Source organism: Leuciscus leuciscus (genome assembly GCF_965113295.1).
Source record: "Leuciscus leuciscus genome assembly, chromosome: 1".
Taxonomy (NCBI): Eukaryota; Metazoa; Chordata; class Actinopteri; order Cypriniformes; family Leuciscidae; genus Leuciscus; species Leuciscus leuciscus.
Window position 1 is genome coordinate 20942168 of NC_138725.1, and position 72089 is coordinate 21014256.

The 72089-nt window shown below is 37.6% G+C and overlaps 1 protein-coding gene across 1 annotated transcript; it reads left to right on the forward strand.

Moving 5' to 3' along the window:
• Positions 1-21236: 21236 nt before the first annotated feature.
• Positions 21237-49864, forward strand: LOC309498855 (uncharacterized protein). The gene is made up of 3 exons (XM_082169802.1): positions 21237-21329; positions 47145-49074; positions 49586-49864. Exons 1-3 carry the CDS (start codon positions 21275-21277, stop codon positions 49599-49601), a joined length of 2001 nt encoding a protein of 666 aa, XP_082025928.1. The 5' UTR covers positions 21237-21274; the 3' UTR covers positions 49602-49864.
• Positions 49865-72089: the final 22225 nt, after the last annotated feature.

The following is a 72089-nucleotide window of genomic DNA, read 5'->3' on the forward strand; positions in this document are numbered from 1 at the left end:
CAAGCCGCTGGCTACACTCTTAGAAAGAATGTGTTAAAAATGACACGACCTGTGTTAAATTTTGACACATCCGTGGGTGAGCTCCAGGACTATAGTTTTGTGTTAATTTTAACTCATTCACTGTGTAAATTATTTTAACACAGTAATGTGTCAGGTTAACACAAAGATGTGTAAACATGTGTCATTTTAACACTACAACAGTATGTGTTGTCCATGGTTACACAGAATGTGAAGGAAAACGCACCTAAAACCCTATAGAAAAAAGCGGTATTTTTGGCCTAATATTAAAACAATGACCAATGACAACCATTAATGAGTTCAAAACATTTATTGTCATGAAATTTATCAATTACATTCATAGAATTCGGACTGCAGAATATAATGATACTGTTTCAAGAAGTAAAAAAAAAAATGTTCAGCAGGACAGTTTCACAAATTCATTAGGCAGAATGGCAGATACAAAATAAATCATGTCAATACTTTGTATCTGGGATTGATGTAGATCTGATCATCTAAAAAACTTGTCTGAATATCAAGGGGTCTGGAATCTGACAGATCAGTAGGAATTTGTACAAGCCTGTTACTCCTCCATCTTTTCCACAACGAATGAGTAAAAGTGATCATCAAAATATTTGACCTTAACAGCTAATAACATGTTTTGGTCCACCTTTGGGAACAAGTGGGCAACTTCCCCAAATATTGGTTCGTCTTCAGAACTGGCTGACATCAGAATGCTCCCAGTTCTGTAGGTGTATCCACAAAAACTAACAGAGTTTGACACATGAACTGTGTCTGTTGTTGACACATCTGACAAGGAGCTCAGTTCTTCTCTTATTTGGTTACCATATTCCAAAGAACAAACAACAACAGGATATGCATTTGGTACACACATTGTCTGAACAACTAACGGGTCCCCAAATTTCCAACAATGAATTTGCTGTACCTGGTTTTTGTAAGCCAGAGTTTTTGAAATATTCTTGAAGCATGTGTTATTCAGCATGTATTTGAGAGGATTATGATTTGCTTCAAATCTCATACACCACAGTTTTGACAAAGGTCCAAATTTAATTAACATACTAGGATAATGTATCATAAAGTGGTGTTTTGGGATGAGATTTCGAGCAGGATAAAGTTCTTTGAACAATTTATGATGAACTATGATGAGCTGTTTCAGGAATACTGCAAGACCTCTGGTTACAACAGGAGCAAATATAATGCTGCAAATTTCTCGTGACAAAATGAATAACTGCCAGTGCAGACTCTCAGGATTGACAATGTCCCACAAAAGAAAAGGTAAGTTTTGAATGAGACACCACATCTGTAATGCTGTTTGTTTGATTGCTGTCTCAGATTTCAAGTTAAGGATGACACTTGGTTTGTTTTTTGTGTTTGAATACCCATAACCATAGCTGGCAATTCTTTCATTTAACTGGTCCAGGCACAACAGTTTTTCTTCATAAATGTAGCGCTGAAGTAAAAGTCTCACTTTTAAAGGTGCAACACCCTCGAGCACATCATGCATTATATCAACACCTACATTTTCGGTTACATGAGAGAATTCCAAGGTATTCAAGCACGAGTCTCCGTTGATTCCTGTAATACTAACATCATTCAGCACAACATGCTGCAGGTAATTGTGTCTGTTCCTCTTTTCAATATCATCTTCATTAAACGTAGTTTGTGAAGTTGGTTTATCAACAAGGCAAATATGGCAGAACTTATTTGCAGAAAAACTTTCTGCATATCCATACAGCGCATGACAAACCAGATTGTCAGCAGTGAAAAGGCAGACTGTTCCATATACTGTGTGTGTTTCTCCACTTATCAAAATGTCAATACCTTGCATCTAGGACTTTTATAGAAACCATATTTCTCTCTATCAATAGAATTGAAAAGAAGACAAAGATGAATGTTGGCCAAGCTTGAGTTATATTCAGGTGACAAGTTTCTCAATGAAAAATACACCGCCCCCATTTTATGGATTTTTGTTTTCGACCCAAGAGGATTTACAGTCTCCAGATCATCAAAGTAATTTTGAATTTGTAGACCATTTGGGTGTGTTTTGTACAGTTTGTGGTTTGCAAAATGATCACCATCACAATAGTCATACATCTTACCATCTGTACTTCTGTGAGACTGCAAATAGAGGGTCTGAAATCTCTTATTACCAAAGATAACGTGTGCCAAGAAAACATCCCCCACACCATTACACCATTTCCTATTTGTAGTGGAGATGAGTGGTACCCGGTGGGGTCTTCTGCTGTTGTAGCCCATCCGCCTCAAGGTTGTGCGTGTTGTGGCTTCACAAATGCTTTGCTGCATACCTCGGTTGTAACGAGAGGTTATTTCAGTCAAAGTTGCTCTTCTATCAGCTTGAATCAGTCGGCCCATTCTCCTCTGACCGTTAGCATCAACAAGGCATTTTCGCCCACAGGACTGCCGCATACTGGATGCTTTTCCCTTTTCACACCATTCTTTGTAAACCCTAGAAATGGTTGTGCGTGAAAATCCCAGTAACTGAGCAGATTGTGAAATACTCAGACCGGCCCGTCTGGCACCAACAACCATGCCACGCTCAAAATTGCTTAAATCACCTTTCTTTCCCATTCTGACATTCAGTTTGGAGTTCAGGAGATTGTCTTGACCAGGCCGGGAGGAGACCCCGGGAAAGACCTAGGACACGCTGGAGGGACTATGTCTCCCGGCTGGCCTGGGAACGCCTCGGTGTCCCCCCGGAAGAGCTGGAGGAAGTGTCTAGGGAGAGGGAAGTCTGGGCATCCCTGCTTAGACTGCTGCCCAGGCGACCCGGCCCCGGATAAGCGGAAGAAGATGGATGGATGGATGGATGGTCTTGACCAGGACCACACCCCTAAATGCATTTAAGCAACTGCCATGTGATTGGTTGATTAGATAATTGCATTAATGAGAAATTGAACAGGTGTTCCTACACTGTAAAAACAAACCTATAGAATCTACCCAATAAAATTGAGGTAACAATTTGCACTCACTTTGTTTGGGTAGATTTCATCCCATATTTTTGAATAGAGAGTACCTACATTTAATGGCTATGACATACTAAACAAAATTAGGTAAAATCTACCTAATATTTCTCAATACATTACACAACTAATTACTAAGTAATAATTACTCTATTGTTAGCAGGCAAAAGTCCATCTATTTAATTTTTATTAATAATAATAAGTCAATAGAAATAATTAAAAATTACTTATTCAGAGATGGTTAAATTTACCTAAAAATGGCCAGACACAGGATATTTCATCTATATTACTTTTTTATTGACCAAAAAACAAACATTTCAAACTAACAAAGGAACTACAAAAGAGCCCTCTTACATTCATATAACATAAAACTTCTTCAAAACATTCAATTTAAAAATAATGGGAAGTCAGAATAAATCTCTCTCACATTTTGTTATTTCAAACAGATCTCATTTACTTTAATGGACTGACATGTAATATGGATACAAACAAACATTACATTTGTTATAAACTTAACACAAATTAATGTAGGTAAAAAATAACCATTATTCAACATCCAATTTTAAGCGACATACAACTTCATTTCACTCACGTGATAACACTTTACAATAAGGTTTCATTAGTTAACATAGTTAAATGGTTATTCACCCAAAACTTTAAATTCTGTCATCATTTAGGCTAATCACCCTCATGTCGTTCCAAACCCATAAGACTTACGTTCACAAATTAAGATCTTTTTGATGAAATCTGAGAGATTTCTGTCCCTCCATTTGCAGTCTACACAACTTTGAAGCTTCAAAAAGTTCATAAAGAGATCGTAAAACTAATCCTTATGAATTAAGTGGTTTAGCGCAAATGTTCTGAAGAAAGACAATCACTTTATATGATGAACAGATTAAATGTAGGCTTTTATTCACATATAAACATTCATCAACTCAGACATCAGTTGTGGTAAACAGAAGCTCAAACATGTTCCCTTGATGTGCGAGAACCAATGAGGTTCATTCTCGTGTTACGCAGCACGTTTGAGCTTCCGCAAGAACCAATGAGCTTCTATTTGTCCGCTGAACAATGTTTATGTGAATAAAAGCCTAAATTGAATATGTTTATCATAAAAAGGGATTGTCTCTCTTCAGAAAATTTGAACTTAACCACTTAATTCATATGGATTTGTTTAACAATCTCTTCATGAACTCATGAACTTTTTGAAGAGTCAATGGGTTAGTTGTAGACTGTCAATGGAGGGAGAGAAATCTCTCAGATTTCATTAAAAATATCTTTATTTGTGTTCTGAAGATAAAAGAAGGTCTTCCAGGTTTGAAACGACATGAAGGTGAGTAATTAATGACATAACTTAAATTTTTGGGTGAACTAGGCTATCACTTTAACTACTTTGAATGAACAACACTTCTACAGCATTTATTAATCTTAGTTCATGTTAATTTCAGCATTTATCAATTAATTATTATAATAAAAAGTTGTTAACATTATAATGCACTGTGAACTATTTATGAACAATGAACGACTGTAAATCTTAGTAAAGATTAATATTCTATTGCTCATTAATAGTCCATCCTAATTAATGCATTAACTAATGTTAACAAATGAAACCTTATTGTAAAGTTTTACCACTTACGTTATAAAACTTCTTCAACACTTCCCATTCAAAATAAACGCCTTCATGTGATGAAACAGTCTGTGGCTGAACTTATAATATTCTTCTTGCACGGTCTTCAAATGTTTTCATAAAGATCTTTCTGTGGAAGAAAAAGAAAGTAAGAAATGTTTTAATTATACATTTTTTATTATAGATTTAATCAAGACATAAATTAACTGCATTTAGGCTTAAATCACTGTAAGCTGCATCTTGCTTAAAAAACAACAACACTGCTATTGCATGATGCATAATTACATCTGCATGATGCAAAATCAAAAGAGGAGAGCAGCAGTTAAAGCTAGGTGATATGCTAGCATAATATGTGAACAATTTTGTGTACGTTAAATGAGGATATGGATAACGAATTAATCACATCGCGAACCCAAGTGAAAACATGCACAAGTTGCCCAAATATATTAACATAACTAAGCTACCGTTTTTGACATACATTAAGATTTAGATTAAGATTACTTTATGATTTGATCCCTTTTAACACAGAGATCATCATATAAATGCAAGGAAACCTTAAAAATAATTATCCAGCAAACCACAAACAGTTTTACTCTGCCTTGATCGCCTAACGTTACCCTGTCCTAAGGACGTCAACAGTCTCTCTCTGTCAAACACACAGATGCAATGTGCGCTGCTCTTTGTTCACTTATTTCAGCCATGTACATAACACTAATATTTTACTCATGAATGTAGCTTTTTACTCGCATTTGCAGGTGTATATGACCCTGGAACTACGCGAAATCGACCATCCTCAGCTATGGTTGTGTCGCCGCGCCCATACTGTCTATGGCCGCGCCGACACAGAAGCGAGCACATTACACAAATCTTTTGGTACACTAAATCTTACCATTAAATAAGTTAACATATGCGTTATGTTATATCAACACGATAAACAACAACAATAACAAACAAAACAAAACTTACCTTGAGCTCAAAGCTTCGTGGTCTCGCTATAAGACGTTGCATTTGAATTCCGTGATTCCCGCCTGGACGTTGAAGTTGGCGCATGTGCAATTTGCGACCACTGAACTAATAAATTGGGGGTATGTTTTACTCATTATTTTAAGGTTGCCGATATTACTGATAAAAAATAGGTAGTGTAGTTAGAATGTACCCATTTTAATATATTTTTCTTGCTAACTAATATACTTAAGTAAAATATAACTAATTTACACAGGTTGAATTTAACACCCTCCTGCATCATTTTTTACAGTGTAATAATCCTTTAGGTGAGTGTATTGTCAAGGCACTCTTTAGCAGTTTTAAATTCTTTCATTAATGAAAAAAACCTCTTGTTGTCATCTGGAACAGCCAAGCTTTTAAACAAAGCACTGGTAGATGCTTGAAGGCTGTCAATAGTCCTATCCAAAAGTTCTTTAGTGCAAGTTACACTACTTTGTACATCACTCAGTGTTATATTAGAGCAAGAGTGCATCTTTGCAGCAAATGTAGCTGCGTGACTGGTAACTGACACTGCATCATCAGACTTTGAATAACACATACTGGCATTTTCCTCACCAGCTGATGTCATGTCAGTTGTCAAATGAGTGTTGTTGCTGATATTTTTGTCTAAAACGTTGTCTGACCTATCACTTTTTGAAAGCTGGGTAGCCATACATAGTAAGCTATCCTCTGATGAATGCTCCCATGCAAGATGCTTAGAATAAGAGTTGATGTTATGATATGAACGCTGACAGCCATTTTGGCTGCAAAATATGGTGTAGTCCTGTCCATCAGAAAGGGAATGTACATTGCGAAGATGCCAGATTAGTCCCCTGATCTCAGAGCTAACTGCAGGGATTAAAGTGAAAAAAATTCTTCTGACTGAAATTTTTTTTTTAGGCCAAGTCATATTCCTTTAACTTTTTACATAGTCGAGACCAGTGCTTTAAGTGGCCTGAAAGAGGTGCCGGTACTCTATTATTTTTTTATATATTTTTTTTTTGCTGCTCCCCTGAGGTAACAACAACTATATTGGGGTTTTATATACAGAAGTCAACAGACAACCTTGTAAAAAAGAATAAATCCTTTTATTAGTTTGTGGATTTGTTTGAGCTAGAAAGAGCTACTGAACATAAATAAAATGTGCAAAAGGGTATTGAAAAAAATACTCTTACAAAGAGCTACACTGCCCTACAAAGGCAAAACGCCGTAACATCATGTTTGGTCAAAAATGAGTTAGTGTCATTTTTGTGGTATTTGAGACCTCCTTTATCATGTGAATAAATATCGTGAGTCAATTTGATTGTTTTAACGAGAAAATAAAGGGCCATGACAACCGTAACTTCCAAAACCATACGAGAAACCACAGCAGAACGCCGTAACAGTTGTTACGGCTCTTTGCCTTTGTTCCAGCACGCTGAAGTTGAGTTACGGTGTTCTGACTTTGTTTAGCCTGGCATCAAGAGAGATGTTACGGTGCCGCTGTGATGTTACTGTACTCTGGCTTTGTCATACTGTCAAAGTTTGCCGCTCTTTAATCGTCACCAAACCACGTAACATGCACACAATATATCTTTGGCCAGACAAACTGCTCCAAGTATGCAATCAGAAACAAAGCAAGGTGAACAAGCCATACTTAGATGGTATGCAAGCTAATAGGTTGTCATAAATGTTGTTATTTTTGTTCAGGGCGATAGTTCAGATCTGTCAATGTCAGTGACAGCCCGGAGCTAGCTAAATTTAATCTGTGTCACGTAAATTAGCGCTAACGTTGACACTCGCCTCACATCAGACGCCGAAAACCAATTATTAAATACACAGGCATCCTACCTTTCCATGCAATCCGATATAATCCATGGAAGATGCATAATCCATAATCCATAGCAATGCACGTCATCTGCTGTATCCACAACAATCCATACGTGTTTGAGCCATATTTCCTTCTTGCAGGTGTTCATGTCAGATCTTACACAAATCCATATAGCACTAAGCTAGTTATCGCTAACGTCCGTACAAAGTAGGCTAACCTAAATGGTAAAAGTAATTCCAACTTTTTTTCGGTTGACTCTGTCTATATTATCTCAGAATTAAAAAGCAGTAATCCAAGTCGAGTTCGTTGACTGTGCATCTTGAGCAGTTTGGTGGCCCTTAACCCTTTAACTGTCACCGTCATTTTAATTCAACCTCTAATAAACGCATAAAAAGAGTGCATATGTGCGTTATAGCTGGCAGCCGCATCACGAATCGAGAATCCATAATATTTTTGTTTATATATATATTTTTTTAAATCTGACTTTTTTTTTGTTGATAATTGAATTGGTGTTGTTATTTTTTTTTAACTCTTGGTATAAAAACAAACTGAGCTTTCTACCAATCTTTCATTATTTTTCATGTTTATTGCTATTTCAAAATAAAGGCCTAAACACGCCTAATGAATATGAAATATTCTTGTTGCAAATTGATAAATTACTGCTCCTCTGTAATTTATAAAAAAAAAAACATTTGTATTCAATTATAATTAAATTATCTTTATTGTGAAAATATTTCTTGCATTTATTCATACTGTACATACTGTACTGCAAAGTAACTTATCTGTTTACGTTTTACTTATCTGTTTATCTGTATCTGTCATACTGTTTAACGTTGTTAGTGTTGCCGCACTATCCTGATCATTATAGCACTAAATAGGAACAACCAAAGGTCTTCTATATAATTTAAAACACATACCATGATGACTAGACCTTGGTTAGGTGTTTTTATAATGGATGTAAGTATGGGGGACAGCAAGCAAATATTGATTATATGTCAGTTACTGCCTTTTGCCTTTGCACAACTCCTTATTTTTGGCATATGATACAAAGGCAGAGTACAGTAACAGCCAAACATGGGTCAAAGGTCAAGTTTGAGCTCAAGATTTTTTGCATACAAACATTTCTTCATTATAGCAACTAGTTGTCAAATTTTGGGAGTCCTACCTATAATACTTTTGTCTGGACAAAACAGAAACTTTAAAGTCATTTTTCTCAGTTTCACACTCTAGCGAGTTAAGGTCTTTTGCCTTTGCAGGGCAGTACAGTAGAAAGAGCTACTGACCATAAATAAAATGTGCAAAAGGGTATTGAAAAAAATACTCTTACAAATAAAATAAAAATAATCTTAGAAAGATCTACAGTAGAAAGAGCTACTAAACATAAAATGTGCAAAAGGGTATTAAAGAAAATACTCTTAGAAAGAGCTACAGTAGAAAGAGCTACTGAACATAAATAAAATGTACATAAAATAAATTATAAAACATAATAACATAGTAACCATAGAACAGTAGAACATAAACATGAAGATGGTTCATTTCTTTACCCCTGAAAAATATACAAAAGCAGATTCAGCAAAATACAATCACAGTACACCAAATGAAAAATGAGAAATACTGTACAAATCATTTTACCTAGAAAAGGCTCCAGCACGTTTTGGGCTCCACTTTCCTTGCACTTTGGGCTTCGCAGTTTGTGGATGCTGCACTTCTCCTCCCTAGTGCCAGCCATGTCTGCACATACATTAGTGCATTAAACTGATCCAAGGGTGGTCCGTTGCATTTCAGGAAGATCAGATTTGAAAGCCTTTTGATGTCGAGAGAGTTTCTTTTATCTGTCAAAGTATCATTCATTGAACTGAAAGCTCGCTCGCATTCACTTGTTGATACTGCAATGGTGTGTACAGCTTTAAGGAGAGGCTTCAGGGCTTCTGGTGTCTTGGAAGCTTTAAGGTCTTTATACTCCCTAAATCCTAGGACACTTTCCCTCTCCCCAACTCTGAATCTCTGACATAAACGTCTGACTGCTGCATCCCCATATTGAATATCTAGAGATGCAGGCCAGGAGTCAGACTGGAGGACCTTGATGTCTGAGAGGAGGTGACTATCTGTCTTTTCGGAAGAGGTTCTACTGACATGTGAGGAAGTAGTTGGAGTCATCCTGCACTTAACATTTTCAGCCAGGCTGCGGAAAAATTGCCCAGGGTTGATTTGTATAACCCTCTGATTTTCATGCAGGCATACATTTCTGAAGATTTTCTTCTTTTCAGCTTCAATGGCAGTTTGTGTGTAGGGACCAGGTGTGGATACCATTGACTCAAACACCCGGATTTGTCGGTCCAGCTGCCTGTCGGCTTGATCCAAAGTCATGTCCCGTCTCTGGAGCATTCTTGAGAGGTCACTGAGTTCTGTGAGAGCGTCATACATGATGCCAAGATTGACCACAAAAGAAACAGAAGTGAGAACATCATTGAGTCCTTTGTATTTCGCTCTCTCTCTTGAGTCCCTGCTGGTATCAGCAGCAGCACTTGTAAAGTGTACCTGCAGAGCTTGGTAGTTCTCCCATACTGCTTTCACTGTTCTCTCGCTTGAAGCAACCCAATGCACTGATAAAACATGGCCTATCACAAGGAGACGCTGTCCAACATTGTGAGCACTCTCGGTAAACTCCCTTTGGTTTTTTGGGGATGCATGGTAGAGGGAGTAAAGCTGATCTAAAAATATTTTAAAGTGGTTGATTCCTCCTACCTCCTTCAAAACATCACAAACTGCCAGTTCCAGTCTGTGATTGGAACAATGCCAGACAAACAGGTAAGGGAATTTGGAACAAAGCTGCGCAGCAACTCCTGCTTTCCTCCCAAGCATCACTGAGGCTCCATCACAAGCAAATGCCAACAAATGTTCCTGTAGGTAGTGAGGGTCAAAGCCATTATTATGAAGACATCCTAACAGTGCTTCAGTGATGTCCTTTGCTGTGGTCCCCTGCAGCTCAATCAGTTCAAAAAATATTGTGTCTGGCACTTCACTGGAAATAGCTGACCGCAGGCACACGACAAGCACAGACTTTCCACTTATTGTAGTGGATTCATCAATGAGCACACACAATTTTCTTTCATTCATCACTATGTCATTGACTACCTTCTTTTTCATTTCAGCTGCAATGTGATCCAGTATATTTGCACATGAGTTATTAGAGTGCAAAACTCTGCCCATCTTGACACCATTTAAGACTTGCAACTGGACATCTATTGGCATGTCTGTAAAGGGACGCCCATGCTTGCCAATCTTATAAGCTGTTCTAAACACATTGCAAGTTGAAGCGTAGTCAGCCTTTCTCATATCTTCAATGTGTTTTTGCATTGTATTTTGTGTTGCCTTCTCTTTTATTTCAACTGCTTTCTTGTGATAAATTGAGTCTCTGTGCTCTTTTATTTTCTTTCGTAGTGAGTTTTGTTGTGCAGCCTTGTCCCTTCCAAAAGACGAGATTAAGCACCCACTCCACTCCTGCGACACTCTCTGCCCTTGCTGCATGTCCACGCGAGCACAAACTTGACTACACACACTACAACCCAACTTTTTATTTCTGCTCATCAGCCACTTGTAATTTGTGGAGAAATACCGGACTTGTGCTTGGGTCCAACACTCTGGCCACTCATGCTCGCTAACGCGGCTGTTGTCATCGGTAGAAGTGACGTCACTCTCATCCTCGTCGCCACTTGTGAGAACCTCATCGACCGCGGCACAAGTGCTGCTTTCATTCTGACCGGCTGCAGCGATATCATTCTGGCTTGGTGGGGTGTCAGCCACCGAGTCCTCTGATTCTGACCTTGTTCTTTTACTACTCAGAGTCTGAAGCCAGGAGAGCATATTAAGTGTTCATTTGTATTTGTGTTTTAACTGAGCAGCTATGGTTGCGCGCTTCACACACCCTCTCCAGACCACGTTGAGTTGACACTGACAGCGGCAAATGCGACGCATGCGCTTTTCACTTGTAAAACTCAAGGGTGTATGGGTAATGCAGTCTCTGCTCTCGGTGAGATGAATTAGGAAGCTTGCATTGTGAAGGGCGCTCTGAAAAGAGGCAGCGCAGCCAAAGGATTAAAACAGATGTGCAAATGAGCGTACCGGTACGTTAAAAGCACGTTCTGGGCGCACGGAGAGGTGTCGGTACGCTTAAGAGCTATATTTGGAAGTGGCGGTACTGAGTACCGGCGCGCACCGGCCCACTTAAAGCACTGGTCGAGACCAATAGCGTTTTAAGGGAAGACGTTTTAAACCGCTTTAATATTGCCAGTAGGCATATTTTAAAAGCTATTTTAATCTATGAAAACCAGGCAGGGAGCATGCAGGCTACTGTAAAGCACGAACGGCAGCATTGTGACTAGCTTCTGATTGATGGTGACCTAGCACTTTTTTACCATTATTGCCATATTGAAGTCTCCTGTGACATACTGTGCAAAGACATGTAACTTACCTGGCTGTTTGATTTTTTTAGTCCACGAACTAAAAGGCTTGCCATTCTCCCCCGATTTCGCTAAGCCTTCCACTTTACTTAAATTTTCGTTAAGTAAAGGGGAAAATATTATATATAGGCAAATTATAACACATTTTTTAAAAGTTTTTGTTAACACACACAAGTACTTTTCCCCTTTACTTAACATAAATTGTAAGAATATGACTAATAGTAAAGACTAGTACTAATAAATAAACATTAGTCCTATGCTAAAGCTATTAAATAGCAGTCCCAAACTAGTTTTTGTTAATACAATGTTGGTATGAGCCACTACAGTCATTTAAAAATATAAAAAAATAATACAAAGAAAAATAGTGGCATTTTGGGGTTAATATGGAAACGACAGTTACGATGGTGAATACACAATATTAACAATAACTGTTAATGAAACATGGAAACTGCTCCTGGTGAATAGAATGAAAATCATGCCTGCATTACTTTTATTTCGGGTAATTTACAACGTAACGGCGTTGCATGCTCGTAGTTTCTTTTGCAGTAGCTTGATCAGTGATGGGCCTTTCACACAGGACGCGGTATGCGCGGCGCTGCGCTATAAAACCCATTCATCTCAATGGCTTGCGCCGCGCAAAGACGTTTTGTTGCTGCGTCGACCAAAGCGCAAGCGCAGCGGTGCGCATCATTGGCGTGCTCACGCGCACGCCGCGGTCAAAGTTCAAAATAGTTCAACTTTTGCCGCTGCGCTCTGTGACGATTACCAGCGCGGCCAATAGAATCGGGGGATCCAAACAAGCACGGAAATCAAAATGGATGAAAGTAAATTATATTAAGACATCGTTTGGTATGAACGATCGTCTCATAGACAGACAGATTTACATTAAAAATAGTTGTGTTTTAACAGTCAGGTAACTTGTAGGTAGACAATGTGTGTAAACAGTTTTTTCGCGTTGTATCTGAAGGGCAACGCTGAACCCAGCGGCAAGCGCCGCGCATACCGCATCCTGTGTGAAAGGGCCATGAGGCGATACAGCGCGCGCCGCTGCATTTGCGCGTGCAATTGAGTGTGCGGCGCGCTACGAGAACAGTATACGGCTGACAGGACAAGAAAGTCAGTTTTTCTGAGGTGAAAAACTTTATTTCAGCGTACACTTATGTCACTGCCTGGTAGTTCCTATTGTTCTGGGTTTTCTGAAGTAGTCATGATTCGCCTCTCACAACATAACATGCTCTAAACACACACGCAGAGTGGAATAGGAGGAGCGGGGGCGCGGGGAGCAAGGATCACAGCGCAAATTTGAACTATATCGATATATGCGATATGGTCTAATTCCATATCGCATTTAAAAAATGTATCGATATATTTTTTATATCGATATATCGCCCAGCCCTACCTGCATTATAAGTGTGTCCATGGTAACTGATAGATAGTTCTACCTCAGCGCTCAACTGTAGCCTGACATGCACTTTCAGTGAGCGGTAATTGAAAACCCGGAGTGGACAATAAGCGAAGTGATTACAGAGTGCTTAGAGTGGAGAGAGGAACGTGCTTTTGCTCCACTCCAGGCTTTGATCACATCCCCCTCAGCAGGGTGAATACACCTCGTCTTTCCTTAATTTAAGACCTATTCAAACTAAAATTAAGACATTTATTACACTATTTGAGAAATTAAAGCCTATTTACGGCCTTAAAATTATGAAAAGTGAATTTAAGACATTAAGGACAGACTGGAACCATATTGACGGAAATCCGTCATAGACTTGCTGCAATTAACGGAAATCCGTCGTAGCGACGGAGAACTTTAATCCCTGTAACTGGCTTTTTACATATTGGACAACAGTACATGACAAGCTGATTTAGTCCAAAGCCTGAAGCTTGGCAATAAGCTCCAAAACTTTGGATCTTCTTACAGTCTTAGAAATTGTCAAGTTATTCCAGAAAGGTAAAAACTGAAGTGAGCTGAGGAGGATATGAAAGGTTGTAGACCCAGAAGAACTTAAACAGCTTATCCAAGGCACAGGTTAGACTCTCCTCTTCCAGTGGAATTACAACTTTGTCATTTTTGGCAACAATGACAAACTGGCGTGCCTCACTGGTCAGGTTTCCAATGCAGACTAGTTGTGGCTGCTGGCTCCTGGTGGCGATGTCACCACTGTCACATATACTGGAGATCCTGGTTCCACACTATATTGAAATATAGATGAAGAGGTAGAGAGATTTTGTGTAGCATTGTGAAAGAGATGGAGGTAGATGAAGACAAGAGGGGAAAAAAATATAACTTTTTTTGACAATGCACATGTTAAAGATAATTATGTTAATAGATAATATAATTATTATCAGTGATCCAAGATTATAACAAATAAGTTAATAAAAATTACCGGTACAAAGTCCAGCAAATATGAAATCGCAGATCTGACACTGCACCGGCTTGACTCTCCACCTCTTCCTGGAGTTGGTGGAAGTAAGTGTGTCAGGACCTGCAGCATGATGTAGCACTTCTGATCTATTTAAAGGGATACTTCAGGATTTAGCATTAAGCTTTGTATTAGTAGAAAACCTGTAGTATTTTCGAATTACCATGCTTTCCACCCTCATATCCCCCTGAGACGAGAGATTTATGTATTTTTTGTCTGGAAAAAATCCTCTGATGACGCAAAAATTGTCCTTTTGCGTCATCTGAGGATTTTTTGGCCAGAGGCTAAAGACTACAGCCAGTAGTAGGAGCTGTTCCGCATGTTTTCAGCCCGCCCATAGAGGGTGGGATCTCACTCACAGAATGTACACAGTGTCAGCCGTCTTTCTTTGGAAGCTAAGGTAGCAGGCTCTTGTTCTGTGGAGAAAGCTGAGTAGGGGTTACCATCCTCCATTTCCCGGACTTGTCCGGCGGGCGAGATCGTTCAAAATGTCCGGGATTCGGCTTTTGCTTTCTGCAGTCACCATTCATTGTTTACATGCACACCTTTTGTTTCAATCTAACTGAATTCATTCCGATTGGTGAATCTGAATGTAGTGTTTACATGAACGCTAAACAAGTGATCGGTTGATGTTCGTTTTACCATTGCTAAGAAAATTCCCGCTCCTCCGTGAGAGATGCGAGACCGGCGCGTCTCAGTAATGATGAATCCCGGACATTTTGAGCGATCTCGAAATCCCTGGCAAACTCATCACGGAGTCTCAATAGTAGCCTAGCCTTGTTGTTTTCATCTGCGCTCTCTTACCGGTAGGCGTGGCTTGGGAGTGGCCTCCTAGGGCAGCGAAGCAAGTGCATTCTGGGAGTTGTTGTCTTTCATCCACATAAGCCAAAAATACATTTTCTGACTTTTCTCAGTCTAGAAAGCTCCAAATTCAAAAATTTCTTCACATTTCGTCTACATAAATGACCTATTTTAAATACACATTCATCTTTCCAGAGGTGAAGTATCCCTTTAATGAGAAAGAGAATAAGATGGTAGTGTCAGTTAGTTAAAATTATGTCTGTAACTAACCAATTAATGCATTATAATAACATTGAAAAAGTTATTAATCTTAGGTTGAAGGTGAATTGATTATTTTGTCTAAACAACAACTTGAGCTAATTGAACTAATTAACACGGAATGACCATCGAGGACAGTAACACGTTCATGCAGTCTACAAATGCACACTTCATAATATTTGACAGCTGGATTCGATTTAATCTGCAAGGTTTGTGAAATGAAATGTTTATTAGATATTCCAAGATTTGTTTAAATTATATGAATGCGCATTTGCTGAATGTTGACGGTAATGAGAAAGTATTAATAGTGTTTGCCTTGCTGTTACTAATAATATAAAAGCAAACTAATATTTTTTTTGCATACTGTTTAACAGTTCTACCCAATAATGTATTAAATTATTTGACTGTTAAACAGAGACTGTGAACTAATGAACATGGAGAATGTGTGCAATGTATGCTCAAATGCTGCCTTTCTCAGGCGTTCTCAGCGACGTCAAAATAAAAGTCCTGCTATTACAAGGACATAAAAGATCGCAATCTCTACGATTTTCTCAAAAAGAAGATCGTGGACGTCTTTAAGATCGATCACGATAGAAAAATCACCAGATCACCCACCCCTAATATTGGTGACTATTGGGAAACAACTGCCAGCTCAAGTTGAAATGGCTGTAAGTTAGTCAAAGCTGATAGATGACATACTTCATATTTATGCATTTACATGTATTTAGTACTTACCATCATTACGGTCTGAAAGCTGATCCAACAGAAAGTTTACACTCTCTTTCTCCAAAGCTGCAATCCGTTTCAATTTTGGAATAACTGATGATTCCCATTTTCTGATTAGCATCTCACCCTTTCCATCAGACATCTTTCTAAACTCTGCATCTAGCTAATAGAATAGCAGAATCCAAGTTATTTCCAGAAAACCACATAATGGTTAAAAGTACTGTAATTAAAATCTCTCCCCTTCCAGTGGACCACCATGGGACCTTATTTCGGAAAATATTGTATGGTACTCAATGGCGAGAGACTTGAATTGTGCCCTGAATTACACATGATGTTTGTCAATTTAAAAGATACATTTTAAAGTCAAGAAAGTCACAGTTTGATGTAAAACTGTTGAAGTATAAGACGTAAATACATAATTACAAAGACTACAAACCCAAAAGGTGCACGTGATGTCATACCTTTTCTCTCAATGAATAAAGCTAACTTTACTGAAGCTAACATTCTGTCATTTTTTCAATAGTCTTACGTTATAATCGTAACGTTACGCTGTCATGCCGCAGTGTTACGCAGTGTTTTGTATCAGACTGCACACATCCTGTTGGTGACGTACATAGTGCGAGACGAAAGATGTAGTTCATTGACCGATTTTCACATAAAACTAAATGTTACTCTTAGGCCTATTGCGATAGTCAATAAATAAATTAATTGCACAATAAAAAAAATTAGCTTGATCATTTTTCAGCGCTTGTCTTCACATGGTCTTTGTGTCAAGCGGGAATGCTATAAAGACGTTATTATCTCGCCAGCTTCTATATAGCCTATAATAATTTTAAACCATTTGTCCGTGATGCATTTTTGCTATTCACTGTCAGAGAGAGAGAAGATCGATCGATCAATCGATCTCCACAGCGCCCACAACACGACAGCCTTAAGGTCCTTTCACAACGGATGCGTAACGAAAAAGCGAAACGAAAAAGCGAATAGTTCGTGTGCGAATAGTTCGCATCAAAACCATTCACATCAGCCGCGACGCGAATTTGCGACGTCTGTGACGTTCAGAGAGCTTCAACATTCCAAAACTTTCGCGCGAATCGCGCAGACATCTGAGAAAACATGGACACTTCATCACCATCCAGTCATAGTCAAAGCATTCAGTGAAGACGAGCTTTTCATTTTATTTAAAAGACAGAAAAGAAGGTTTTGGGTGCACCCAATCTTACAGAATAGAGAGTCTGAAGGGGAGTATGCTTATGTGCAGAGGTTTTTTTTTTTTTTTTTTTTTTGGTCTTCAGCTAAACACAGTGCGTTTTGTAATGTAACTACACATTAGGCTACATGTAACACACGAAGTAAGTTAAAATCATTCGACTAGAAACTGTATATCACACAATGAATATATAGTATAGCAGCCCTAAATAGTCTCACTACATTTTGTTACGTGTTCAAAGTAAACACAGTCTCTGTCTCTATCTTTGACGATAATAGTGTTAGCTTTCTATCCCAAATGTAGTTTAGCCTGCTAGCCTACTACAGCACAGGACTATACAACGACTAAAACTTTCTAAAGTGTCATGTTTTCCTTGGTAACGTTGCAGGACATATGAGGTAAAAAAATTTGACTATGGAAAAGGGAATGATCAGATTATAGGGTAAGGTCCCAGTAATTCCATGGAAATAAACAAGGCTTCATTTTACAGTACAGTTACACTTTACTTACTGAGTAAATTGTCATGTTTTCCTTGGTAACGTTGCAGGACATAAGAGGTAAAAAACAAATTGACTATGGAAAAAGGGAATGATCAGATTGTAGGGTAAGATCCCAGTAATTCCATGGAAATAAACAAGGCTTCATTTTACAGTACAGTTGCACTTTACTTACCGAGTAAATTGTCATGTTTTCCTTGGTAACGTTGCAGGACATACGAGGTAAAAAAGTGTGACTATATGGAAAAGGGAATGATCAGGTTATATGGTACAATTCCAGTAATACCATGGAAATAAACAAGGCTTCATTTTACAGTACAGTTGCACTTTACTTACTGAGTAAATTGTAAAAACATCTGCAAGAACATACCCAGTATTTAAGATGTGCCATGATATTAGGGAAAACTGTTCCTGCGGGGTAGTTACCAGGTAAGTGTAAGGTAAATTATTTGATAAACCCTATATAAATGGGTGTAGCAATGAACAACAACTATGTAAGACAAGGTAATTTACTGGAAACTACCGTCTTAATTTCAAGATAGTAATAAATAAACATGGACTGTTACCAACATAACCCTAGGATAACTACACACCTAACTTGAATTGATGGGTAATACTGGAGGTGTTTCTAAAAATGGTCTGCCTACATTCTGAGGAAGTACACAATTAAATCTGAGTTATTACCAACCTAAACAGGTAACAAGTACACAGTACTTTGTTGAGTTGATATTTAACAGTGGTGTTTTTTTCCCTGGTAGTTTCTCTGTAATTACATACTAATCACCTTAAGTAATTACACACTAAAATACTATAATTTACCATATGCTTACCAGGTAAATACTTAGTAATTAGTTTGTAGTTTCTCTGCATTTACATTCGTTACCTGTGGTAATTACCAATAACCAACTATAACTTACCATATATTTACCAGGTAAATACCTAGTAATTAGGGGACTGTAAAAGGAAGGGTTACCACAAAATGTGCCCGTCTAAAGAAGAAAATGCTGAAAAAGAATCCTCAGAGCCCCACAACCAAAACAATAAACATTCTTAAGGGAAGCAATGCCTCATCACTGGTCAAAAAAACCCTTAGGTTTCACTTCTCTCTTTTAAGTGAAATAAAGGCAAGATATTCTGCAGCAAAAAAAGAGAGGGTCAAACAAATTTTCATATAAAAGGTGGAAAACATGTGGGAAAGAACTTGATTTCATAAGACAGAAGAATATAATTTCTCAAGGTCTAAGGAGCTCTGTCAAACAATTATTTTTGAGAGATGATGTGAGTAGGGTTGTCACTGGAAAGAAGAACACAGTCACTGTAAGAAAAATAAAAAAGCAAAGAAGAATTCTCTTTGACACAATGGTCACTCTCCACACGAAGTTCAGTGCAGAGCATAAGCATGTGTCTTACTCTTTTTTTTTTTTTTTTTGTGCCCAGAGACCATTTTGGTTTACACAGCCAAAAGAGGCTGACCGGGATACTTGCCTCTGCAAAACACATGAGAACTTGCAGTATATGGCAGACAAGCTGTTTCACTTGGCATCCTTACTTCCAAAAATTTGGAGGAAATGGCTGATGCCATTGCGTGCGATATGACAAAAAAGGAGTGCGCATATGGCCAATGCAAGGAATGCAAGACGACCACGTGTTCACTCTTCAGATCCCCTCAGAACAAAGAGGTAAATCTGACTCAGTGGTCCCTTGAAAAGATAAGTCATGAGAATGGTTGTGATAGCTCCACTGTTACAATCAAAAAGGAAATTGCTATAACAGAGGATGAACTTGTGACTCGGTTTCAGGACAGATTGTTTAACTTCCGTGGACACCTCTTTAATATCAGATGGCAGTATTCCATGTACAGGAAACTGCGTGAAAATCTTGGCCCAAATGAATGCCTCATCCATGTAGATTTCAGTGAAATTACTCCTGCAAATATGCAAAAGAGATACAGGCAGTTCATTTTGGGGGTTCACACAAACAGGCAACCCTTCATACAGGTGTGCTTTATGTCAAGGCTGAGCCAGCACCAGTGCCCTTCTGCACTATATCACCAAGCAGAAGATATGACCCTCCTAGCATTTGGGCCCACTTGGATCCTGTTCTTAAAATGATTCAAGAGAACCATCCAAATGTGACCTGTCTGCATTTTTTTAGTGATGGCCCAGCCTCACAGTACAAGCGGAAAGCCAATTTCTACCTTTTGTCCACTGTACCTTTCAAGAAAGGGTTTTCCACAACCACCTGGAACTTCTTCGAAGCCAGTCATGGCAAGGGGGCACCGGATGGGATAGGCGGAACACTTAAAAGAACTGCACACAATTTAGTTAGGCATGGACAAGATTTGCCCGATGCAGAATCCCTCTTTTACCATTTGAAACATTCTGGATCAGTGGTACGACTGTTTTATGTTGGAGAAGAGGATGTTGATGCCTGGGTACAAATGATGGAAGAAGTGCAAACACTGAGCACCATAAAGGGAGCGATGAAAATTCATCAAGTGGTGAGCACTGAACCCAGCTGTCTAAAATACAGAGACACTCCTGAGAGTTTAGTTAAACGCTTTAATAAGCAAACTTAATAGTTTAAATATGGTGCATCCTACACACATCTACTTTATATCAAAATTCTAGAAATCTTTTACCCATCAAGTAGGTACCAAAATACATATACTTCCCATAGTTGAGGTGGAAGTAAATAAGGATTTAGCTGTGATAAGTGTTTAACACACAAAATTAACTTGAGTAATATAAAGCGTACATAATACAGAGGATACACATGTATGAGGCAACGTCTGGTGATTAGTTCCTATAACTGAGGTAGAAAACCCTACGAATAGGCTGTAATAAAGGTTAAACACAGAAAAAACTCCACAGGTTATATAAAACATACATGATACTTAAGATATATGTGAGGTAAATACTGGTGATCAATTCAGCTTATTGGAAGCAATTTTGAGACCGTTGTTTGTATTAAACCACAAGTGGGTTAATTTCAGTCTATTGGTTTTGGAGACAAAAGTCTCTGGAATTTACAGCTGCAGGAAGGAGGTGTCCCCTGGTTTAATGTTTGTGGTGATTCCGGGCCATAGGAATGCTTTAGCATCCTTCGTTTCCTGATAAGGCTGTGGATTTATGCATTGGGGTCACCACAGGGTTTCTTGGCCATTTGGTCTTAAGTTTGGGGAACAAAGATAAATCTTTTCCTGCTGTCCTGGCATCACTGGTATGAGATTAGACAGGCACAAAAAGGGAAAGGGGGGTGACATCTCCTTTAGCCATCTCGGCACCATGACTGTGTTTTATGATTTACTAATGGTTCGATGGGGAATTGTTCTGAACTGTGGAATGCAGTGTTGGGTTCATATGAAATGGACTGTTCACGGATAATCCTACATCATTATATACATAACTATCTGTGATCTCAGACTGTGATTGTTTTTCACCTGAGTGAGTAAAGATAAAACTGAAGGAACCTCTCTCAACATGGATATCGGTGATCCTGTTTCTCCACTGAATGGATCTTCATGTGTCGCTTCAGGTGAGTTTTAAAAGAGAAATTATTTCCGCACTGATCACACGTGTGCAGCTTCTCTCTGCTGTGGATCCTCTCATGTGTTTTCAGAGTTGACAGCAGATTGAATCTCTTGTCGCAGCGTGAACACTTGTAAGGTTTTTCTCCAGTGTGAATTAATTTTAAAAAAAATTAAAAAAAGGACATAAGTAGACAACTGCTATAACATATTACCATTTTGCCGTTTTTTATTTTATTTTTATATATATTAATTAAATAAAGTTAAATAAACAAGTTTCCCTGTCTTCCTGTTTGAGTTTGGCAAATTCAACACTGGCTCTGCTTGCCACAGAAACGTCACACAGTGAATTACAAGAACACAAACTTTTTGCAGTCAAGTGGAGCAGATTGTATATTACTATACTTTGGATTTAATGTAATTTTTTTATACATTAAATGTATCTTTATAAAAAAGATAGCAGCAGCCAACATCAAGTGCCATATACCATTTTGAAGGAGTGGTTGATTATGATATATATATATATATATATATATATATATATATATATATATATATATATATATATATATGTGTGTGTGTATATATACAGTATATATATATATAGTATATATATATATATATGCAGCAAGAAGTGTAAACAATTGTGAAAATTGCCTTGTGCAAGACAATGGGGGACTAAGCATTAACCACATGGGTTTCTTTAACGAATCAATGCTGATCAGAACTTGATGACAATCACATTAACTATGGAGTATCTGAATGTTCAAATGCAAACAGAAAAGCAGTGAATCTCCTCTTTATGTGACTTTTTAAAGCATACAGATGGATTAGCAGTTCAAAAGTTAAACATTAAAGAACAACAGTTATTTTTAGTTATTTTTAAATGGACTTAAATGGATATTTAAAATAGTGTGCGTGTGTTAATCATTATATTCCATGGTAAAGTTTAGAGATAGAGGACACACAGAAAATGCAATTTTTTAGTTTTCTAAGTATTTTTTTTATTATTATTTTTAAATAATTTCATATTTTAGAGTTAATTTTCATACATTTGTATACATATAATGTATAATGGGGACAGAAATGTCACCCTGTCGGTGGAATGGCTATTTTATACTTATTGATAACAGAATATAAATATTGTAATAAAATTATTCCAAATATAAATAATGGTAAGAAAAATAATTCAATGCATAAAGACAGAAATAAATGTACATATAATAGCCAACAAATACCCTCAGTCTGCTGACACCAATGAAATGAGCTTTAAGTGTCAATTCACAGGAGATCTGAAGACATCAGCATAATAAATGAGGTGAAAACAGGAACTATTACACACACGCAATAATCCGACAAAGAACAAGGGGAACACACGCAAGAAGTAGAGAGAAAGTAATGAGACTAAAGTGAGAACATGGGGCACAAGCCGCGTTTCCATTACCCTTCAAATTGCGATCAAAAAATTAAATTGTGAATTGAAAATACGCTCAATGGAAACACGTCAATTTTGCAAAAATCCCATTTATCGCAAACAAGTTTTTACGCTCGCATGAGGTGGTTTTTCAGGCAATTCGAAAAAGAAATATTTCGCAAAACTGCACAGTCACGTAACTTAAAAAGCGCGGTGTGTTTGGACAGAATACGAAGTCAAGAGTTAAAGTTTGAGATCTGTGAGGGGAATTGATGGAAATCGAGCTCAAGTGTTGCTACAGCCACTTTATTTCTCCTCGTTTGACACATATGGATTAAATGTGTTAGTATTTTACATTATTAAAATAACCTGCAACATATAGGCCTACTGCTAAATCCTTTACACTCGAGCCTATAATGAGTCACATGAGACATTTGAAAGCTATACATAATAATATTCTACCTATTACACTTGGAATAATATTACTTGTGGTGCTATTTATTTTTTAAGCTTAATGGTCTGTTTTAGTTTCTACACATTTTAATGATCTAGTTACTTTATTGTAAAGAATGTAGTTATCATAAAATCTAATTTGATCAATTATTCCAATAGAGCAGTTTTACAGGCTGTTATCCTTTATAATTTACTCAATCTGTTTTTCAGTTAAACACTCAGAATAAAGCGAGATGATCTGCTGATGATCCTGAATGGCTTGTTGAATGAGTGTTGATAGTCTGAGGCTCATCAATATTAACAGATCTGCTGAAAACACTCTTTATTTCATGACAATAGTTCCTGTTTTCACCTCATTTATTATGCTGATGTCTTCAGATCTCCTGTGAATTGACACTTAAAGCTCATTTCATTGAGTGTCAGACTGAGGGTAAATTGTACAATATGCGTTTATTTCTGTGTTGATGATTTTAACTGTTTTTCTTACCATTATTTATATTTGGAAGATATCTGGACTTTAATGAAGAAGCAGAATAATGTTAGGATTAGCAATACAAATTGTTAAAAATAATTAATGAATTGGCACCAGTTACTGTAGGATGAATAGATAGACAGACATAAATGCTTATTTAACAGGTTAAAGAATGACAAATGTCTTGTATTGTTCAGTCATTTCATAGATATTGGGAGAGTTGTTTGTTGTGTAAGTGCGCCCTCTATTGGATAGAGGCTCGAGTGGTGGTCATATACTGAATCTTCGCGTTCGTTTCTCAGTCTGCATTCTACTGGACTGAGAGAGGTGGGTGTTCACATCAGGGCGATGTAAGCTTGAAATATAGGGTGGATTGCCCTAATGTGGGACACTGCCTAATGTGGGACACCTAAGCTTCAGTGGGTGTGGCTCTTCCCCAAACTAATGAATGTCACTGAAACTATGGGAAAGCCAAAGCTGTAGTGTCATGTGAACAAAATCATATAACCTTTGACCTGTCCAGTCATAAATTAGGGCGGGGCAATCATCAAACAGGAAGTACTTGCTGTGAAAGCTACAAGAAGGTCAGTGACGTACAATTTTGACCAAATTAGTGTTAAGGGTATAAATTAATCATTATCAAAATAATCATGCAACTTTTTATCTTAACGTGTTCATAAAATGTTTGTTCATTAAAAAATAGTATAGCATAGTATATATTTAAGCTATATATTTGTTTTTTAATACATTTTTCTATTGTCCCACTTTAGGACATGTAGTGTCCTAAAGTAGGACAGTATGATTAGCCTAATTTGGGACAGTTGTAAAGCTACATGCCAGTCAAGAATGTGTGGTGAAGCATGGTTTATGCAGCAGTAATGGTTATTTACATGTTCTTAGTGATCTTTTGCAGTATTAAAATACTTTATTACTACAGATATTTAAGGGCAAGGGACATTTTTACTGCGGTTTGAGGGACATTTTTACTGCGGTTTGAAGGTTGTGTGTGTGTGTGTGTGTGTGTGTGTGTGTGTGTGTGTGTGTGTGTGTGTGTGTGTGTGTGTGTGGGAGTAGGGAGTCCTAAAGAAAATAGCAGCAATAGCAACTCAATAAGGCATTTTATTCCATGAATATAGTGTTGACTTCTGCAGGCCATTTGTTATCTGCTGTTTTTTTCATCTGTTGTTGTTTGATATATTGTAATAAGCCTATGCAACATTTGATATATTTACCTTTAAATATAGGCTACTTCACGAGTTCATAATAAATGCATTTATAATAATAAGTTAATAATAAATTCATGCATGCAAATAATGTTGTTTTATTTGCTTGATGATGCTCAATTGTCCAACGTTCATCTTGGTTTTATGACAGGAACAACATTGCAAATGGTAAAATGACTGAACATAAAAATAAAGAATTAAAGAAATAGACAGAATTACTTATTGAGGACGTTTTACTATTATTCATGAATGAAGGTGCACCAGTTTAGACCTTTTAACATAGACTTTACAGTGTCCCACATTAGGCAAATGACTGTCCCACATTAGGAAGCTGCACATTTTCTCAGACAATTAGGCACTAAAAGCACTGATATCTGTATAATTTATTTTATGAATGTGTTATCTGCAATATCTCTTTTGATTTGATTAGAAAACCACCTGAGGATTCCAAAAAGGTATTGGATGTGGATTTAATGTATTGTCTTCACATCGTAATATTCTACAAAAGTCTGAAAAGCAAAAAATGTCCCACATTAGGGCAATCCACCTACCGGTTGTAACTTTAGCTTTAGTGCACATGGTAACTTGTACGTGTATTTTATGATGAGTGCACATACATTTAGTCGAGATGTGTCGAGAACTGTTGTTTTGAGTGGTTAAGAAATTGCTAACCTCTTGGTTTGTTTTGCTGTGTGCTAGCGCTCGCCAGTCTATCGTCTTGTGATGCAGCCCACATGTTTCAGGTGTCCTTTTTCTTATGTTAGGCTGATTCTGAATGAAGATAGAATCCTGAACTTTTGCTCTCTTTGAAATTGTACAGGAGTACTTCCAATGCCTGGTTTAAAATATAATATGTTCATTTAAAAGCTTTTGTGTAGGCTATTTATTGATGTCCAATGGCACTGAAAAGCCCAGATGTAAAGCATGTACATATTGCTTCATGCATGTTACCGTGTGTCAACTAGTGAAAGGAAGATGGTTAAAAAACAAAAACAAACTGAGTAATTGTTTGATTTTGGCAGACCAGCTCCATAACTCCACCCACAGCTCCTCCCACAGTAATTCTCCAATAAATGCTGTAAATTCCCATCAGCTAGAAAGGGAAGACAACATCAGGAAGAGCTGAAATCTGCAAAGACTGAGTTTATTAAAGAGGACAGTGAGAACATGAGTGATCCAGAACCCTGCAGAATGAAACACACTGAAGATCCTGAAGAACAAAGAGGTTGGTGTTTATTCTTCATTCATTCATGATCCTGAAGAACATTCATGTTAGAAACCTTCAAGCACTTCATCACTTTTAGATAAACAGTTAAACTATGTAATGATACAGAATGTTCTGGGTTTGTTCTTCAACAAATGGTCAGTAAGGGAGGTTTGAGACATTTTTATATTGATTATCAATATTAGATCAAGCTAAATACTATTTTACATTTATTTTATGTCTGGTTTCCAATTTGCAACAACGTTACCAGAATTTTTGTCATTTTCAACATAGTTAAACAATTAATAATTTTTAAAGAATAATCAGTAAACACCAAGTTACTGATAAAGTTGTATTTGTCAAATATCATACAAGTTATTCATAATTATAGAGATTCTTCTTACAGTAACTTTGGTAACAGGGTTGATGAATTCAGTCAGTGCAACAGTTTGTGTAAAACTGAGACAATGGATTGAGATTATTTTCTTGTCTTCCCATCATGCAGTAGAAAGAGCCCAGATGATGTCACAGTTTTAAGAAAGGCTCTGTTTTTAAAAGGAGGAAAATCATGTCAGGAGTAACAGGGTTGAGTGAAACATGTAGGACACAGATAATGCTAATAAAAATTGTTCATTTAAAACTAGTTAAAGCCGCGGCCGCTCTACACTTTGATCATGTGAAATTTCTACAGACGTGCCGTGCGACGGCCGAGAAATGACGTCACGTTCTGTGGCAGCTTTTTCACAAATATAAATTTAACATACCGGTATAACAAATAATAATAATAATAAAAAAAAGCAATCCACTCCACTTGAATGATAAATGTTTGTGTTATTTCTCACAGGGTTATTCACTTGAGCTTGTGTTTCTGGTGTCTCACTTTCATAGACTCATGAATGGAAATCTATGAAGGAAAAGTCTAGTGTGAATGGCCATTAATAATTAAAAGTCAAGTCATCTTCATTTATATAGTGCTTTTAACAATGTAGATTGTTTCAAAGCAACTTTACAGAGATAAGCGTATAATTTAAGGTAACAGAGATTGTTTTGTCTATAGCGGTTCTTTAATAAAGTTATTTTCCAGCTAAAGTTAGTTTTGATTGATTCGCTTCTGTCACAACAATCATTTGTTAAATACATTTTGATACAGAATTTTATTTTGTCACTTCGGGGTAGGCAAAAACTAATTTTCCCGACTACGCTTTATCTGTAGAGTGGTAAAAGGATCCTCCATAGGGAGAGACTAGTTGGCACTTCAGCACTGCGTTGACATCGGGTCCAGGCGAAGGTCCTTCGTCAGATCTGGATACGGCCTGGATCCGGCGGACTGCGGGAAAACCTCGGGATATACAAAGACACTAAAATTAGCTTAGATGCCATTCTTCTTATGGTGTAACGAGTACATCAGGATTTATGGGAAGTGTTCCTGGTTCCAGCTGACCTAATCTATGCAGCCTAACATTGAATTATAGAAGTCTATAATGTATTATGTGTATGCTAGGTCAAAGAGATGTATCTTTAATCTCGCTTTGAACTGACAGAGTGTGTCTGCTTCCCGGACAATGTTAGGAAGACTGTTCCAAAATTTGGGTGCTAAATAGGAAAAGGATCTACCGCCAGCAGTAGATTTTGATATTCTAGGTATTATCAACTGGCTGGAATTTTGAGATCGCAATAGACGTGAAGGACTATAATGCGTTAAAGGGATACTTCAGGATTTAGCATTAAGCTTTGTATTAGTAGAAAACCTGTAGTATTTTCGAATTACCATGCTTTCCACCCTCATATCCCCCTGAGACGAGAGATTTATGTATTTTTTTGTCTGAAAAAAATCCTCCGATGACGCAAAAATCGTCATTTTGCGTCATCGGAGGATTTTCTGTCCGGAGGCTAAAGTACACTGTACACACAGTGTCAGCTTTGGAAGCTAAGCTAGCAGGCTCTTGTTCTGTGGAGAAAACTGAGTAGTAGGAGAAAGCTGAATAGTAGGGGTTACCATCCTCCTTTTCCCGGACTTGTCCGGCAGGCGAGATCGTTCAAAATGTCTGGGATTCAGCTTTTGCGTTCTGCGGTCGCCATTCATTGTTTACATGCACACCTCTTGTTTCAATCTAACTGAATTCATTCCGATTGGTGAATCTGAATGTAGTGTTTACATGAACGCTAAACAAGTGATCGGTTGATGTGCGCTTTACCATTGCTAAGAAAATTCCCGCTCCTCCGTGAGAGATGCGAGACTCAGTAATGACGCCACCGGCCGTCAGCCTCGTCCTGCTCGCCACAGTAAACATAATGAATGGCGACTGTAGAACGCAAAAGCCGAATCCCGGACATCTTGGGCTATCTCGAAATCACAGGCAAACTCGTCACGGAGACTCACTAAGTTAGTACCCTAACCTTCTTGTTGTTTTCAACTGCGCTCTCTAACCGGTAGGCGTGGCCTCCTAGGGCAGCGAAGCAAGTGCATTCTGGGAGTTGTTGTCTTTCATCCACATTAGCCAAAAATAAATTTTCTGGCTTTTCTCAGGCTAGAAAGCTCCGAATTCAAAAATTTCTTCACATTTCTTCTACATAACGTCGCTGCCCGATGAAAATCACGTATGTCCAAAACGGTTACTTTTCAGGAAGTGAAAAAAACACCGCAATTTAAAAGCATATGAACATAGCGTTGTCACACTTGGTACGGCATCTTTAAATGTAGCCATATTCTTGCCAGTGTAATGATATAATCCACATTTGACCAAAATCGAGTTTAAATGGACATACGTGCATATTTTACAGTAACGGTGGTCGATACGCGTTCTTCCGATCATTAATTAGAATGGCCAAGTCGCGTTTCATATTGACAGATGAATACGCTCAGTTTATTAAATAGCCTACGTCTCAGTTTATTAAATACGCTCAGTTTATTAAATGTCTCTTGCAAACTATGAAGGGACAATGAATCAATACACTCATGCTGACCCCAGGGCCGGCGCGTCCATATAGGCAAACTAGGCAATTGCCTAGAGCGGCACTTTTGTAAGGGCAGCAAAATGTGTGCCAACCAGGAATGAACAATTCACAAAATAGGCTAGGCTAAATGATCATAATCAGAGAGTTGCCCTTTTCTTTTCGTTTTGAATTATTTCGTTTAAAGACTTTTCAAGCTTTGTGTATTTGATGTCTTTCTCATGTCTGTGTGAGGCATACACTGAGTTTCGTTAATGAGATGCGCTCCAGTTAACGTGCAATGCAAGTGAACGCGCGGGCGCCTCCATGATTATATTGTCTGCTATATACTGGTATTTGCTTATTTATTAAATCCACCCCAGGCAATTGGTTGATGAAAAATTGATTAAAATTAAGATACAATTTATACAACACGAAATTCACTTTAAAGAAAGGTTTTATACAAAACAAAACTTAATGAAGTGGTCAAAATCATGTCTGACCCGTCTCAAATTGTGCATACTCGTGCTGTTCACTTTTCATACTTTCAACAGCATAGTAGACCTACAGACTCTATTTGTACAAACTGCTGCACATTCATTTAATTCTGAATTTTGCACACACAAGTTGAAAGGCTTCAAATCAAGTTCACGGATAATTGTGCGTGCATTTATTAATCATTATGATACTAAAATCATAACAAAGTAGGCTATGCTATGTACAAAAAAAATACAGCCATTTCTGTTTTTTTCTTAAAAAACAAAAACAAAAACAAAAAAAAAACAGGCTGCACCTTTTTATTTTACATTTCATCTTTCATTCCGAAATAGAATAATGCATGGACGAAAAAGTACACGGACTGTAGGCTATTAGCCTTTTTACCCGTTATCAATCTAAATTAATATCGTTTTTAATTTAACTTAATTTCGTTTTTCTTTATTTAAATTTCGATGTTCTTTATTTAAATTTCGTTTTTTTCTTTATTTAATTTTCGTTTTTTCTTTATTTAAATGTCATTTTTCTTTATTTAAATTTATTTTTTTCTTTATTTAAATTTTATTTTTATTTTTTTTTATTTTGTTTTTTTATTTAAATTTTGTTTTTCTTTATTTAAAATTCGTTATTCTTTATTTAAATCTACCCTTTACTGTGTCAGTAATTTATTAGTCAGAAAAATATTAGACTACCTTAAAAGTATTGCTTAAGTTAACAGACCCGTGCGTTAAAATCTCCACAATAAACAGTGACAATTACTTCGTCTAGACCATTTACTGGTAAATAGCAGTTGTGAATATATTGCGAATATATAATAAACTTGAACAGTTGTCAAAAACAAACGTTTGCTGATACTTTACCTCACAGAGTTATTCGGCTATCCAATGCTGAGCTTCCAGAGACGCTTAGACCGACGAGATGCCTCCACAGGGCGGGAGATACGCGGCGTGATTGACAGCATTGACACCAAATGGATATACGTGAAAATCAGATGACATGATTTCACAACTTTTCATTGGTCATTTAGATATGTGAAGCATACCGTATACGGAAATGAACCTGGACATTCTATCCGTCGAAAAATCTCAAAATCGGCAAAATGGACATACGTGGTTTTCATCGGACAGCGACGATAAATGACCTATTTTAAATACACATTCATCTTTCCAGAGGTGAAGTATCCCTTTAAGACAGTGGTCTCAAACTCAATTCCTGGAGGGCCACAGCTCTGCACAGTTTAGCTCCAACCAGCTCCAACTCACACCTGCAAGGAAGTTTCTAGTAATCCTGAAGACCGTGATTAGCTGGATCAGGTGTGTTTGATTAGGGTTGGAGCAAAACTGTGCAGAGCTGTGGCCCTCCAGGAATTGAGTTTGAGATCACTGCTTTAAGAGCTCGCTCAAGTACTGCGGAGCTAAACCATTTAGTGCTCTGTAAGTAATCAGCAATATTTTAAAATGTATACGATGTTTAATAGGGAGCCAATGCAGTGTTGACAGAACCGGGCTAATATGGTCATATTTCCTGGTTCTGGTAAGAACTTAAGCTGCTGCGTTTTGGACCAGCTGTAGTTTGTTTATTAAGCGTGCAGGGCAACCACCCAGTAGAGCATTACAATAATCTAGCTTTGAGGTCATGAACGCATTAACTAATTGTTCCGCATTCTCATTTCACTCGCGCGTCTGTGAAGTGAAGCAGGACAACGTCCCACCAGTCCATGTTTTGGATTCTCATCCACAGGCGTGGTTTTGGCCGCGGGCAGGGGCATTTTTACTGCGTGAGCACACCCAGGTTCCTAACCGACGACGAAGACTTAACAGAGCAGCCATCAAGTGTTAGACAGTATTCTAGGTTATTACGTGTGGGAGTTTTTTGTCCAATAATTAGAATCTCTGTTTTTTTCAGAATTTAGAAGTAGGAAATTACGAGTCATCCAATTTTTTATATCAGATATGCATTCCGTTAATTTAGTGAATTGGTAAGTTTCGTTAGGTTTTAAAGAAATATAGAGCTGAGTATCATCAGCATAACAGTGAAAACTAATGCCATGCTTCCTAATGATATCTCCTAAGGGTAGCTTAGGAGTGTACAGAGTGAACAGCAGCGGTCCTAGTACTGAGCCTTGTGGTACGCCATACTGAACTTGTGATAGATAAGACATCTCTTCATTTACTGCTACAAATTGATAACGGTCAGATAAGTATGATTTAAACCATGCTAGTGCAATTCCACTAATGCCAACATAGTTTTATAGTCTATTTAAAAGAATGTTGTGGTCAATGGTGTTAAATGCAGGACTAAGATTGAGTAACACCAATAGCGAGATACAACCACGATCGGATGATAATAGCAAATCATTTGTGACTCAAACGAGAGCTGTCTCTGTACTATGGTACGGTCTAAATCCAGACTGGAAATCCTCACAGAGATCATTTCTTTCAAGAAAGGAACACAGTTGTGAGGATACTGCTTTTTCTAGTATCTTTGACAGAAAGGGTACATTCGAGATTGGTCTGTAATTGACTAATTCTGTTGGATCAAGTTGCATTTTTTTAACAAGCGGTTTAATCATAGCCAGCTTAAACGTTTTTGGTACGTATCCTAGAGACAAAGATGAATTAATGATATTAAGAAGAGGATCTATCACATCTGGGAGCATCTCTTTGGTTTTGAAAATATTACTATAATTTACAGCAACACCTCCCCCTTTGCCTTTCAGATGAGGTTCATGTTTATAACAGTAATCTTGTGGGGCGGACTCATTTAAAGTAATGTAATTGTTTGGTTTTAGCCAGGTTTCTGTCAAACACAGCACATCTAGATTATAGTCTGAAATCATATTATTAACAATGAGTGCTTTTGGAGTAAGGCAGGGGTGCCCAATCCTGCTCCTGCCGATTGACTGTCCTGCACAGTTCATCTCCAACCCTAATCAAACACCATCCCAGGACGGATGAATACCATCTCTTTTCGACAGGTCAGGTCTGCCCCATTCTATATTATTAAGTGGACACCACCTCGACAGCCATCCATTGAGTGAACACAATCTACTAAGTATCTCATCACTCCTACGAACAGGAAGGGGGCCAGAGCAAATTACAGTGCTTGACATCATACTTGCGAGTTCACACACCTCTTTAATATTAATTTTGGTGATCTCCGACTGGCGGAGTCGAACATCATTAGTGCCGACGTGAATAATGATCTTAGAGAATTTACGATTAGCATTAGCCAGCATTTTTAAATTTGCTTTGAAGTCATGCGCTCTGGCTCCTGGCAAACATGTGACTATGGTGGCTGGTGTCTCTATTTTCACGTTCCGTGTGATCGAATCACCAATTACTAGGGCACAATCAACAGGATTCTCAGTGGGTGTTTCACTGAGCGGGGCTAATCGATTTGTTATGGTAATCAGAGCGGAAGAGTGTTTTTTTGATCCGCGACTAGAGCGATCCCTCACTCACCCATTTGCCCGGCTGCGCAGGCTCTACTTAAGATGGAACCAAATCATGTAAAGAGTTTACTATGCTAGGCGCATCCAAAGCAGTATCTAAAGCTCTAGCACTCTTACTATCCTCAATTCAAGTTTGGATGCGTGACTCTAGTTCTGAAATCTTCTCCGTCAGCCTGACTGTCTCCTTGCATTTATCACATATAAATCCTATATTGCCGACAGAGAAGGCTATGTTAAAGGGATACTCCACTTTTTTTGGAAATAGGCTCATTTTACAACTCCCCCAGAGTTAAACAGTTGAGTTTTACCGTTTTCGAATCCATTCAGCCTAGTTTCTGATATTTGGAAGAATATCAGTAACCAGACAGTTTCTGGTCTCATTGACTTCCATAGTAGGAAAAAATATATACTATGGAAGTCAATGAGACCAGAAACTGTCTGGTTACTGACATTCTTCTAAATATCAGAAACTCGGCTGAATGGATTCGAAAACGGTAAAACTCAACTGTTTAACTCTGGGGGAGTTATAAAATGAGCCTATTTCCAAAAAAAGTGGAGTATCCCTTTAAACATGTGACATGAAGTGCAGGTGACAATAACAGGAGAAGACTTTACTCACCATGTTTGTTGACTGATTCTTACTCACCTGGGGGCTGTTCCATAAACCAAGATTAGAGTATAAGCCAGGCTTATTTCGGTTAGTCAGGCTTACTTTTGGTAGATTCGGTTTCATAAATCAAACTTAAAAAAGTTCAAACTCAGTTACCCTGGCAACTTATGCTGGTAAACTAGCCTGGTCCAGGGCAGGCTAACTGTCAGGCTAAGCCTCATTTGTTACACAGATCCTCTAACACTGACCAACAAGAACACAATGATATTACCACTGACACTCTCTCATACCATTATTGGACTTTATTAACCATTATTAGTCCAAACATAAATACATACAGAAAATCAACTTAAATAAGGCTACAATGATAAATTAGACAATATAGACATATGAATACATTTCTCTCTGGTTTGTTTGGCAGCTGTAGTACATGTTTATGATTATTAGAAGAACATTAGAACACAATCTAAAAAAAAGCTTTGTAAAGCAGAAGTTAAAATCACAAAATTAAAAAAAAATTATTACAAAAGCACAGTATGAATTTTAACTGGTAAGATGAATCTGAGCTTAGTAATTGACAGTATATTAGCCTACATTTGAATATATCATAAAAATACACTTGTAGGTTTAAAACTCTAAATAAGGAACTTCTAATGTCCAAATAACAAATATTTTAGCATAAAATATATATTATGTACTTTATTATGTCTTTCAATTCAAACACATTTAACACAATTATACAAATTGACAGTTCCTTTAAAGACATCATATTTCCCCCCAATAAATATTCCTTATTTTTCCTTCTACTTTTTTTCTTTTGTGATAATACCCACCAACACATAGCCTAAAAAACACATGATTAGAACAATAACCAAAAAGTACTCAAAGACACTTTTACATGTGATTTAAGGGGGAAAAGACAAAAAAACAATAAATAAATATTAATAAAAATGTAACATTCACATATTTATATCAAACTCTTATAATGACACATAATGCCTAATAGTTATTCAAGTAATATTATTTGAATATCAAATATTCAATCTAAAATAAGCAAATAAATAAAATAACAAATAACTAGCCTAGAAATAAAAGGGAGGGAGGGTTATATAAAAATGTAGTTAATGTAGGCTAATATATATTCCTTTATTTTATGGAATATTCTTTGATTTTAGAGTTGCACATATCTTTTCAAAATGTATACATTTGCTCTTAATTTCATGTTATCCTCTTCATAATGTAAAGCACATTAAGAATATATTATATTATATGTATAATATATAAAAAATACATTCTAGAAACTAAATCTAACCACTCATTTAAAACTGGGGATTCTTGCTTTATCCAAAAAATTATTGCATTAAAAGCTGTAATTCTCAGCATTCTAAATAAATATACATCATATTTATTAAGTAGCATAGGTCCTATACCCAAAACTATATTTTGTATCTTTATATATTTAGTTTCTTAAAAAAAAATCTTCCCTGAATTAGGCTACTTCTGTTCACTGAAGTACTTCTGTTCGCTAGAAGTTCACTGCAACTTATCCAACATCCTAAAGATAAATTATTATAATTAGAAGATATTTCTAGTGTTATAAAATATTGCATATTAATTTTCCAAGCAAAATGTATATTTTAGTCTGAATAATCCACGATCGACCTCTAGGGCTGCTTCAGAAACGCGTGCACACGCAATTATCTAGACTTGATAAGCCTGGATCAAATTAGTGAGATTGCGTGAACTTCAATTACCTTTTATGGAACCACTTTAGCCCCAACTTATTTGTTAGGCTCATTCAAGTCCGGTTTTGGAGTTTAATCCCCGCTTTTCTAAGCGGCTTTTATGGAACAGCCCCCTGGGCATTTTATGAACTCAAAGGCAAGGGCGCATGAGAGAAAATAAATAATAAATAACTAAGCACATGGGTGGCGTGTTAACAGGCTAGCGAATTACTAGTGTGTTGTGCTAATAATAACGGAAGCTAGCAATGTCAGGTTAATCTGAGATGTTGGGTAAGCTGTATTTAGTAGTATAAACAACTAGAAAATATACAAAATGATGGTTCAAAACAGAAAGAAATCCTAGTCTAAGACGGAGCTTACCGCACCGAAGCAAACAAACTCACAGCAGGCAGGGAGGCAGACAGGGAACGTTTTAGCAAAATAAATATCAATCTCAAAGTTGGTGTCAAAATATGGCAGTATTGTACATTTTAATGTTAATATCATGTTAGAATCAGAATCAGAAAGAGTTTTATTGCCAAGTGTGCTTGCACCCACAAGGAATGTTTCTTGGTACTGAAGCTTCCAGTGCACATATACAAATACAAATACAACAAGAAACATAGTAATACAAATTCTAAGAATAAATATATATAAAAAAAACTAAAAAATAATAAAAATATATATATATATATTAGGGTGGCCCTTAAATGTAAAATTGTTTTTTTTTTTTTTGCAGCCTGACCCGCTAGATTTGTTCCATTTATGCTAAAAACACCCCAGAAAAAAAATGGCCCAAAAATATTAATATTTAGAGGTAGCTCAAGCACATCAAAGTTCGCTGTTTTTGAAGGCAATTCTACAAGTCAGCAAAATTCTTCTTTCTAAAACGTTTAGCATTGAGCATTGTATTCAATACTATACACAGTTTGCAGAATGCATCAAATCACATAGCCTATTACTTGATCATAGTTCAATGTGAGTACTATATTAATTATTTAACCAAATATATCTTAGACAACATACATTTGACAATTGTAAGATAACTGATGATACGCATCTTTTCACATTTAGTCCAGGCAAAGTAACAAATTTTGGAGCCAAAAATAGAACTAATTGTAAAATTTTTTTTGCAGCTTAGATCATTTCTATGAGGTGTCCAGAACAACATACTAAGTCCTAAGAAATCCTAGTTGAGGAAATATGTTAAATTCTCATCAATGCGAGATGTGTGCCAATAAGGCCAGACAACAATACACCCCAATGGGGCTATTTTTTTCCTTTACTCCTATCAAAATGCAACTTTACACAATGAAAGTACCCATGAAGAGTCACATTTTTTGTATTACAAGTTTCTTTGAAAATTAATTTGAATATGCAAATGAGCTATACATTAATCGAATATAGGCTACCCAAAAGACACCCGCATAGGCTTAATTTCTTCCTTCACTTCTACCACAATAAAACTTTACATAGTGAAAGTATACATGAAAAGTAACATTTTTGTTTTACAAGTTTCTTTGAAAAATCTATTTTAAATATGCAAATGAGCTCAACACTAGGCCTAATTGTCTTATGGCCAAGAAACCATAAAGTCACAAGTAGAAAAAACAGGGGCCAAATAACTAACATATTCATGTCCATTCAGTAAGTTAACCTATGCATAAACACGATACATTTGAAGTCACTTGCCACACTAAGTTTTGGGCTGGTAGATTTACAAATGATTGGTATTGTTGGTAAGATTACGAGATTACAGGCAGAAGTCATTCTTACCAACTAAACGATTCACTCTCACACAGAAGACAGATGAAAAACCAGATAGACACACTTTCCAGACATTCCAGCTCTTTACAATAATTTTGCCAGACACCAAAACTGCTTCTCTTTTTGTAGTTAGCAAGTATTTCAGACCAGGCGGGCCACATATCAGACTTCCACCGTTTGTAAAGTAGCTTTGCAGTGTTATGAGAAACTAGCAACAGCAATATCTAGGTTAGTTAAAGAAAAAATCTAAAAGAAACCTCCCCATGTTTAGTTACCTGTTGTTACCGACCCTGAAGACTATACCAGTGGGGGTTATAGTATACCCCTGGCAGGTACTACTAAGCCAGGCAGTTTTCAGGTTAGAGGCCGGTCTAAAAGCAGCATTGCCATCACCCATTGGCAGTAGGAAGATTGGATGAAGATCGGGTCAATGTATTTGTCATACATATGAATGGTGTTTCTGCCTATATGCAAATTAGGACATATTCAATAAGTGTGGCACTCATGTGCATATTCAAATTCATTTCAAAAGAAACTTGTAATACAAAAAAAAAAACTTTTCGTGGGTACTTTCATTATGTAAAGTTTCATTTTGATAGGAGTAAAGGACAAAAATAGCCCCATTGGGGTGTATTGATGCCTGGCCTTATTGGCACACATCTCGGATTGGTGAGAATTTAACATATTTCCTCAACTAGGATTTCTTAGGACTTAGTATGTTGTTCTGGACACCTCATAGAAATGATCTAAGCTGCAAAAAATTATTTTACAGTTAGTCTGTCGTAAAACGCTACTTTGCCTGGACTAAGTTTGCACAGTTCAAAGTCAATAGTTCAGAGTTTCTTAACACCAGGCATTTCTGTGAAAGTGGCTTCGTTAGCCCGTCGTTAACACAATTTATGCTTCTGCAAGAAATGCATAGAATATATTTTGTGCAAAATAGGTGTAAATTCAGAATTGCCACTAAATAAGCAAGTATGTAATATAATTAGTTTAGATAAAATTAGGCAAGTGGTAATTATCACAAATTGAGCATATAACTGATTATACAAAATTTCAACGTCATCGAGCCACCTCTAAATATTGTTCAAATGAGCTCATATTTTGCCTGAATAATTTTTTCATGTATTGGAACAACTTGAGAGGGTCGGACAATTATAAATCAAAACTTGAAAAATAAGGGCCACCTTAATATATATATATATATATATATATATATATATATATATATATATATATATATATATTAGGGGTGTGACGAGACGCTTATTCCACGAGACGAGACGAGACACGAGATTGGGTTCACGAGAACGAGACAAGACGAGATTTTTACACAATTTTTAAGAAATCCTCAATGATGAAATATATGAATGGAAAATAGTATTTTATTCAACTGAAAATCCAGAGGTGTCAAGTAACGAAGTACAAATACTTCGTTACATTACTTAAGTAGAAATTTTGGGTATCTATACTTTACTGGAGTAATTATTTTTCAGACGACTTTTTTACTTCTACTCCTTACATTTTCACGCAATTATCTGTACTTTCTACTCCTTACATTTTAAAAATAGCCTCGTTACTCCTAGTTCATTTCGGCTTGTTTTCATTCCGTCTTGTCGTCGTTAAAAAAAAAAAAAAAAAAATTGGCCAATTACACAAACGGTTAATAGATCTGAGTCCCGCCTCCTGAACACACATCGCTAAACTGATTGGCTTTGTGTTTTCTTTCTAACTTGTGAGAGGCTGTACTGTAGTCACATTTGGTTGTGCGAAGCGCCAAAACTCCTCCGAGTCCTAAGGAAACCTAGATGCGGTAAGCGAGGGAGAAATCAACAGTTCTGTGCTCAAGAATACGGGGCAAATCGCGTCAAATATTGATTTGGGGACAGACGTTTTTACAATATAATGACAATCGTAACATAACACTAACATAATCGTTAGTGTGTGTGTGTGAGCGAGAGAGTGTGAGTGTTGTGTGTGTGTGTGTGTGTGTGTGTGTGTGTGTGAGCGTGAGCGAGAGAGTGTGAGTGTTGTGTGTGTGTGTGTGTGTGTGTGTGTGTGTGTGTGAGCGTGAGCGAGAGAGAGAGAGAGAGAGAGAGAGAGAGAGAGAGAGAGAGAGAGAGAGAGAGAGAGAGAGAGAGAGAGTGTGTGTGTGTGTGTGTGTGTGTGTGTGTGTGTGCAACTCTACATTATAGGGTCAAAATATCAATATTCGAAATCCTTGTCCTTTTTTTTTCTTTCTTTTTTTTCAGAAAACAGCTTATAAATCAGACTTTTGTTTTTTGAAAATGTAAAAATGCAGACAGTTTTCTGTGATAGGTAAGGTTAGTCTATAGGGGGCTAGAATACACAGTTTGTTTGTACAGTATAAAAATCATTCTATGGAAAGTCCCCATAAAACATGAAAAAATAACATTGCTTGGTCTGTTGAAGACTGGTCTTGTTGAAATGAGAGGCCTGTTGATCAAATCATCCCAGTCTCATCAGCTGGACTGAAAGAAGTTTCAGTGCTCTTAGGACACTGAAAACATGGCTCAGAGGTCACAAGTGACACGACAGTATTGCTGTGTGTCGTGTCCAACAGGACAAACTGGACAGTATTGATGTGAAACATATGCCAACAGTTCATTTCTGTTAAATGATTAGTTCACTTAGTTAAAAATGAAAATTCTGTCATCATTTACTCACTCTCGAGTTGTTTCAAACCAGTTTCTTTCTTCTGCTGAACACATAAGAAGATATTTTGAAGAATGTCGATAACCAGACAGTTGATGGTAGCCATCGACTTCCATAGTATTTTTTTTTTTCCTACTATGGAAGTCAATGGGGTCCATCCACTGTCTGGTTATCGACATTCTTCAAAATATCTTCTTATGTGTTCATCAGAAGAAAGAAATTCATACAGGATTGAAACAGTTTGAGGGTGAGTAAATGATTTTCATTTTGGGGTGAACTATATCCCTTTAATGAAAGATGCAGACATGTGTTTGGCTTCTTCAAAAAGCAAGGAACAAGACAGTATTGCACTATTGCATTGCACTATGAGTGGAGTAAAGTTAAGTCTCTGTTAAACTGCCACCATGTCTTTATTAGTTATTTGTAACATTACAGAATTAATTAATTTACGTATTGTTAAGGTCAATATAGACTAAAAACCTTAATACATTATCCTATTAGTTTCCTGATTCCTCCGCTTATTTAGCTTATTTATTTAGAAAATTAATTTTCTATGGGGCATATATATGGCTGAAACAGGTAGCCTAGTGCATCATCCCAAATTTTTCAACATCAACATTTTAATATAATTATAGTCAAATGTGGCCTTTAGAGAAATGTGTTTTTTTGAGGAGGGGGGTAGTGCACTATATAGGCCCCAGTGGCGCGGCCTAAGCTTTTGTCCTTAATGGCATTTTTTTCCTTACATTACTTTTACTTTTATACTTTAAGTAGTTTTGAAACCAGAACTTTTATACTTTTACTTGAGTAAAAAGCTTGAGTTGATACTTCAACTTCTACAGAAGTCTTTTTAAACCCTAGTATCTATACTTCTACTTGAGTAATGAATGTGAATACTTTTGACACCTCTGTGAAAATCACAAAATGCAAAACAATTTAGGTGCATTTTGAAATCAACTTGTAATGAATGTTATTTTACTTCTATTTTAATTAATTCTATGCAGTAAAGGACATGCAAACACTGCAAAATGTTTTGCTATAAACTCTACCGTCTGGCTTCTCCCCTGTACGATTTCACATGAGAAATCTAACTCCTTTCCACAAATCGAACATAAAAAAATAAAACAGTATAAATAAAATAAATATAAATAACTGAAATAACACTTTAAATGCAAACAGTAAGTGTGTATCCATAATCAAAGTACTGCTCTCTCAAAACTACAAGTTCAAACAGAAACAAAAATGTTCTTCAAGCATGAAAAAGAGATAAATTAACTACACAGAACAGCCTAAGATTATGGTCATGTTCTTTTTCAAGAATATAAGCATGTCGACGATTTCTGGCAGCAGTTGAGACCTTTGGGCAGGGCTGCACGATATGAGGAAAAGCTGCGATGTGCGATAACATTGTTTAATATTGCGATGTCGATATGACTTGTGATATGTGAATGTTAGCTATACTGTTCCCATGTCTTAGTGCTTTAATAGGTTCTTTGCGTGATAGGTCAAATGTTTATTACCTGCCTGGTTCAGATTACACTATTTTAGCACGATTTTGGCACGATCCGTTTCGTGGAGATTCGGACAACGGGCGTCGGGACGCAAGATTCGATCGTTTAATTTCGTATAGTGTGTCATAGTGGGCGATAATCTACGCGTCTGCGATGCTTCAGAACATCACGACAGAAAGACTAGCATGTTTAATTTTAACGGTCCTCCACGACGGGTTGAGTGTGCGCGAGTGAGTGAGTGTGTGTGTGTGTGTGTGTGTGTGTGCGTGTGCGCGCGCGAGTGAGTGAGTGAGTGAGCGAGGGACACGTGTGTGTGTGTGTGTGTGTGTGTGTGTGTGTGTTGTGTGTGTGCGCGCGGAGGGTGTGTGTGATTGGCCCGGCACACAAATGATTTAAAAGTGGGAGGGGCATCTTCACCCTCACGCTCCATCACGCTCCATCACAACAACTCACGAGACAAAGTTTCACCTCGACGAGAAATCTCGTCGCGTTTTAATCTCGCGAGATCTCGTAACACGAGATCTCGTCACACCCCTAATATATATATATATATTAGTATAAAAGTAAAAAAGTAGGGTCATAGTTGGGTTTAGTCCGAATAAACATTTACAAATTATGAACATATTTACAGTATTTTGAGTAGTATGAATAATATAAATTAGGGCTGGGGGAATTAACGCGTTAATCTTTGCGATTAATTTGAAATGTTTAACGCGTTAAAAAAAAATAACGCAATTGACGCAGCACTTTTTTTTTTTTTTTTTTTGCCTCGTTTTAATGATTTCCTGTTGCGTCTGCTATTAAAAAGGCCGAAATATGCCGTCCCGCCCCTCCATGTTCGGCGGTCAGGTTTCATTCTCGGGCAGCTTTCATGAGCGGGTCTTTTCCGCTCGGTATGTGCGTCGCGCTCTGTGCTCCGCGCGCGTGTGTGTGTGTGTGTCGGCTCGCTCTGTCGTTAATGGCCCAGCAGCGGCGCGCTCTCCGTTCCGTGTGTGTGTGTGTGTGTGTGTGTGTGTGTGTGTGTCGGCGGCTCTGTCGTTAACGGCCCAAAGGCTTCAATCATGTAGCCTACTAAGCACTGGAAAAGTAAAGTCCACTCAAGTAACGTGAAATTTCTCTGTTGACTTCTGTTTGCTGAGCTGGTATAGTCATGCTGGGCAACAATGGTAAAATTACCTGCTCTGATCACATGCTCTGGTAATAATAGCTTTGTAGGACTATATTTTGTTTTAATAATTAATAAAATAATAATAATAATCTGTTAAATTGATTATGTTGATTGATTATTGAAAAAGAATAATATATTGATATATTGATGTTTAATATTTTAATATAGGGCTATTTTCTGTTCCCTTTTTTTCCTGTGTTGTTTAATTAGGTGATTCTAAGTTTAAATATTGATGATTACAAGCTTGGGGGAAGCGCAATTAATTGCAATTAATTACAGAAATTGTGCAATTAATTAGTTAATTTTTTTTAATCGATTCCCAGCCCTAATATAAATATAAATATCACCTGAGTTAGAGAATATTGCACTAGACAGTGGGAGTATTGCACTTACAGGCATATGCATTGGGGGGCGTGTTAAGTGTTCAGAAGGGAAATGGCCTGTGGAAAGAAACTGTTCCTGTGCCTGTATGTTCTTGTGGCCAGTGATCTGTGTCGCCGTCCTGACGGTAACAGTTCAAACAGGGGGTGTCCAGGGTGAGTGGAGTCTGTGATGATTTTACCTGCTCTCTTCCTCACTCTGGAAGAGTACAGGTCCTGTAGGGTTGGCAGGGGGGCACCAATAATCCTCTCTGCAGTCTGGACTGTCCGTTGTAGTCTCCTGATGTCCGATTTGGTAGCTGAACCAAACCAGACAGTGATGGAAGTGCTTAAAACAGACTCAATGACGGCTGAGTAGAACTGGATCAGCAGCTCCTGTGGCAGATTGAACTTCTTCAGCTGGCGAAGGAAGTATAGTCTCTGCTGGGCCTTTTTCACAATGGAGTCAGTGGCCCTCATTTATCAAAAGTGCGTACACCAAATTCCCAGCGTACACCTGGCGTACACCCAAAACCACGGTGACTTTGAGATTTATCAATATGAACGTTGGCGTACGGCACGCTCAAATCCTACGCCAGCTCAGGAGGTGGTGTACGCACGTTTTGAGTGCGGGAATGCGCAGAAAAACAATTCCTAACACCACAAAACGCACTGACAAACTAAAAGATATGATATATTATGACCCACTGTAAAAAAAAAAAAAAAAACAACATAGTAGGCTAATTATAAACTTCAGTGTTTATTTTTGTGCAACATGGACTTCAATGTTTAAGTTGTGTGACTTTACCAAAGCATTTGATTTGTAGGCATATGTATTCCTTCAGTTGCGAGCCTGTGCGCTTTACCTGACGTTTCAAGCCTTGTTAAATACTTTCGCCTGGCTCCGCAGCGCGAGTCTCCGCAGACTGCGCGCGCACCTCCCCAAACGGACGAGGCGTTTATACTCGACGCGCTCGCCGTTGTACTATTCTTTGAAACGATGGTTAGGCCAGGGTTAGGCCCGGCAGGTGTGCACGGACTGGCTTCAGTAATGAAAGGCTTTCAATGACCAACAAAATTATTCAGACTGACAAAATAATAAAAATGACATTCTTCTTTTAAATAATAATAGCCTAATAATACAAATAATAATAATAACGACATTCTTCTTCTAAATAACAATAAGTGTCATTAATAATAAAAATCTAGAAATCAATTTTGTTTCTTTCCACTTCCCTGGTTTCGCTTTCTCTTTCTCAAAGAAGTTTCTCTTCTTTGCCGTCTTCCGTGTGTCCATGGCGTAAAATGAGGGCGTGGGGGAAGCGGAGACTTGAATATATAGGGGCGTGTTATTCTAATGACGATCGTTTTCAGCCGCGGCATTTATCAAGGGCAGGTATTGCGTACACCTGGATTTCAAAGGTACGCACAGCTTCATAAATCAGGCGATGAGAGGAGTGTAAGCATAATCTTACGCCAACATATACGCCCGTTTCTACGCAAGATTGATAAATGAGGGCCAATGTGATTTGCCCACTTCAGGTCCTGAGAGATGGTAGAGCCCAGGAACCTGAATGACTCCACTGCTTCCACAGTGCTGTTCATGATGGTGAGAGGGGGGAGTGCTGGGGATTTTCTCCTGAAGTCCACAATCATCTCCACTGTTTTGAGCGTGTTCAGCTCAAGGTTGTTATAACTGCACCAGACAGCCAGCTGTTCAACCCCCAGTCTGTAAGCAGACTCGTCACCATTTTGGATGAGACCGATGACGGTGGTGTCGTCTGCAAATTTCAGGAGCTTGACAGAGGAATCTTTAGAAGTGCAGTCATTAGTGTACAGGGAGAAGAGCAGTGGGGAGAGAACGCATCCTTGGGGGGCGCCAGTGCTGATGGTGAGGGTCCTGGATGAGAGCTTCCCCAGTCTCACTCGCTGCTGCCGGTCCGTCAGAAAGCTGGAGATCCACTGACAGATTGAGGATGGCATGGAGAGCTGAGTCAGTTTGGCTGTGAGAAGATCAGGGATGATGGTATTGAAGGCCGAACTGAAGTCCACAAATAAGATCCCTGCATAAGTCCCAGGTCTGTCAAGATGTTGCAGGATATAGTGTAGTCCCATGTTGACTGCATCATCCACAGACCTGTTTGCTCTGTAAGCAAACTGAAAGGGATCCAGCAGGGGTCCAGTGATGTCCTTCAGATAGGCCAACACCAGTCTTTCAAACGACTTCATGACCACAGACGTGAGAGCGACAGGTCTGTAGTCATTAAGTCCAGTGATTTTAGTTTTTTTGGGAACCGGAATGATAGTGGAGCGTTTGAAGCAGCAGGGAACTTCACACTGCTCCAATGATCTGTTGAAGATCTGCGTGAAGACTGGGGCCAGTTGGTCAGCGCAGGCTTTTAGACAAGCAGATGAGATGCCGTCTGGGCCTGAAGCTTTCCTAGTCTTCTGTTTTTTGAAGACTCGGCTCACGTCCTCCACACAGACCTTAAGCTCAGGTTGGATGGCAGAAGGGGGGAGGAGAGGGGTTGCAGGAGGTGATGGTGGATGTGTGAAGTGCACATCAGAGCGGGTGTGAGGAGTGAGTCTGGGCTTCTCAAACCTGCAATAGAATGCATTGAGAATTTCAGCAAGTTGTTGATTCTCCACAGATGGGGGGGGTGGGGGGGGGTGGTGGTGATTTGTAGTTGGTGATGTTCCTCAGGCCTCTCCAGACTGATGCCGGGTTGTTGGCTGAAAACTGTTTTTTCAGCTTTTCAGAGTAGCTTCTTTTAGCAACTCTGATCTCCTTTGTCAGTCTGTTTCTGGCCTGGTTATACAAGATTTTATCCCCACTTCTGTAAGTATCCTCTTTGGCATGACGAAGCTGTTTGAGTTTCCCAGTAAACCATGGTTTATCATTAGTGAATAAGAATGTCCTGGTAGGAATGCATGTATCCTCACAGAAACTGATATATGATGTTACAGTATCTGTGAGCTCATCCAGATTGGTGGCTGCAACTTCAAAAACAGTCCAATCAGTGCAATCGAAGCAGGCCTGTAGATCCTGCTCTGCTTCGTGGTCCATCTTTTTACAGTCCTTATTACAGGTTTAGCTGATTTCAGTTTCTGCCTGTAGGTCGGTATAAGTGAACCAAACAGTGATCAGAGAGCCCCAAAGCTGCCCGTGGGACGGAGTGATACGCATTCTTTATCGTGGTGTAACAGTGGTCCAATATATTACTGTCTCTGGTAGGACATGTAACATGCTGTCTGTATTTTGGCAGTTCACAGGAGAGATTTGCTTTGTTAAAATCCCCAAGAATGATTAAAAGAGAGTCTGGGTACCTTTGTTCCATTTCAGCTATATGTTCAGCCAGCTGTTGTAGCGCCACGCTCACATACGCGTCTGGAGGAATGTAAACATTCACGAAAATGAATGAGGAAAACTCCCGCGGCGAGTAGAAAGGTTTACAGTTTATGAAATGCGCCTCTAAATTAGGAGAGCACATCTTCTTCAGTGTTGTTACATCTAAACACCAACTTTCGTTAATGTAGAAACACAATCCACCACCTCTCGTTTTCCCCGTTAGTTCCGCGATGCGATCCGCTCGGAACAGCTGGAAGCCCGGCAGATGTAGTGTGTTGTCCGGTATGGCTTCACTCAGCCAGGTTTCAGTGAAGCACAGAGCAGCGGAGTTTAAAAAATCCTTGTTAGTGCGGGTGAGGAGAAGAAGTTCGTCCATTTTGTTAGGAAGAGATCGGAGATTCGCAAGATGAATACTGGGGAGTGCAGTGCAGAGGCCGCGCTCGCGGAGTTTAACCAGCGCGCCGGCGCGCTTCCCGCGTTTGCGTCTGACCGCGCGTTTAAACAACACCGCTGCCCCTCCGACGAGAATGTCCAGTAAAACGTCTGAGTAATCAAAATCTGTAAAAAAGTTGTCTGGTGTGTGTTTCCTAATGTTCAGTAGTTCGTCTTCGGTGAAACTTATAGGAAAAGAATGACTAAACGCAGAACAAACCAACAAAAACAACACAATAACTGGAGAGCTCCACACCGAGGCAGCCATCCGCGGCGCCATCTTACATTTTCAGATAATTGGGTTATTGATCAAATATATTTAATAGTTCTTGCTAAAGAAACATGGGATTCGTGCCTATAATGTTTTAAAAATAATAGTTGGAAGATAAATTGACCTTATTCATGGAAAGTTTCAAGGACATATAATCAATTTATAGAAAGGCATGACATTATCATATTTTATAGCAGTTGTCTACTTTCTACCATTACATAAGGGCTCACTTTCATGTCTTTTCACTCTTTGAAGAGAAATATTTTTATGTACTAAAAATTAAATGTAATAATTGTTTCTTTCATGCCAGACCTGATGGAAGAGAGCGAGGAGAGTGAAGAACTGAGTGAAGTGGAGGAGGAGAGTGAAGAACTGAGTGAAGTGGAGGAGGAGAGTGAAGAACTGAGTGAAGTGGAGGAGGAGAGTGAAGAACTGAGTGAAGTAGAGGAGGAACATCATGTCAAACCTGGAGGAAAACCTTTGAGTCGCTCAAAGACTAAACAGACATTTTTAAAGAAAAGAAGAGCCAAGAAATCTACAACCTGCACTCAGTGTGGAAAGAGTTACACAACCAAACAAAGTCTTGAGCGTCACATGAGAAACCACACTAGAGAGAAGCCGCACACGTGTGATCAATGTGGAAAGAGTTTCTCTTTTAAAAGTGAACTGAAGATACACATGAAGATCCACTCTGGAGAGAAGCCGTTCTCATGTGATCAGTGCGGGAAGAGTTTCAGTCAATCTTCATCCCTTAATGTTCACATGAGGATCCACACCAGAGAAAAGCCGTTCTCATGTGATCAGTGCAGCAAAACATTTCTTAGGGCATTCCACCTGAAGACACACCTGAGAGTGCATACGAAGGAGAAGCCGTATTCATGTTCTGTGTGTGGAAAGAGTTTTTCACAGAGTCAATCTTTACAGACACATCAGAAAATACACACTGGTGTGAGAGAGCACATGTGCTTTGTGTGTGAGAAGACTTTTATTACAGCAAACAGTTTAAAACTCCACCAGAGAATTCACACTGGAGAAAAACCTTACAAGTGTTCACACTGTGACAAGAGATTCAATCAGTATGCAAATCTGAAAACACATGAGAGGATCCACACTGGAGAGAAGCCGCTCACATGTGATCAGTGCGGAACGAGTTTCTCTTTTAAAAGTGAACTGAAGCGACACATGAGGATCCACACTGGAGAAAGACCTTACAAGTGTTCACACTGTGACAAGAGATTCAGTCACATATCACATCAGAAAAGACATGAGAGCATCCACACTGGAGAGAAGCCACACACGTGTGATCAGTGCGGAAAGAGTTTCTCTATTAAAAGTGAACTGAAGATACACATGAGGATCCACACTGGAGAAAGACCGTTCTCATGTGATCAGTGCGGAAAGAGTTTCTCTATTAAAAGTGAACTGAAGATACACACGAGGATCCACACTGGAGAGAAGACATTCACATGTCATCAATGTTGCAAAACATTTCTTAGGGCATCAGAGCTGAAGTCACACCTGAGAGTTCATACGAAGGAGAAGCCGCATTCATGTTCTGTGTGTGAAAAGAGTTTTTCATCGCTGCAATATTTACGTGGACATGAAAAAATGCATACTGGTGAAAGAGAGTACATGTGCTTTGAGTGTGAGAAGACGTTTATTACAGCGGACAGTTTAAAACGGCACCAGAGAATTCACACTGGAGAAAAACCTTACAAGTGTTCACACTGTGACAAGAGATTCAGTCTGTCAACAAACCTGAAAAACCATGAGAGGATCCACACTGGTGAAAAACCTTATAAGTGTTCACACTGTGACAAGAGATTCAGTCTGTCAGGAAACCTGAAAATCCATGAGAGGATCCACACTGGAGAAAAACTTAACAAGTGTTCACACTGTGACAAGAGATTCAGTCTGTCAGCAAACCTGAAAAACCATGAGAGGATCCACACTGGAGAAAAACCTTACAAGTGTTCACACTGTGACAAGAGATTCAATCTGTCAGCAAACCTGAAAAACCATGAGAGGATCCACACTGGAGAAAAACCTTACAAGTGTTCACACTGTGACAAGAGATTCAATCTGTCATCAAATCTGAAAAGACATGAGAGGATCCACACTGGAGAGAAGCCGCACACGTGTGATCAGTGCGGAACGAGTTTCTCTGCTAAAGCTCACCTGAAGCGACACATGAAGACCCATACAGTGGATAAACCACTGAAACACAGACTGAAATCATTGTAAGTAGTAGAGATGCACCGATTACATTTTTCTAGGCCGATTCCGATTTCCGATTTTTCATTGAGTTTGACCTGCCGATACAGATTTTAGCCGATTCCAATTAAACTTTTTCTAACCACTTTATAGCACACAAAAATATTTTTTTTCTATATTTTCTTTAATAGAACATAGCTTTTTTTAATAGATAATGTTAATAACTAATATAGAACTATATAAATTACTCCTGGTGTGGGAAATTCACAGTGCGGTGTTATGGAAGAACCATTTCCTTCTTTTCACATTCAATATCAATTTCTTCTCTCATCTGCCACATGTCCAGCCAGGCTAAACAAGCACTCACACAACAACACTAATTGTGCTCACCTGATCCTCATGTGCTCTGGTCCCTTTATATTGTGCCTCATGTCCTTCATGTCTTTGCTGGTTCGTTTTGTGCGTTGTGTGCATTCAATTTCTCTGCAAGGTTGCAGTGTTGTTTAATTTATTTTTGTTTACTTCTGTCCTGGCAAGCCACTCTAGTGCCTAGTGCTGTTTCATCCCACCTATGCCAAGCCTCTGGTTCCTTGAGCTGCTGTCAAGTTCCCACTGTTCCCAAAGAGCCTGGGTTTGTCTAATCCCTGACCCACTGGTTCTCCAGCTGTGCCCTCGACCCACTGGTTCTCCAGCTGTGCCCTCGACCCACCGGTTCTCCAGATGTGCCCTCGACCCACCTGTTCTCCAGCTGTGCCCTCGACCCACCGGTTCTCCAGTTTAGCCATCGACCCACCTGTTCTCCAGTTGAGCCATCGACCCACCAGTTCTCCAGTTGTGCCCTCAACCCAACTGTTCTCCAGTTGAGCCATCGACCCACCGGTTCTCCAGTTGTGCCCTCGACCCACCTGTTCTGCAGTTGAGCCATCGACCCACCGGTTCTCCAGTTGAGCCATCGACCCACCTGTTCTCCAGATGTGCCCTCGACCCACCGGTTCTCCAGTTTAGCCATCGACCCACCTGTTCTCCAGTTGAGCCATCGACCCACCAGTTCTCCAGTTGTGCCCTCAACCCAACTGTTCTCCAGTTGAGCCATCGACCCACCGGTTCTCCAGTTGTGCCCTCGACCCACCTGTTCTGCAGTTGAGCCATCGACCCACCGGTTCTCCAGTTGTGCCCTCGACCCACCTGTTCTCCAGATGTGCTCTCAACCCACCTGTTCTCCAGGTGGGAGCCCTCCACCCACCTATTCTCCAGTTGTGTGTCCTACTCTATTATTTGGACTGTTCCGCCTGTTTTTTGTCTTTGTCAATAAATATCACTCCCCGTTCATTCTGCACCTGGGTCCTCCCTTCTCTGAATCCTGACAATTTATTTATGTCTCAAAAAACAGTACTAGAGATTCTAGACGCCATATCCATTTTTGCCCTTTTAAAGACACGGGAACCCTGTATCTCAATTCATATACAACAGGTTACTGATAGTCAACTCATTTTATGTTCACTTCATGTCCACTGCATTCTTTTCCCATTTTTTTCATGCTATTTTTCTTTCATTATATCCTGAGCAATCATCTCATTATTCAATCAAAATATGACATCTCTGTTGTCATCAGAGATTGAGTTATTATGTGGAATACTCGATGCCTAACAATTCAACTACTACATGTTGATACTCCCTTAAAAGTTGTAACCTTTGCATACTTGGTTTGCAGATAAGTTTTCCTTTCATCCATTTTTGTTACATTGTTGTTTTGTCATCTAGGACTGTGTAGCGTATGGTCAATCTCACGGTGACTTGTCATTTTAAGATTCAGAAAGGCTTTTAACTTTTAACCTCACAAATGTAAATTACAGCTTAGCGCCGAAAAGTCTGAATCAAATTGCCCTTTTGACACGTTTGTGGCCAAGTGAAGCTTAACAGGACCATCTCCAAGCTCCTCTCTTGTGGCTTCAAAGACTTTATCAGTCAAACCCCCTTTCTCTGCAAGCGAGAAACCCAGGTGGCCAGAAAAGACCACTGCACACACACACCAACATTCCTTGCATTTAATTCAGAATATAAGTGATTCAAAAGTGTATATGATGTTTTTAAGTATGCATGTATGATTAGCCTTTATATCGACATAGTTGTGATTTCCTAGTGTGTAGTTTGAACTTATAAGTGCCTATTTTATAGAATGTATCCCTAACAGAACGCGGTTCTGTTACTGGACCCCCTTTTTAGACTGATAAGAATTTTACGACCCCAAAAGGAATCTGCAGGGAGCTGCGACAGCTCACTCGATTTCTTTTTGAGGATTTGATATAAACCATGTTAATCCTATTATATAACCACTTGAGGAATATATTTAAAGGGGGGGGTGAAATGCTATTTCATGCATACTGAGTTTTTTACACTGTTAAAGAGTTGGATTCCCATGCTAAACATGGACAAAGTTTCAAAAATTTAATTGTACGTTTGAAGGAGTATTTCACTCGTAGACCAGACAGAGAGAGAGCAGTACGTTACCTCATCAAAGAGCTCTTCTCACAGCTTTTGGAAGTCAATGTCACCAAAGAAGTGGGTTTTTGGTTGCCAGGGCAAGACAACCCTGCACAGATTCTCAAAGAACCCAGCGTTAAGGGACCAGGCGTTTGTTTTTTTCAGAGACTGTTTGTTTTTTGTGCAAGACTGTTTGTTCCCTGCATTTCAACGATGATTGTTTTATAAACAAAGCCCAGATCGACGGATTTGCAGATCGTCTAATGCTTAAGGATCGAGCAGTCACAATGATAAAGGTTCGCGGTCGCTAACGGTGAGTAAAACTGCTTCAAAAATGTCTCTGTGTGTTGTTAGCTCGGTTAGCACAGCTTTACCACCGGCCGCACGGCCCGCCTCCAGACGCTCGTTTTTTTTTCCGGAAAAACTCGGTACAGCCTATCTGTCTTTTATAAATATAATAAACCTAAAGACTTTTTGGAGATATGAAAGATGCAATACTACTCTATAGGTACTCAAGATTAACAGGAGATTGAGTGAAAATGAGCATTTCACCCCCCCTTTAAACATGCATCTCATTTTCTCATCTAATGATTTTGCTTTTATGTGGTTTGGTCTTTGTGTTGTGAACTTTTGGATTGTTTTAGACCTGTTTACATACTATGGTTTATATAAAATCATATGTGTGGCATGTTTAGTCTCTACAAACTCCAATCTTCGTTCCCCATTTGTTAATTCACATTACATTTTGTTAACGTCATGAACCATTAGGATTATAAGCATCTAAAAGATTTGTGTGTTAAACATCCAATTAAATTACATGATTCAGAGGTATGCCCGAACAAAGGGTCATAAAAACGTTCCCACCAAAGGAAAATTGTTCTTATTGGCTTGCATACACCTAGAGGGTGTGTTCATTTCACACTTTTTAAATGTTACGGATCACAAATATCCGAATGCTTGCTTTTAGTAACCGAGAACGGACACTCACAGACACACATTCCTGTTCAGCAACAAAAGCCAATGCAAGTATTATTCTTTTGCAAGGCTTAAATGCGTAAATATCTGTCCCTGCTTAACCTTTGTGTGGTGTTCAAAACCCTATAACCCCCGGGATCTTCCCAGTCAAAAATGACCGGACTATAAAAAATTGCTTATAAATCTCTCATTATACTATATTTTCCCCCAATATTGGATTCAATCATTTTGTCAACTTGTTCTCTTTCAATTAGGAATGGTTTTATATTTATATTTGCATCTAATTAATCGTAGGCCTCATTTATTTGACAGTAGGGATCTCATTTTTTGAGTAAAAAAAACATTATTTTTGAATAATTTTGGAAATATTAAATAAAATCAGAAGAAAATTGGCTCTGTTTATCACACTAGTCTACTTTAATTTTTCACCAGGAATTTTGTTTTGAAAAACTTTTATTTTGTACAAAATGGCACATTGTCACACTTGTGGTCTTCCCGGTCAAAAATGACCGGCCTACAAAAAATAGCTTATAAATCACTCGTTACGCAATATTATCGCCCAATTTTCGTTTCAATATTTTTGTCAACTTGTTTTCTTTCAATTAGGACTGGTTTTATATTTCTATTTGCATCTGAATAATCGTAGGCCTCATTTATTTGACAGTAGGGATCACATTTTTTGATTAAAAAAACATTATTTTTGAATAATTTTGGAAATTTTAAATAAAATCAGAAGAAAATTGGCACTGCTAGTCTGCTTTAATTTTTCGCTAGGAATTTTGTTTTGAAAAACTTTTATTTTGTACAAAATGGAACATTGTCACACTTGTGGTCTTCCCGGTCTAACAATTAGGACTGGTTTTATATTTATATTTGCATCTGATTAATCGGAGGCCTTATTTATTTGACAGTAGGCATCTCATTTTTTGAGTAAAAATAATATTATTTTTGAATAATTTTGGAAATATTAAATGAAATCTGAAGAAAATTGGCACTGTTGATCACACTAGTCTACTTTAATATTTCACCAGGAATTTTGTTTTGAAAAACTTTTATTTTGTACAAAATGGCACAGAGTTACATTTGTGGTGTTCCACTGGGCCATTGAGGGCCATTGTTTCAATGGGCCATTGAAAGTGAATGGGAGAGACTGAAAAGTCTTCAGGAGCATGGGTCTACACATGGGTCTCTTGACATGGGTCTCTTGAAAGGCTTTCAAGAGAAAGCCCTTCACATATGGGTCTCTTGAAGGGCTTCTTTTACAAAAACCTTGCTCAAGTTTAGTAAAAGGCCTGAATTATGCTTGCTGTATTCTACTCATTGAGACCTTTCAAATGACATATGACACAGGACTATCTGAGCTGTATATTTGACATATTGCTGAATGTAGTACAAAAAAGTAGTTTATAATTATGAATTAATTTTTTTCTATTTATCAGCAAATAACTCAGCATTACTTCAAATTGGCTACATTCATTGTAAATTTCAGACTCTAAGCTTTCAAATGACACCTATTTTAAGTTGATCAAGGTCATAGTTTTGAAACATATTATGATTATTTATTTCGCAGCTAGATGGCGCCTGCAGGGGAACACTCTGTTTTAGAGTGATACCTCAGCACTCGTTAGGAGTTGATAAAAGTGATTAGATGCATTAAAAAGCTGAGATACTAAGCTTTAAAATGATACCTATTTTGTGTTGTTCCATTTTTGCATTGGTCTCTCCCATTTACTTACAATGGCCCATTGAAACAATGGTCCTCAATGGCCAAGTGGAACACCACAAGTGTAACTCTGTGCCATATTGTACAAAATAAAAGTTTTTAAAACCAAAATGCCTGGTGAAAAATTAAAGTAGACTAGTGTGATCAACAGTGCCAATTTTCTTCAGATTTTATTTTATTTTTCCAAAATTATTCAAAAAGAATGTTTTTTTTTACTCAAAAATTGAGAAGCCTACTCTCAAATAAATGAGGCCTACAATTAATCAGATGCAAACAGAAATATAAAACCAGTCCTAATTGAAAGAGAACAAGTTGACAAAAAGATTGAATCCAATATTGGGTGATAATATAGAATAACAAGTGATTTATAAGCAATTTTTTGTAGTCCGGTCATTTTTGACCAGTGGTGTAGTGGTAAAAAAAGAGGTGGGTAAACTATAAATTCTGGTGGACCACAACTTGATCACCCGGTAAGGTGGGCCACTGCCTACCGGTGTATGTGTATCCTGATGACATCGCTATAGGCTATCATTTGATGGTACTACCAGGGTATCACTGGTTGTTCCCTCATCATAGGTCACACAATCACTATTCAATTCATACATTAATCTAAGTTCTTGTTAAAGAGACTCAAGAAGGAATAATATGGTTGAAATCTATAAAGTTTACTAAATGACAAAACAGAGAGAACAAAAAAATTTAAGAGAGATAGAGAGGGAGGCTTATACCCAGGGCTTCCAATGCAATGCACTTGAACGTAATGATTAGGGATTTGGGATTATTTTCATAGTCGATTAATCTGTTGAATATTTCCTAGATTAAGTGATTAGTTGTTTGGTCAATCAGAAAAATGTGGATAAGTGTTTCCCTGTAGAGGGAAAAGTCTTTAACCTGGTGAAGGCTTGATTCCCTCTGAATGTCTTGTACAGTTGGGTTTTGACATGTTCATTACATTAAACCAGCTGCATGTAATGAATTGTAAAAAAAAACAAAAAAACTTTTTGCCTAGTTTTAATGATTTTCTGTTGCGGTTGCGATCAAGTTTCATTCTCGCGCAGCTTGTTTAGTAACGTCACGAGCGTGTGTATTCTGCTCCGTGTGCCGTTCTCTTTGTTCCGTGTGTGTGTCGGCGTGCTGCGCTCTCTGCTCAACGTTCTGCTCTGTCATTAACGGCCCAAATGCTCGAATCATGTAAGTTAGCCTACCGATCGGCGAAAAGCAAAGTCCGCTCAAATAACGTGAAATTTAGAGGTGGATAAACGCAATTTGAGGTGGATAAACGCACTTTGGAGGTGGGCAAACGCTATTTCCAAATTTTGGGAGGTGCGTAAACGGCGTTTACGTGCGTTTAGCCTCCACTACATCCCTGTTTTTGACAAAGCGATAACATTAACTAGTATTTTGGGGCAAAAGAAAATTCTCTCCGGGTCAAAATGACCCGAACACTACATGAGGGTTAAGGTGATTCTGATTCTTTTGCTGGTTCTCAAGGTTCATTGTTTGTGATATGTTTGCCACGCTGTGATCTGTTTTTCTGTCTTTCTTTATTTACTTTCCTTTTATGTATTTCATATATGAAATATATGTATTCTTTGTTAGATGTAGTTGTATGTTTATAGTTTCATTTATTAAAAACCCATTATACGCCTGATTGTCTCTGTTTGCTGCTCACAGAACAAAAGCCTCTTCAATGTGTACGATCTTACAAGCTGTATTTGTGATCAGACTACAAGTTAATAATTTTGTAAAATAAGAAAGTTCTTCCTCATGGCCAGAGGAATAGCCTTTCTTGACAGTTTATAAGAGGAATCCTCTTTGAGAGTCAATAAGAAATCCCATGATTCGTTTGGGGGACAAACAAATTATTCAATGTGATATTAATTTTGTAGGAATTCACAAATTTGAGATATAGCCCATCTGTATATTCATAATTAATTGTGGTTAATTATTTATATAGAGAGAGATACAAATATATGGGCTTGTATTCCCTTATTGGGCAATATATTAAAGTGTGTAAGTGATAGCCAGTATGATTAGTTATTGATTATTAATAATTAATAATCAGTAATTGTACATTCCCCTCATTTGAGCTGGTGTCGCTACAACTGTTTTGCCAATTAATGCCTTTTTCAGTTTTCAGGGTTTGCTATTCCCTGCAAGTCATTTTCTCTACTTGAAGGTAAAGGCAACTTCACTGTGGGACATGAACAGCAGAGAGTTGAAGATGCGATGAGAAGGAACAGACCGCCAGAGACACTAGAGATCTTGTTCGGCTTATCGATGGACATAAAAGAAGAAGAATTGCTATATGGACAGAGTTCCTTACAAGTGTCTCCACATTGTTGTGCATCTACACCTGATGGGAGTAGGTGTTCTGTGTGTATCTTCTTAGCATCCTTGACAATGACAATTAGCATCATTACTCTTGTGCTACTATGCCAATGGAGACACTTCTTCAATGCACTCAGCCATAAATTTTAAGGTCACAAATGTACCTCACATAATCCCAGAGGTCCAATGAGGGATTCTAGAACTCTTTACTGCCCTAGTACTTCAGAAATACTTTTAAAGGTATACATGTTGTGAAATATGCAATAATTCTATTTTAATTATGCCTTTTGGTATATGAAGTACTTATGGGTCATAGTAAACCACAATTGTAACTGTATTAAAATGGTTTATAAAGAAAAACACTGCACTTTTTGTTGTAAAATCATTTATTGAGAGAATGGTTTATGAAGAGAAACACTTCAGGTGTTGTTGTAAAATCATTTATTGAGAAAATGGTTTATGAAGAGAAACTTCAGGTGTTGTTGTAAAATCATTTATTGAGAAAATGGTTCACAAAGAAAAACATACCACACTGAACGTTGTTAGCATTTATTAAGCATATGGCAGAGTAGAGAGAAATTGTACATGTATTAGAAAGAGCTTTTGCCAAAGAAAGAAGAAAAATGCAATTATTGCCGTCTATGTGTTGCGGACGACACAGAACATACAGTGATGAAGAAAAGGTCCAGAAGAAGGAGGACGAAGAGGCAAAGGCTTTAAACTACCAAGTCCTCGGGGGTTTCCAGGAGGGGATTACCAATGAACAAGTTTTAGGGAGTTTCCAGGAGGAGATTTCTGAAGATGTCAAAAAGTTGATGGACTTTAAAAAGAGCTGGAATGACATGTCCAGTTATACGCTGATTCACCAAGGACGTCTCCGGTGTTAGATGCCTTGCCATTGTGACTCATGAAGTTAGAAGCTTGTAAATTATTTGGTTTTGATTTACTTTTATTTTTATTTTATATATTAATACCTATTATGTAAACTAGTTAATCTGTGTTTAATAAAAAAAATATAAATAATTGAAATTAAGAAGCTGGCCTGTCATAGCCTCCTGAGACCCAGAAAAAAAAGTTTTTTGAATTTAGTTTTTTTCCATGTCATCACATTGTTTAGAGCACAATAAACAAATGGTAAAAAAAAAAGGGATTTTTTTTTTTCAATCACCAATAAATTTTGTGTTTTCAGGATTTTTTTTTAACCAAAATTTGTATAAAGATGATTCTCAACTATGTTATGAAAGAAATATCGGAATGAATTGATGCACCATTTTACTTTATGCAATATGTGGTTAAAATGGCCATAAATTAATATTCCCATTCAATGCAATGTTTTTATACTGTATATACTGTATCACTGTATCTAATTTGCACATTAATGTGTTCTTTGAGCACCATTTAAGGAAAAAAGAAGTGTAATAATTGGAGTAATAATTGGCAACATTTTAATAATAATATCAAATATTTCATAGGAATATTGATGTATAATTTATTTTCATATTCACTTGTTGTGTCTCACAAAATGCCTGATAAACATTCTTTGAGTCCTGATGTCCTCTACAGTGGACACGTTTGAAATCAACGCCCTGTTCTGTAACAGTATTTTTTTTATTTGAAACCCCTTAACATTTTCCTGAGATGTTGTTTTATGAAATATAATTTGAAAAGTAGTCCAATTTAAATTATAATTACAATATATTATCATATTTCCATAAGAATGCTAGCCTGGTTAAAACCAGACCCTTCTCAGTTGAAACTGAGTGAAGGGTCTGGCGAAGCTATGTAGACAAATCATTTCCAAAGGGGCGTCACCAACCGACGTAGCTCAAATTCCTCTGGGCGCAATTGGATAGTCTTAAAACCAATCAGATCGATGAAGGAGATGACGTGTGCTTCGAGTGTTGTTCTTTACTCCGGTTTTAACGAAAACGGTACGTTTAAATCGCTCAAAGCAGACGCAATAACTGATTCGAACCTATGATTCGAACGAGTGATGTTCCACAGCGGCATCCATCTTTGTAATGAAATCTCCTTCAGCGTCGCTGCGCTGTCGTCATCATGTAAATCCCTCCCCAAACGTTTCTGATTGGTGCCGCGATTTCGGCGGCACAGAAATGAGTTTGAGTGGGCTCTTCTCCAGACTATCCTGGAGAGAGAATTAAAATTCGCCGGAAGTAGTCTGGGTTTTCCCAGGCTATAAGAATGCTACATTTGATCACTAAATTAATGTCAGACTTTTTTAAAGACCAAGGAGAAGTTGTTTTCATGGTGAAACCTCCAAACATTTGGTATCTCTGAAAAGTCCTGAATGTGCTCTTTACAGCACACCCAGGTTGTGTCATGTGACATGTATGATGTCAGAGAAATCCACTAAAATATAATGTCCACTACAGTGGACAAAAGTCTATTCTTGGGTCCCAGGAGTATAAGTCTCTGTTTTACAAAAGATTGAGCTGAAGTGACCACGGAGAAGTCTTCTGTGATCTAAATATTGTAAGTATGGAAATTCAATTCATGCTTATTATTTAGGACAGATTTGACTTACTTAACCTAACCTGAGAATAATTAAAACAAGGTTAAAGGTGTTTAAAATTACGCACCATAAAACATGGCACACTACGTGAAAGGGGCATATTGATCATTGATCTCTGGCCAGGATCAATGACCCATTGCTCAAAAAAACAAAGATCGTCGTATAGTATACATGAGATTGTAGAGTTAAATAGAAAAGAAAAAGAAATCCTATAAGACTCGATTGAAAGTATAATTCTAGGGCGAAGTATTTAAATGACCCAAAAAGGGTTGAGTGCGCGCATGAAAAATAAAAAACCTTAAAAGTGCTGTGAATGTTTATTTAGCTGATAAAGCTGTGAGATAAATCTCATACGGCAGGTCTCTGAGAGGCTAGGAGAGCCGAAGAGACAGGGCTTCTTTGAAGGGGAGGGACGCCTCCTTAACGCCAGACTCTTCATTCAAGTTACAGTTTTTTTCAGTCACTAACAAGCGTTTGTCCAAACAGTTGTCACATTTTCAAAACTCTAAACACAATTAGCACAACATCAGTCTTTTGTGGCCATACAATTCACAAATTTCATGTTGTTTTCACACAATATGCAGTCAGTGAACACATTTCCACAATACTTACATTTTCTTAACAGACAAGCTATACCTCCCAAAAATATTATGGATAGTTTTTGTAGTATTTACGAATGTTAACACACAACATCCCACAATTGCAAAAACAATATTCCAAACCTTAGATACAGTATAAAACCCCCTGCTTCTGCAATGATATCAGTTCAAAAACAATATATCTCAGCTGATAATAAACAAACAATTGAATAATTGACATACAGCTGATTTATGTTGGGTAAATTGGGCCAGCCACAGCTGATTCCAGTCCGGCTTAGACTCAGTGGCAGGGGCTATTTTTTTCTATTACTATAAAAGGAGGACTTTGAGGAGTGATGTTTTTGGAAACAGAAACAGAAAAAGACAAACACTGTAATGTCTGGATAAGGACGAGGAAGAGGAAGAGCAAGGGGCCCAGGGAGAAGACCAGGTCCAGTGAGAGATGCAGGAGGAGGTGCAGGTGCAGGAAGAGGAGCAGGCCCAAGGAGAGGGCAAGGTAGAGGTGTAAGAATGTGTGCCACTATCATTGACCATGTAATGAACCACGGTCTCTCACTAAGAGAGGCTGGTGAAAGAGTGCAACCCAATTTGAGGCGGTCAACGGTTGCCTCCATTATTCGCATCTTTCAACAAACCAACAGGTAAGTATTGCATTTTACATGGATTATTTCTAATCTCTCTTGACATGTCAATAAGGTCATACAGTAATGCATATGTTGATATTTTTTTCCCCTCTAAAGAATGCAACGTCTTCCACCCTCTGGGGGCAGAGGAACGCTCCTCAATAATGATCAAGAGCTTGCCATTGTAGAAATGGTTATTGCAAATAATGCAATAAAACTGCATGAAATTAAAACTAGAATTGTGGAGGACCATGAGATATTTGGCAATATAGAAAGAATCAGCCTCACAACCATTACACAGACATTGTTTACACAGACACATTATTGTTATAATTATTTACACAGACACAGACTTTGTAAATAATTAATTTTGAAAATATTAAGAGGAGCTCTTCCAAAATAGAGACAAAATGAATTAATGAAGTAAGAACAAGAAATAATGGATTACAGATTGGAGAAAGTAGAAATATAAATGTTATGGTCTAAAGTAGAGCCTATACAGGGAATGCCTGTCTTTAATAGAAACAAACAAATGATAAGTGAAGGGACTGCAGTGCAGTTTTAACCTGTTAGGAGCACATGCCTTAAAAGAGACGGAAAAAGAAAAAGGGAGGTTAAAAGTGAAATCCCCGGGGAAAGTAAGAATAATTCTGGTGCACCCCACTGGAATTGTGTATAAGCTGTGATGACAGATTGTAGAACAAAAGTATGTACTACTAAATGCTCTGAGTCAAAAGCTAAATTAATAATGTAGTCCTGAATTCAGAGAGAAATTAGAAGAAATGTTATAATAATGAATTTAACCTTAATGGGGACAAGACAGTTTGAACATTCAGTAACAGCTGTGATGGAATAATAACAGGAATAATAGAGAATTCAGAAGAGGAATCTTTTAAAATAAACCTGTTTGAATAATAGAAATAGAGAGGAGTTTAAGCAAACATATAATAAAATAAAAGTAACAACAATGGCTGCCGTAACAGCAGTTTAGAGGTCTAGGGAGTTTTAAAACAGCTCAGACGGAGAGCAGGAAAATTATGAGTTATATTCATCAAAAGTAAATACAGAAAGTGAAAATAGTCAAACAAAGTTAGGGATATGAAAAAGACTATGAAATAAAAAGGAAAAAAATTGCATTGGATAAGGAGATACTATTAGACATTATGGGCAAGTGAAAACAGCCAGCTGATCACTCCTGCTTCAAAAATAGCTAAAGAAAAGAGGGATGTTTAAAGTCAGGAAAACAATCATATGAAACAATTATATTTTAAAGGGACAATGTGTAGCTTTTTAGGTATTTTATTATCTAAAATCTATATTTTTATTCATAAATATGCCCTCAATGGTGTACAAATACCTATGCCAATGTTCAGACTAATCCTCGTAAACGAAGAATTTATTATCTTTATATACATGGGACGGGTAAGTCCACGGAGGCTTCCATGTAGTTCCGCCATCTTGAAAAACTATAATAGCAGAGAGGGACAAAAAGTACTAGGCCAACGCGTTTCCACAACGCGTTTCGTTCAGAGCCAGCGTCACGTGACTGAAGCCAGCAGAAGCGGAGGCGCAGAGCAGTGAGAGGCGCTTGTCACTGCCGCGGCAAGTTTAAAAGGCTGCACTGCACGGTTATTTATACACCGTTCATTCATACATACATATGAGTCACAGGATAAGGAGTCCTCGTCGTCGAAAAAGTCCAAAATAGATCGTAAAAGGAAACGTGACCGGAGATTACAAAAACAAGGGTTACTGTCAGGATAGCTAATGCAGGAGAAAGCTTTCAAAAGAGACCCTGAAGTTGCCGCCTGCTTTCTTCTCGACAGGTAAGTCAATGTTACAGTGTTAATTACAAGCTTTTTTTTCATTGCTTGGTTGTGTACTTTATTATATAGACAGTCGAACATTTATAGTTAAAAGTTAAACAGGCTCTTTGATGAATAGCAGCTATTGAGTAAAGTAACGTTAGAGAAGGCTCTGATGATGATGATATCTAACAATGCACATACTTCAAAAAATATAACGAGTAAAGAAGGCATTACTACTAATTACCATAGTTAATGTTTTTGACAGTCAGTAGTTCATACTGTAACATTCTTTTTTTCGTTGTTTCAAGTTTCAGTTTGTTTTAAATAACAAACATGTTCACCCGAAGAAAAACTCAAAGTGCTATTATAAGACATCCTGTCATAGCTTTTAGGTACATAACGGCTACCGTAGATGCAACACGCATTTGAAAAAGTGAGGCGCTGGAGAGCATTATTCGTTTGAATGCAAAATACAATTTCACCACTAGATGGGAGAAATTCCTACACAATGTCCCTTTAAGAAGGTTATGAATTTAAGAGAAGAATAGTGAGAGAGAAAAAATAAAAATAAAACCTTTAAACATCAGAAATAAAGAGAAAGCTGGAAACATTAAAAAAGGTCAGCGAACAGTAAAGCTCTTAAACTCAGAGATATCTGAGAACTAGGAGAGTGTAGAAGCAAAGCAGAGGAAGGATGATAGAAGGAGACCTTTGACTTCTGTTAGGAGAGGAATCCAGTCAGACAGCCGGAGTTCAGAAACCCAAAGAAAAATGATTGGAGCTAACAGATGCGGCCAGAAGAACAGATTGGATCAAAATGGTTAAGAGAAGACCACAGCGCTTATACAGATCGTATAATTAAAACATCTAAAAATGTGAATTTAAGTTGAGAAGCTATGACACTGATTAAAGGACAAGTTCGGTATTTTACACTTAAAGCCCTGTTTACAGATCATTTCTGATGAAATAGAACGGTTAAGATTAAAATTTGGGCACATGCTGCTGTCCCGAGAATTTTAGGTTTATTTCGCAGAAAGGACATATAATACTTGTTTTCAAACGAAACAGAGAGATGGAAATGAGTTTAGTATACTTAAAACACTTAGTATGCTTTAATTCCCTGTTGTCACTGTAAAGACGCTTTGGAACAATCATTGTTAAAAGCGCTATATAAATGAAGATGACTTGACTGAAAACAGAAGGATAGAATACAAAAGCCTGGCAGAACATAATGCAGGAATTTGTGAGGATGAAAATTTAAATAGTATACAAAAGACAAGTTTTATTTAATATGATAAATGGGGAAAGATGATCCCAGAGCAAAGAAGTCAGGTGATGAGTAAAATAGAAAACTCGAAAATAAAAAGATGTAAACAGAATAAAACCATCATTAGAAAAGAAATACAGCTCGATGAATAAAAAGAGCAATGGATAAAAGAAGGAAAGGATACATTGAAAAATGATTAACCTGGTGAAAAGAAACATTTGTGACCAAACGGTATAATTAAACTGAACTTTAAAGATATGGTATTAAAGATTAGATTAAACATAACATAATCTAATGGTATAATAATCAGTAAAAGATGGAAACTCCTATTAATGAAAAAAACTGTTAATGAAAAAATAGAATCTATATTAGATAAAGGTGCTCAGGTGTCCTCAAAAAAAGAGCCAATGAAATTTACAGATAATATTTTTATTAAAAACAAGAAAAGTGAATGAGTAAGAGAGAAATTCAGCATTAAAATGATAAAAGGTGCAGACAATTTACATGCAGGAAGAGACTTACAGAAAGTCTTTAGATTAAACGTAAATGTTGAACAAGAATAAAATGAATATGGAGTAATATTATATCTGTATATGTAATGAGTGATTATCATCAAGGTATTAATCAATATTTTTCCTTCTAAATTTCACATGAGTTGAATAACTTCTTTGGATTTTTACTTTATTATAGAAGTTACAAATGTTATTACTGAAATGTTCTTTTCATGTATTCTTTTTAATGTCAGTATTTGATATTTGAATGCAGTAACAGTGCTTGCCTATTTATCCCAGCTTCCAGAAATGAAATAGGGACATGTTTTGTGTTTGAGAAAGGTCTTCAACATGTTAAAACACATAGGGGTCATTGAAGTCTATAGTTTAAGGGACCATTTCTCAGTTAAAGCCTATATTTTCCATTTCTAAAATGTCCTATCCTGAGAGAAAGAACTTGTTATCTTGATGTTTTGAGACGAGACTCCTGTTTATAGTTAGAGCCTGGCCAAATCCAACCTTGGAAAAGATGTGTGTCGGTGTGTGTGTCTAACTTCAGGGTCCGAGTGTCAGCTGCATAATCTATGGAGATATGCTTCAGTCTATCTGTATATGTGTGGAAAATTACTATGTTTATCTATTTCTTAGCCAATGAGAATCATTCAGCCTGTAAGCAATGACATAGCTTAGGCTACGTTCACACTGCAGGCTGAAACGACCCAATTCCGATTTTTTTGCCCCTATGCGACCTGTATCTGATCTTTTCATGACAGTCTGAACGACACAGATCCGATCTTTTCAAATGCGACCCAGGCCACTTGGGTATGTGGTCCCAAATCCGATACATATCCGATCTTTTCAAATGCGACTTCAGTCTGAACGGCCAGGTCGCATTTATCCGACCCGCACGTCATTGATACGCGAAAAACGTCATAATCCTGCGTTGAAGTAGTCGTCGGTTTGAAAACGGACTGCATATTCGTCGAGCTGAGGTAAATCTGCCGAACGGGTCGACCTCGACGAGCCCGTTAATAAAAAAAAAAAAATGGCCCACGGCCATTATATATATATACGTCATGTTAACTTATTTGTGCTGAATCTGATATTAGATAGGTCAGCGGCTGCTGTCTGGCTCTTGTGTAACGGTCGCTGCGCGCGCTCGTGTGTGTGTGTGTGTGTGTGTGAGAGAGAGAATCACAGTTAAAGTTTAGCTACTTCCGCAAACAACAAGTGACGTCGTTGACCGTTGAGTACTCTTCTGCGCATGCGGGTCACTTCTGGGTCATTTCACGTTCACACAGGAGATCACAAAAGGTCGCATTTAATTGGAAATGTGAACGGCCTTGCAAAAAAATAGATTTTTTTCAAAAATTCGGAATTGAGCATTAAGCCCTGCAGTGTGAACGTAGCCTTAGACCTTGGAAATGGTATAACTGCTGTGTGTGTTTGTGTGTGTGTGTGTGTGTGTGTGTGTGTGTGTGTGTGTGTGTGTGTGTGTGTGTGTGTGTGTGTGTGTGTGTGTGTGTGTGTGTGTGTGTGTGTGTGTGTGTGTGTGTGTGTGTGTGTGTGTGTGTGTGTGTGTGTGTGTGTGTGTGTGTGTGTGTGTGTGTGTGTGTGTGTGTGTGTGTGTGTGTGTGTGTGTGTGTGTGTGTGTGTGTGTGTGTGTGTGTAGGGTATAACTGCTGCGATCTTTGTAACTGTAAGGGGGGCGGCCTACGAACTCCTGTGTGAGTCTTGAAGCTGAACTTCTGTTGATAAAGCTGCAAACTATCTTCAGTAAAACTTTTCTTACATTTTTTATAATTCTGACTCTTCTGGGTCTTCTTTCAAACATCAGGGGCCTCATGTACAAAGACTTGCGTTGAATTCATACTAAAACATTGCGTACGGACAAAGCTGTAAATGTGCGTACGCAAAAAAAAAACCATATGTATGAATCTCTGCGTACGAAGGATCCCACGCATATTCTCTTTGTACATCCCAATTAACGTAAAATTGAGCGCACATGCACGAGCACAGCGCCCCACCCAGTCTCCTCCCTTAATTAAATTAATTTAAATATGGTAATGAGTCCACTTTGGCAAAAGAAAGCAGTAAGAAAATGGCAGCAAGAAACGAAACTTTACAGAGAGTGAATTGGAGGTGCTACTATCGGAGGTAGAAACAAAAAATATATATATTTTATTTGGAACTTTGTCCTCCGGAATAAATAACAAAAGGAAAAAATATGAGTGGGATAGTTTGGCTGATGCCGTCAATGCGGTGGGATCTGAAAGTCGCACTGTAGAGTAGACTGAGTACAGTTGAGACACTTTTTGCGTTTTGATTTTTCACACAAAAATAGACACTGAAAAGAAGTGAATTTCCACATGACACGCCACATGACATTTCATTAGCTTGTAGACTAAGATATTATCAATCAATAATACCCACAACAAGTAGTTTATATTTTCTACAATTAGCTCATAAAAATAAGGTGCCCATATGTGGTACAGTTGAGACAGTGCATGGTACAGTTGAGACACCCATTTTTAATGATGTGAAGGTAACTAACCATTCATTGTAAATATAAAAAATAAAGACAAATAAAGAAAATAACAATTGGGCAACATTTTTGTTTATTCATCCATTTATATTCATTCATTTTATTTAAATTAGCACTGGTTAAAATGTATAAAGCAGGAACAAGATATGTAACAATATTTATTAATAATACACAGTTTAAATATCACAAATATCAAATTTTATTTTCATTTGCGTCCTATGCTGGCTAATTACGACGTTTAACCTGTTATCATAACACTGAACAACTAAACAGTGTGTTTCCTAATAGAACTCTATCGGGGGTACAGTAGATATGTGTCTCAACTATCCCCCGCTGGACACCTCGCACATTTCTCTAGATTTTGCAATTACCTTGCATGACACAATACCATGAAATACAGAATAACGTTTGTGGTGATACCAGTTACGTTTAACAGTCACATAAGGATAATAAGCTATTCATTGTGGAGAGTGCATGGTGAAGTGAACGTAAATATCTTAGAAAAAAAAACTTTTCCCAATATCTTCGGATCGGAGATGCGTCCGTTGTTCATATTTCCCACGATCAAAGAGGACACTAATACGCACGTGCACAGCAAAAAAAAAAAAAAAAACACAACTTGTGCTTGCTGCGAACGCAAGTTATTTAAGGTGTCTCAACTGTACACATCTATCAACTGTAAACAGTCTACCCTAAATGACCTTAAAAAGAAATGGTCTGATATAAAGGTGGACATTAAACCAAAGCTGTCATTGCCATAAACTAAGGGTTGTATCAATTTGCATGCTTTTATATGTTCTTACTTAATTGCATAATTGATAGAATATTCCCATAAGGCTCGTGTGACAATATATGTCAATTATTTTATAAATTTATAGCAATGCTTCCCACAGGTGGTGGTGCGATAGACTTGTAGAACAATTCGTTGTGTAATGTTTGCAACTTCACTTCATTGCCTGTAAGAGTCTTGGAGGACTCTTGAGAAATGTACGTACGCCAGACATGAAATTGGCGTGGAGGAACGCACATTCTCGCGTTAATTTCACTGTTAGTACATACGACCGTGAGCGTGAAAGCTGGCGTAAGCAAAGTTTTTGTGCGTACGCAAGATTGATACATGAGGCCCCTGGTCCTTGGGTCCTAAACTGTTAACCCCTTACAGTGGCTGCAGAGTGTGACCGTGAAGGGAGGGCATCCTTTCTCCTTTATAGTCTTGACTCCCAGAATGTTATCTTTCTAGGCCAATGATGGCATTTCAACCATATGTGGAACATTCTTAGACATATCCATCATATTGTATCCTTGAGTGGAGGCCCTCCTGCCACGTCCAACACTCTTTACCATTCCAATACAATTCCATATTAGAATAAGGTTTGTGTGTGCTCTTTTACTGTCATATGATGGTCACACACATCTTACTGTAAGTAAATATAATAAAACAAAATTAGAGGAGAGAGTTATGTAAAAAAAAGAAGAAGAGTAAAACAGGATTTTGTGTGTGTGTGTGTGTTGTACTGTGTAGTACATTAAGGAATAAAAATGTGCCAATGTATCCATTGGTTGTGTCTTTTGTGTTCATCATGTGAAAAGGTTTGTGAGGGGGGGAACCACAAGCAACATAACTTACCGGTTTTGGAAATGTTGTTTTGAATTTATTGCACCAGTGTGTTAGACTATGTTGTAGTGTGTGTGATTTTGAGGGCTTGTGTGTCCTGTCTGAGGGCAAAGTTTGGTTTTTCAGCCAGAGTGAATGGTTTTGAGTCTAGAGCTTCATTTTGACCTGAAAATAGGATGTTTGGGGAACTGGGTGAGACGTTATGGATTTGTGTTTACAGTTTTGAGAATACGAGGCATAGTTTCAAGAAATGTGTTTAAGCAATCGAGAAAAACTGTAAAACATTTACAAATTCCCTTTAAATGTATGAAATCTGAACTGCCTGTAGCATGATTTATTTTAACATCTCCATGTCTATGGTTTTTCAACTGAAACACTGTGCTTCACTATAAATAGCTTATTATCACTTATGACACAGGCACAGATAACAGCTTTTAGCTTACATTGAATGAGAGAGACTCTGAGGCATTCAGGACTGGTACACTGCACTCTCATAAACTTCTAAAATCAAACTTTATCTACCATCTTTTAACTCTAGGAAACACAGAGATATCACAATTTAGCACATGAATCTCAACAATGGTGGCAATATTTTTTATTTGATTATTATTCATACAGCAGTGCATGCTGGGAGTTTTATATTATCCTGGAACCCAGCATGCATTGCAACATGAAACTTTTTATTGCCACCATTGTTGAGATTCATATGCTGATTGTTGATGTCTGTGTGTGTCTAAGTCAAGCAGGAGTTAAAAATGTTTTAATGCATTATGACTACAATATTCTTCAGAAGACCTGATTACAGAAATACTGATTTCATGTTGTAGATTCATAAATAATTACCCATTAATTCAAAGGACGTATACAGGGAAGATCTGAAAACCAAACATGTCCAGGATGATTGTTACATCATCACATAAGTTAAAAACAACTGGTCATCTTCCTCTTGACTTTTTCTTGCCATAACAAATGTGCTTTATAAACTCAGCAGTCAGAGAGAGATGATCTGGTAGTGTTTAATGTTCTGTTGGGGTTTAAAGTGTTTCTGTATGGTGTGTTTCGTGTGTCACCATTGTGTTGAAGAGTAGAGCCTGAGCTTCAGTCCAGGATGAGCAGAGAATCACAGATGAAATGCTGCATGTTGCTTTATTTAACAGACAGTAACTGTGTAGTTGTTGATGCAGTGATGTATAGTCACAACAAATCATGCATGTAGTTAACTGCATGTTTTTCAGTAAAAAAAAATCAGAAAATAAATGTGAAATAACTGTGTGTTTCTGTTAAAAAAAGATTAATGAAGATATCTGTAAAAGTATTTTGCACTTATTTATATTAGGATATTTTACATTAATTTTACCATTTTTGTATGGTAGCCATTGCTGACAGTCATTTGACTGTTTTTTTATGGGATTCTTTTACAGTGAAGGTGTTTGATCGTAATAATTCAGGAAATAGCTGTAAAATAACAGTGTTTTTCTGTAAAACATTTAAGGAAAATTTCTGTAAAAGTTTTTTGCACTTCATTTAAATTAGGATATTTTACTTTATTTTTACGGTTTTTGTTTGGCAGCCACAGCTGACAGTCATTGACCGTTTTTTTACGATTTTATTTTTTACAGTGTGGTCACACAAAGTTTTCCTGTGACTGGTGCTTTGGACTCTTTTAAAAGAAACTTGAGAAGAAATAAGGTTGACTGTTTAGATGATATTGCCCAAGTAGTTGAAAGATCAAGTCCATCTGGGGTCAATGTACCATGTCTTTGCGGTAAAGAGGATGGTACTGTTCTTGTACCAATGTATGAATGGAGCACATTCTTGGGTACATATTTCAGAAAATTAGACAACATTAAAAGCTATCATCATTTCTCATTCAGTAAGGGCTCCACACTTGTCACAATGAAAAAAATCCTTAACAGTGATGAAGTTTCCCAAGACTTGGGCAAGAATGACATAAACTTGGATGCTCTTGCTCTTGACCCAAATGCATTGCCTTGTCAACTCCATCCAAAGGGCCTTGATGCTAAAAGGCAACAGTATCTTTACAATGAAATAAGGGAATTTGTGAGTGAGGACAAACAGAACTTGGTTTGTCCCCTCCCTCAGGCTGTAAATAATAGTGAACTGTAGGTGTCTGAACTTGCAAGTCTTTTGCAGTTGTATGGTGTGTGTCATTTTTAAAGTGTAAATTCTACAATAATATGTATAGATATTAAATATTTGTATAGACTTCAACACTAAATGTTTTTTTTTTATTATTATTTATAAGAAAAAATCCAAGGCACTTGAGTAATTCGTTTAAAAAAAAAGTATGTAACTTATAATAACGCTCTTTTACAAACAGAAAATGAGTTAAAAAGTGAATATATTGAACTTCATAAACAGATTGTTTGTAAGTGTTGTGTGTTCCTTGTTGTAAAAGATACAAATTGGTCACTTTGACCCCATGTACAGTGACTAAATTAAGTCTTTTACCACAGTGAAATGACGTTTACTTGTGATGCCTGACTGTTGTGCATTTATTTTCATTGTCTCTTTAACCCCGTAACTCTCAGTCCCCTTTTTGAGAATAGACGTGAAAATGCATTATCCAAACTTAAAAGGTTGTAATTCAAGTATGATTTTGGAATTTTATTTTAGATTATTGAGGAAGTGAAAGCACTTTATAAAATGAAAGTATGAAAACGTTTTGGAAGTTTAAATTTATGGCAAATCAAATGTACTGTACTAAATATTTATTTTATATAACCAAATTAATTCATTAATATAACATAAATATATTAATTCATATAAAAATAAAAGCCATAGGCTATATCTAACCAAGGTATGTTCCAAATTTGAAGTTGATGTCACAAAAATGTAAGTTCCTATGAGATTTTGTTTAGGCGCTGTGCCAAAAATATCTACCGGGTGTCACACACATTCCATTGAATTTTGTTTGATGCATTCTTCTTTAACAAATTAATATATTTTGTCCAAATATCACTTATATCACAAAATATGGAACATTGAGACATTTTTGATATGTGATTTGTTAAGATTAGAAAAGGTTACAGAAAGATACTTTTTGTAATATGAAAACTGACAGCCCAATAGGAGAGGAAACCACTAAAAGAATTTAGAGTACCGTTTCCATGGTAACACAATGTCCAATTCCAAAACGGTTTTCACAGTATGAATGTTTAGTTTGTAAGCTTTCAAATTATACCTAATTTATGATAATTACTAAAATGTGTGATATGAAGAAAAAGGCAATAAAAAAAGAGTGTCAAGCGTCCCGACGGTGACAGTTAATTAAACCTGTTTTTCTCAAAATTCCGTTCCAGAAAATCATAGCGATCTGCCGACTTCAGATAAACATAACTTTTGCTACCAACAAGCTATGATAAAAATAAAAACAGATTTGGAAAGGGCTTGATACCAACTTCCATATGATATCAAAACCTGTAATAGGTTAAATTTCACCATGTGGTGGGTTTTCCCAGATCGCATCACATTTATACTATTGCAGATAATATAACAAATAAATAATTATTGATAGGCCTTTTTGTTTAAAGCTGTTTCTGGATCTAGTCTACTCTAAGGTTCATTACTCGAATCTTTTAACACAATGTGCATTAGTGACATCTGGTGGTCACACTTGTTTATCTCCTCCTTATACTACAGGGCCGTTGAATGCTTGAATCTGATTGGTTGACGAACGTTCTAAAGTGTGCAATTATTTTCAGGGAATCTCGTGCTAAAGTAGTTCCAGCCAGATCTTGACATTACAGTTCCATATCACTTCCATATGTGTAGTTGACTGTAATAACGGAAAATAGGATGTTCATAACAAGAAAAAACATGCAGCCCCACGCACTGTCATCAATTATTCCCAAGACAGAGGTAATACTTATCGGTTCAAAAAAACGCCCACAAAACCTCGCACAATACAACTTTAACATCATAGGATGTCCTGTTACTTTATCCTCTACAGTAAAAGACCTGGGTGTTATACTCGATTGCAACCTGTCTTTTGAAAATCATATTTCATATGTTACAAGAACAGCCTTT

Coding starts and splice junctions, on each gene's coding strand:
- LOC309498855 (XM_082169802.1), top strand. CDS start 21,275: ATGGATATCGGTGATCCTGTTTCTCCACTGAATGGATCTTCATGTGTC. Junction 21,330..47,144: donor ATCTTCATGTGTCGCTTCAG/GTGAGTTTTAAA, acceptor CTTTCATGCCAG/ACCTGATGGAAGAGAGCGAG.